At 42.2% G+C, this 72,089-nt stretch overlaps 1 protein-coding gene and 1 long non-coding RNA gene across 2 annotated transcripts; both read right to left on the bottom strand.

Annotated features, from left to right (window-relative positions):
- Nucleotides 1-18,898: 18,898 nt before the first annotated feature.
- tisb (Butyrate response factor 1) lies at nucleotides 18,899-21,432 on the bottom strand. Its single transcript, NM_001140451.1, has 2 exons — nucleotides 21,342-21,432; nucleotides 18,899-21,063 (listed from the first exon to the last, which is right to left on the bottom strand). Exons 1-2 carry the CDS (start codon nucleotides 21,372-21,374, stop codon nucleotides 20,002-20,004), a joined length of 1,095 nt encoding a protein of 364 aa, NP_001133923.1. The 5' UTR covers nucleotides 21,375-21,432; the 3' UTR covers nucleotides 18,899-20,001.
- A 7,604-nt stretch (nucleotides 21,433-29,036) lies between these two features.
- On the bottom strand, nucleotides 29,037-48,353 carry LOC145857983 (uncharacterized). The gene is made up of 3 exons (XR_014378686.1): nucleotides 48,262-48,353; nucleotides 29,486-29,554; nucleotides 29,037-29,317 (listed from the first exon to the last, which is right to left on the bottom strand). It is a non-coding gene; the product is annotated as an uncharacterized LOC145857983 (long non-coding RNA).
- Between the last annotated feature and the right edge of the window lie 23,736 nt (nucleotides 48,354-72,089).

Genomic DNA, 72,089 nt, shown 5'->3' with positions numbered 1-72,089 from the left:
AGTTACTCAAGTAAAAGTGGAAGTCACCCAGTAAAATACTACTTGAGTAAAAGTCTAAAAGTATTTGGTTCTAAATATACTTCAGTATCAAAAGTAAAAGTATAAATCATTTTAAATTACTTATATTAAGCAAAGCAGACAGAAGCATTTTCTTGTTTTAAAAATGTACGGATAGCCAGGGGCACACCCCAACACTCAGACATAATTTACAAAAGATGCATTTGTGTTTAGTAAGTCAGCCAGATCAGAGGCAGTAGGGATGACCGGAGATGTTCTCTTGATAAGTGTGTGAATAGGACAGCTTTCCTGTCCTGTTAAGCATTCAAAATCTAACGAGTACTTTTGGATGTTATGGAAAATGTAGGGAGTAAAAGTATGTTATTTTCGTTAGGAATGTAGTGAAGTAAAAGTTGCCCAAAATTGAAATAGTAAGGGAAGTACAGATACCCCCAAAAACTGCTTAAGTAGTACGTACTTTAAAGTATTTTTACTTAAGTACTTTACACCACTGTCCACTACCATGTATTTGCAATGTCATGTGCTGTATTTCCAAACACTCACCAGTGCTTATTTTAGACCTAACAAAAACACAAAATTGTAATTACCTATTTGAAGTATGACCATCTGTGCTATGCTAAGACAGTTTCCCTCTTGTATGCAAAATTACTGCATTCTCAGCTAGACTTATAAAGAAAATGCATGACTGTCATTGCTGCTTTGGGATCTCAATGTAATGCACATTTTTTTGGAAAGGGGGGGCTATATGTATTTTGGGGGGAATCGCCATGAACAAGAAGGAATGGTTTCCAGGTTCGTTAAATTGACATAACAATAGAAACTTCATAAAGCTGTAATGAAAGCTTCAGAAGCACATTACTAATGAGTTTATGCCATCTGATTGTTAAGCTTCATCCGAGGTCCATTCCTACCCACAGGATTCCCATACTCCATAATAAGGTAAACCTATTTGCTGTTGTCATGCATGACTATCATTGTGAAACCAACACCTGCAAACATGCATGGCTTTGTCAAGGCATTTCTTAACTGTGTGGAGTCAAATTCCCCCAGGACACCATTGTGTACGTGCTATTTCAGTGGTTGCTTATTGTGCGAGTGGAAATAACTCTGGGACAATACTTGAAGAGTTCCCGGTGCAAGATATTTCAAGTTGAAAATGGAGCCAGAAATGTGATTTTATTGTGTTTGCCTTTTTTATATGCACGTCGAAATGACCACCCATGGCTAGGGTTTCACAAAGAAACATGAAACAGGAACTTTGGTCTGAACTTCTGCAGGTTGTAAACACATGGTTTGTGAAAGATGTCTTTTTTAAAAAACTGGAGATGTGAAACAGGCTGACAGGGTATTTATTTTGCAGAAGAGAGTGACACAAGGTATGCCGTGTACAGATCATCAGCCAATGGCAGGGTTCAAAAGGAGATGGCCTCACTATGTGAGAGCATTGCTTTGGTGTTGATGTCTGTTTCCCTTTTTTGAGTCTATTTATACCCTTTTTTCACTTCATTTTATATGCTCAATAGTAAAAGCATAAGACAAAGAAAAATAGCTTGGGAGATGGTATGTCACAGTGGTGAATTATTAAAATATATTTTTACTCCCGTAAGATATGTATATATTTTTCTTGGGTTGACCATCATTTGATTTCCAGTGACCAAGGGCATCCTCCAAAGAGCACTATTTATTTCCACCCTAGAAAGCTAAAGTGTGTTTTATTGAAAGGCATGCTAGAGACTGTGAGGACAAAAAGGGCAAACTTCTAAACTGGTTTAGAGTCAAAGCATTGAATGCAGCTGCAAAGCAGAGAATGAGCTGCTTTAGTTTTGCTTGTACTAACGTGAGTAGAGTAGAGGGAAATAACTGTCCACTGACGTCAACGCCCATGAGTGGAAGTGATCTCCTTTTATAGCCACGTTTTCTCTCTCTCTCTGCATTCCTTACAGGAGCAGTGGAGAGGGCCGTGACGCACACATAGGGAGAAAGAGAGAAGTTGGCACATGATGGGCCATGAGGGAAGAAAAATTCCCCCTCCCAAAGCTTTTACTTTCACTCGACAGGCTCAATCAACTCAAAGCTCCTTATCTTTGAGGAAATGTAAGACACGTTTTACTTTAGAATGGACTGAGGTCACACTAAGACTTGGCAATGAAGACACCTTTGGACTACTACTGAATCTGTATTGCAATTAAACCGTGAAGAAGATGGTTCTTATTTAGTAGAAAGCACAGAATGTTAAATACATATTCTGTTTACTTCTGATTTAACATTTTCTTCCCTTTCCCCCTTGGCAAAGAATGACACAAACACATGCCCCAGTATTATATTGTTAGGGACAGGTCGAAATTTACTGAGGGGGGAGGGTTGTCCAAAATAAGGGAGGGTTGTCAAACTATTTTTTTGTTGCTTTGGGGAGGGTTGTGTGCTTATTTTTATTTGGCACAGGGGAGGGAAGTGTGTTTTTTCCCTGGTTTACATTCGCTCATCTGCTCGTATTTTCCCCATAAACAATGGCTTGACTTACTGATATTACCCTAATACATTTCAAAAAGATTGTGAAGGTTTGGTATGGTGATGCTATTATTAAGATTTAGCTACTGTAGGCCTATGATATGAAGGCAGGCAGCGCTCCAACTTCCTCCAACAGCTGAAGTTGAGTTGAGGAAGACTGTTACTCCTATAATCTAACAATATCATTTTTATAAAAAATGTTCTGGTCATCTATATCTGTATAGCAGATGCAATAGCCATCTGTAAAGAAATTCATATCGGTGTCGTAGCATGCCACCGGCATATCTCTCGCTCTCTCGCTCTCTCGCTCTCTCTGGGGTTAGGCCTAAGCTTCTCTTCCTTTTATATAGGCTATATATTTATTCAAATTGTAATATCACACAGTGGACACCTAAGCCTATAGGTCTATGCATGCAGTGCCTTGATACATTTAGTCCTCAAATATCTGACAGCTGAACTGTGAGGTGGACAATTATTGTTTTAAGAAAGTTGCCTAAAATGCAATAAAAGAAATTGGCTATAAAGTTTTGTATAACCTACACATCGAAACACAAGGAATAGTGTTTTTCAGCTTATTTATTCTTGCTCACAGATAAAACTGAAGAAATGTAGAATTTACATTAATAAGAATTGCAAAACACAAATTAAAAACACAATATGTGATATACAGTGCATTCGGAAAGTATTCAGACCCCTTCCCGTTCCCACATTTTGTTACGTTACAGCCTTATTCTAAAATTGATAGAATATTTTTTTTCCTACAAAATATTTACTAATGATAAAAACAAAAACAAACAGAAACCCCTTATTTACATTAGTATTCAGACCCTTTGCTGTGAGGCTCGAAATGAAGGTTTCCTTTGATCATTCTTGAGATGGTTCTACAATTTCATTGAGGTCCACCTGTGGTAAATTCAATTTATTGGACATGATTAGGAGAGGCACACACCTGTCTATATAAGTCCCACAGTTGACAGTGCATGTCAGAGCACAACCCAAGCCATGAGGTCGAAGGAATTGTCCAAAAGGCACTTAAAGGACACTCAGACCATGAGAAACAAGATTCTCTGGTCTGATGAAACAAAGAATGAACCATTTGGCCTGAATGCCAAACATCAAGTCTGGAGGAAACCTTGCACCATCCCTACGGTGAAGCATGGTGGTGGCAGCATCATGCTGTGGGGATGTTTTTCAGTGGCAGGGACTGGGAGACTAGTCAGGATCGAGGGACAGATGAACAGAGCAAAGTACAGAGAGATCCTTGATGAAAACCTGCTCCAGTGTGCTCCGGATCTCAGACTGAGGAGAAGGTTCACCTTCCATCAGACCACGAGAAACAAGATTCTCTGGTCTGATGAAACAAAGAATGAACCATTTGGCCTGAATGCCAAACATCAAGTCTGGAGGAAACCTTGCACCATCCCTACGGTGGAGCATGGTGGTGGCAGCATCATGCTGTGGGGATGTTTTTCAGTGGCAGGGACTGGGAGACTAGTCAGGATCGAGGGACAGATGAACAGAGCAAAGTACAGAGAGATCCTTGATGAAAACCTGCTCCAGTGTGCTCCGGATCTCAGACTGAGGAGAAGGTTCACCTTCCAACAGGACAACAACTCTAAGCACACAGCCAAGACAACGCATGAGTAGCTTCGGGACAAGTCTCTGAATGTCCTTGAGTGGCCCAGCCAGAGCCCGGACTTGAACCCGATCAAACATCTCTGGAGAGACCTGAAAATAGCTGTGCAGCGATGCTTCCCATCCAACCTGACAGAGCTTGAGAGGATCTGCAGAGAAGAATGGGAGAAACTCCCCAAATACAGGTGTGCCATGCTTGTAGTATCATACGCAAGAAGGCTTGAGGCTGTAATCAAATCAAATCAAATTGAATTTGTCACATGCACTGAGTACAACAGGTGTAGACCCGCTTACTTTCAAGCCCTAAACCAACAATGCAGTTCAAGAAATAGAGTTAAGAAAATATTTAAAGTAAAAAATAAAAGAACAATAACGAGGCTATATACAGGGGTTACCGGTACCGAGTCATTGTCCGGAGGTACAGGTTAGACGAGGCAATTTGTACATGTAGGTATGAGTGAAGTGACTATGTATAGATAATAAACAGCGAGTGGGGGGGGTCAATGTAAATAGTCTGGTTGGCCATTTGATTAATTGTTCAACAGTCTTATGGCTTGGGGGTTGAAGCTGTTAGGGAGCCTTTTGGACCTAGATTTGTCACTCCGGTACTGCTTGCCATGCATAGAGGGCAGTCTGTGACTTGGGTGACTGGAGTCTTTGACAGTCACCTAGTATATAGGTCCTGGATGGCAGGAAGCTTGGCCCCAGTGATGTTCTGGGCCGTACGCACTCCCCTCTGTAGCGCCTTATGGTCGGATGCCAAGCTGTTGCTCTACAGAGGGTAGTGCCAAAGGTCTGAATACTTTCTAAATTGACTTTAAATAGAATATAGAACACTTGAAACATTACAGGATATTTTTCATGATGGAAATTGAAATGTTAAAATGTGATTGTAAAAAATAAAATGTTTGGGAAAACCATTTAAGAGCTAGAGTTATTATACAGTCTGACAGCAGTGGGTAGATTGGCATTTCGCAGGCAGTTCGTACAGGAGGTTATAGAGGACAGTTCGTGGGTGTTTCTCAGGAGCCTGGTGGTGCATTTCCCTCTTTTTGGAGGGAGCAAGTCGTTCAGTGGATGGTCAAGGGTGTGCATGTCCTTCACCAGGTGCACTGCAGACTGCTCTCACCTGCTCTGCAGTGATGGGTGGCTGTGGTTGGGCTGCTCCACCTCTGGAGCTGATCCTCAAGGCCCTCCTCTGTACCCTGTCTAGTCGGGCCTGCTGCTTTTTACTGCATCCAACATTTTATAATTTGTTATAGGCTGTTTTTAAGGACATGTAAATGGGGCTCATTTGGCCAACATCACTCTTTTATTGATGGCGCTGGCTGTGCCAGGTCGCATCTGAATGCATATGGATGTCTGTAAAATGTCTCAAATGTCTGGTCAATTAAAATCTTCCCTGTCATGTTGTCTGGCACCAATGGCATATGGTTTTTATTAAGATTTTAGAATTTTCGCATGAAAATCTGTTGCCAACTGGATAGGAACCTAGCTATAGACACCCTAAATACTCTGGCAAGTGTGTATGCCTGCACATCATGGTTCACCAGCAGCCCCAAACATCTAAAGAACAAGCTACCAGCCAAACAAGCAAAATTGTACTTGAACTCCCACCTCACACTCATCTTGTAACGGCTGTCTGAAGAGAGAGTAGACCAAGGTGCAGCGGAGTTAGTGTTCATCATGAATATTTAATTACGTAAGAACACGATACAAAAAACAAGAAAACCGACAGCCAAACAGTACTGACAGGTAACACACTGAACAGAAACAATTACCCACAAAACCCAAAGGAAAAACATGCTCCTTATGTGTGACTCCCAATCAGCAACAACGAGCTTCAGCTGTGCCTGATTGGGAGCCACACACGGCCCAAAACAAAGAAATACAAAAACATAGAGAAAGGAACATAGAACGCCCACCCAATGTAACACCTTGGCCTAACCAAAATAAAGAACAAAAACCCCTCTCTATGGCCAGGGCATTACAGTACCCCCCCCCACCCCAAGGTGCGGACTCCGGCCGCAAAACCTGACACTGAAGGGGAGGGTCTGGATGGGCTTTCTTACGGAGGCGGCTCAGGTGCGGGACGTGGCCTCTGCTCCACCCTTGGCGTCGCCCTCTTAGGTGGCGCACCTGGCCGCGCCGAAGGTCTGGTGGGCAACCCTGACTGCGCCCGGCTGGCGGGCGGCCCTGGTTGCGCCCGGCTGGCGGGCGGCGATGGCTGCACCCGGCTGGCGGGCGTCCCTGGCGGCTCCGGCGGCACTGACCCAGGATTCACCAGGCTGAGGAGACATGTAAGAGGCCTGGCCCTAGGCGTAGGCACAGGACTCACCGGGCTGGCGGGCGGCTCTGACTGCTCTGAACAGGCGGGCGGCTCTGGCGGCTCTGGACAGGCGGACGGCTCTGGCGGCTCCGGACAGGCGGGCGGCTCTGGCGGCTCCGGACAGGCGGGTGGCTCTGGCAGCTCCGGACAGGCGGGCAGCCCTGGCGGCTCCACTCCGGCGGCACTGACCCAGGATTCACCAGGCTGAGGAGACATGTAAGAGGCACAGGACTCACCGGGCTGGCGGGCAGCTCTGACTGCTCTGGACAGGCAGGCGGCTCTGGCGGCTCCGGACAGGCGGGCGGCTCTGGCGGCTCCAGACAGGCGGGCGGCTCTGGCGGCTCCGGACAGGCGGGCGGCTCTGGCGGCTCCTGACTGGTGGGCGGCCCTGGCGGCTCCAGACTGGCGGGCATCCCTGGCGGCTCCGGCGGCACTGACCCAGGATTCACCAGGCTGAGGAGACATGTAAGAGGCCTGGCCCTAGGCGTAGGCACAGGACTCACCGGGCTGGCGGGCGGCTCTGACTGCTCTGGACAGGCGGGCAGCTCTGGCGGCTCCGGACAGGCGGGTGGCTCTGGCGGCTCCGGACAGGCGGGCGGCTCTGGCGGCTCCGGACAGGTGGTCGGCTCTGGCGGCTCCGGACAGGCGGGCGGCTCTGGCGGCTCCTGACTGGCGGGCAGCTCTGGTGGCTCCGGACTGGCGAGCAGCTCTGGTGGCTCCAGACTGGCGAGACCCACTGGAGGCCTAGTCCTAGGAGGCGGCACAGGACGGACCAGGATGGGGAGACCCACTGGAGGCCTAGTCCTGGGAGGTGGCACAGGACGGACCAGGATGGGGAGACCCACTGGAGGCCTAGTCCTGGGAGGTGGCACAGGACGGACCAAGATGGGGAGACCCACTGGAGACCTGGTCCGTGGAACAGGCACAGGACTGACCAGGATGGGGAGACCCACTGGAGACCTGGTCCGAGGAGGAGGCACAGGATAAACCGGGCTGTGGGGGAGCACTGGAGTTCTGGTACGGACGCTCTTTACCCACACTCCAGGCTGAATGCCCACTTTGGCCCGGCATGGGCAGAGAGCAGGCATTGGGCGAACTGGACCCTCCCCGCGCTCTGGAGACACAGTGCGCAACGCCGGCGCAGGATAACCTGGACCGAGGAGGCGCACTGGATACCAGACGCGCTGAGCTGGCACCATCCGCCCTGGCTTGATGCCTGCACTCGCATGGCACTTGCGGGGGGCTGGTATGTAGTGCACCAGGCTTTGAACACGCACTGGGGACACCGTGCGCTCCACAGCATAACACGGTGTCTTACCAGTACCACGCTGCTTCCAGTATGCACAGGGAGTTGGCTCAGGTCTACCGCCTGACTCCGCCAATCTCCCCGTGTGCCCCCCCCCCCCCAATTTTTTGGGGGGCTGCCTCCCGTGTCCGTTGCGCTCCCTTTCCTCATACCAGCGCCTCTCAGCTCTCGCCACCTCGATCTCCCACTGCGGGCGGCGATAATCCCATGGTCCTTTCCCGTCCAGGATTTCCTCCCAAGTCCACGACTCCAGATAGCTTTTCTCCTGGTGCCTCTCCTTGTGCTGCTCCTTCCTCCGCTGCTTGGTCCGTTGTTGGTGGGTAATTCTGTAAGGGCTGTCGTGAGAGAGAGTAGACCAAGGTGCAGCGGAGTCAGTGTTCATCATGAATATTTAATTACGTAAGAACACGATACAAAAAAACAAGAAAACTGACAGCTAAACAGTACTGACAGGTAACACACTAAACAGAAACAATTACCCACAAAACCCAAAGGAAAAACATGCTCCTTATGTGTGACTCCCAATCAGCAACAACAAGCTTCAGCTGTGCCTGATTGGGAGCCACACACGGCCCAAAACAAAGAAATACAAAAACATAGAGAAAGGAACATAGAACGCCCACCCAATGTAACACCCTGGCCTAACCAAAATAAAGAACAAAAACCCCTCTCTATGGCCAGGGCGTTACACATCTCGAGGTTGAGAATTTTTTTGTCTCGATCTCTGTAATATGTCTGTATCTCTGTAATGTGTCTGTATCTCTGTTATGTGTCTGTATCTCTGTTATGTGTCTGTATCTCTGTAATGTGTCTGTATATATGTAATTGTATATGTATTTATGTAAAACATAGGGACCACAATGGAAATAAGTCCCTGAATTTATTGTGCAATCTCGGTTACTTAAGAAAATCTTTAAGTATTTATGTATTTTTTTTTACTGATGAATGGAAAGAGACGTCAGTTACAAAAGAACCCAACATTTTAATGACATTCGGAGATGTCAAGCCAAGCCTTCGATACTGGGTAAGCCTACAAGGTAGGGAGGGATGTATTTTCTGTTTGTCAAAATTGACGTAGTCTTTTTATTGTGGTGTTGAAAATGCAAACCATGATTTTGAAGTGCCTGAAGTCGGTATGCGTTGTTTATTGGTTGTGTGGTGCATTGGCATAGAAACCTGTTGGTGGAAAATTCCTTACATGTATTTTATACAGTTATAAATATGGCATCAAAATGTTGAAAGCCTGATTTCCCCCTAGCTGATCATTGTCTGCCAGCCGGCTCTGATCGTAGTGTAATGAGACAGGCAGGGAGAGTGAGCTCATCTGTGGTGGTCGGCGAACCTTCTGGCCCATACCCCTGCATGGTATCAACAGTGCCACAAAAGCATGTTGAAGTGGCAAAGTCGATATCCATATTTATAAACAGTTGTTGCTTTTGGTTGTGAACATTATTTTTTAGTTAATTCTATGATGGGGGAGGGTGTTCAATTTATTTTACAGACAAGGGGAGGGTCATGCGGAATTATAATTTTTTTTACGTTGGCGACACCTTGAGTTGGACCAGCCCCTCCACCCCCAGTACATTTCAATCTGTCCCGTACAATAGCCTGTATCCCATGGCCTGACTTCCCACATAACACCCAATGAATAAAGTCAACACACCACAAAGTCCGAAGTCTTCAATGGAGCTCCCTCAGATGATCTTGATTAATAAAGCCAAACACATTTAAAGCCTATTTCCTAACTCTCTGATTCTTTAGTCAATTTCCCCCATTGTTCAGTTATTTGTTTAGCTTAAACACTTGGCTCAAAGATGTGCCAACTGCCTATACACACACCTGCCAAAATACACGTTCATATAAAGTACCTTTGATTTGACTTGGGTGAAGTTTTAGAGCCAGCCCTGAATGATTATAATAGCACAGGGAGTGCACCGTTCAACCTTGAATGTGCCTGACTCCAAATACAAAACTGTAGCAGTGCTTAATAAATGTGACTGTTGCAATAACTTCTCCATAGCTCATATTGCTGTGCACACATGCTCCACATTAGATATGTAAGAATTCTCCCTCTGTGTTGTTCTTGGCCGGAGGAGTCTTGATAGGATTTGACACTGACTTGCATCGGCAGAATAGAAACCAGACTTGTTTCCATGATGCTGAACACGCCTGTTTCAAGAGGCTTTTGCAATTAATCTTGTCTTGCCTCAGTAACTTGTGCAAATAGACCAGTTCTACCTTTGAACTGCTGCTCTAGCAATCACCTCTCAGCAAACGTTGATAGAGAGTGGTTCAAATTGACTGCTTTCTAACTGTTCATATTGTGGTGCTCCTGAATTAACTTTGCTAGGGTCGCTCATGTTTGTAAAGAAAGTTTGCCTGTTCGTGTTTGTTACTGTAAATAGAAGGATGTGTTTTAGGCATATGTCATTGTTTTTATGAGAAAACAGTAGATACCTTTTTCAAAACATTGCTTTTAGTCATACATGTTTTTTGACGGCCTGTCTGCCAAACAAAACAATGTCCAGACTAGCAAATGTATTATTCAAATGATTTTTGGTTTCGTAAGGCTTCACTGTTTCCAACAGTAGACTGTCTATTAGGCCTACTATCTCCTGTTTGCATGTGGGGGTGGGTCTTGACGGTCCACAATGACGCTGATGGAGTAATGTATTTTGTTTATATTGTATCTCTTACTAGTGGTTAAACATTGATGTTGGGATGGGTTTGGCCTCTGATTATGGATCTGCTTGTCTGCACAAAGACAACCTTGCCAGGGCACAGGTAAACCACACTCTGCCTGAGGAAACCTTATGCTTAAAATAAGATTTTTCTGATCCCATTGTCCTTCCTCTGTCCACATTATGAGGTTCTGTAAGAACAGTCATTCTTTTGGGTTTAGGCTACAAGGCCAAGTGAGTTATTGCAGACCCCTAGAGGTCTCTAAAGGCATTGCAAGAAGGAATGGGGGTTAGGATCAGTTTGCCATGCTAATAAATCATCATACTGTCAGTCCAGAATAGATAGCCACAGAGCTTGCCAGGTTGTAGTCCATAAAAATTTTAATTAGTTACGACTGGTTCGTGCAGCCATTCCTATGGGGAAAGAATAGGGTTTTGTCATAAACGCCGGAAATGAGGTCTGAGGTTAACACAGGCTTAGGAGATCTTCTAAGTTTTGTTCTATCAGATAATATCAGTCAGTTAACATGGCCTTTATAAATTATGAAGCCTTTATGTGCTTTAGATGCTTGTTTTGATTACGTAAATGCTTCAAAATTCACAAAAAGTTACGTTCGCTGATTTATTATACATTTTTTTTATTTCACCTTTTTTTAACCAGGTCGGGAAGTTGAGAACAAGTTCTCATTTACAATTGCAACCTGGCCAAGATAAAGCAAAGCAGTTCGACAACATACAAAAACACAGAGTTACACATGGAGTAAAACAACATACAACCAATGATACAGTAGACAAAAATAAGACTATATACAATGTGAGCAAATGATGTGAGATAAGGGAGGTAAAGGCAAAAAAGGCCATGGTGGCAAAGTAAATAAAGTATAGCATGTAAAACACTGGAATGGTAGATTTATAATTTGAAGAAAGTTCAACGTTAAAATATAAATAATATGGTGCAAACTACTACTACCCCTACTACCCCTACAGTAGGGGTAGTAGTTTGGGCTAAATTATAGATGGGCTATGTACAGGTGCAGTGATCTGGGAGCTGCTCTGATAGCTGGTGCTTAAAGCTAGTGAGGGAGATAAGTGTTTCCAGTTTCAGAGATTTTTGTAGTTCATTCTAGTCATTGGCAGCAGAGAACTGGAAGGAGAGACGACCAAAGGAGGAGTTGGCTTTAGGGGTGACCAGAGAGATATACCTGCTGGAGCGCGTGCTACAGGTGGGTGCTGCTATGGTGACCAGTGAGCGGAGATAAGGGGGGACTTTACCTAGCAGGGTCTTGTAGATGACCTGGAGCCAATGTGTTTGGCGGCGATTATGAAGCGAAGGCCAGCCAACGAGAGCGTACAGGTCGCAGTGGTGGGTAGTATATGGGGCTTTGGTGACAAAACGGATGGCACTGTGATAGACTGCATCCAGCTTGTTGAGTAGGGTATTGGAGGCTATTTTGTAAATGACATCGCCGAAGTCGAGGATTGGTAGGATGGTCAGTTTTACGAGGGTATGTTTGGCAGCATGAGTGAAGGATGCTTTGTTGCGAAATAGGAAGCCAATTCTAGATTTAACTTTGGATTGGAGATGATTGATGTGAGTCTGGAAGGAGAGTTTACAGTCTAACCAGACACCTAGGTATTTGTAGTTGTCCACAAATTCTAAGTCAGAACCGTCCAGAGAAGTGATGCTGGACAGGCGGGCAGGTGCAGGCAGCGATCGGTTGAAGAGCATGCATTTAGTTTTACTTGTATTTAGGAGCAGTTGGAGACCACGGAAGGAGAGTTGTATGGCATTGAAGCTCGTCTGGAGGGTTGTTAACACAGTGTCCAAAGAAGGGCCAGAAGTATACAGAATGGTGTCGTTTGCGTAGAGGTGGATCAGAGATTCACCAGCAGCAAGAGCGACATCATTGATGTATACAGAGAAAAGAGTCGGCCCAAGAATTGAACCCTGTGGTACCCCCATAGAGACTGCCAGAGGTCCGGACAGCAGGCCCTCCGATTTGACACACTGAACTCTATCAGAGAAGTAGTTGGTGAACCAGGCGACGCAATCGTTTGAGAAACCAAGGCTACTGAGTCTGCCGATGAGGATGTGGTGATTAACAGAGTCAAAAGCTTTGGCCAGGTCGATGAATACGGCAGCACAGTATTGTTTCTTATCGATGGCGGTTACGATGTCGTTTAGGACCTTGAGCGTGGCTGAGGTGCACCCATGACCAGCTCTGAAACCAGATTGCATAGCGGAGAGGGTGCGGTGGGATTCGAAATGGTCGGTAATCTGTTTGTTGACTTGGCTTTCGAAGACCTTAGAAAGGCAGGGTAGGATGGATATAGGTCTGTAGCAATTTGGGTCAAGAGTGTCACCTCCTTTGAAGAGGGGGATGACAGCAGCTGCTTTCCAATCTATGGGAATCTCAGACGACACGAAAGAGAGGTTGAACAGGCTAGTAATAGGGGTTGCAATAATTTTGGCAGATAATTTTAGAAAGAAAGGGTCCAGATTGTCAAGCCCAGCTAATTTGTAGGGGTCCAGATTTTGCAGCTCTTTCAGAACATCAGCTGAATGGATTTGGTAGAAGGAGAAATGGGGGAGGCTTGGGTGAGTAGCTGTGGGGGGTGCAGTGCTGTTGAATGCAGTAGGGGTAGTTAGGTGGAAAGCATGGCCAGCCGTAGATAAATGCTTATTGAAATTCTCAATTATAGTGGGCTTATCGGTGGTGACAGAGTTTCCTATCCTCAGTGCAGTGGGCAGTTGGGAGGAGGTGTTCTTATTCTCCATGGGCTTTACAGTGTCCCAAAACTTTTTAGAGTTTGAGTTGCAGGAAGCAAATTTCTGTTTGAAAAAGCTAGCCTTGGCGTTTCTAACTGCCTGTGTGTATTGGTTTCTAACTTCTCTGAAAAGTTGCATATCGCGGGGGCAGTTCGATGCTAATGCAGAACGCAACAGGATATTTTTGTGTTGGTTAAGGGCAGTCAGGTCTGGGGAGAACCAAGGGCTATATCTGTTCCTGGTTCTAAATTTCTTGAAAGGGGCATGCTTATTTAAGATGGTGAGGAAGGCATTTAAAAAAAAAAATAACCAGGCATCCTCTACTGACGGGATGAGGTCAATATCCTTCCAGGATACCAGGGCCAGGTCAATTAGAAAGGCTTGCTCGTTGAAATGTTTCAGGGAGCGTTTGACAGTAATGAGTGGAGGTCGTTTGACCGGCAATGAGGCAGTGATCGCTGAGATCTTGGTTGAAAACAGCAGAGGTGTATTTAGAGGGCACGTTGGTTAGGATGATATCTATGAGGGTGCCAGTGTTTGCGGCTTTGGGGTTGTACCTGGTGGGTTCATTAATTATTTGTATGAGATTGAGGGCATCAAGCTTGGATTGTAGGATGGCTGGGGTGTTAAGCATGTCCCAGTTTAGGTCACCTAGTAGCACGAGCTCTGAAGATAGATGGGGGGCAATCAGTTCACATATGGTGTCCAGAGCACAGATAGGGGCCGAGGGGGGTCTATAGCAGGTGGCGACGGTGAGAGACTTGTTTTTGGAGAGGTGGATTTTTAAAAGTAGAAGTTCAAATTGTTTGGGTACAGACATGGATTGCAGGACAGAGCTCTGCAGGCTATCTCTGCAGTAGATTGCAACACCGCCCCCTTTGGTCGTTCTATCTTGTCTGAAAACGTTGTAGTTAGGGATGAAGATTTCAGAGTTTTTGGTGGACTTCCTAAGCCAAGATTCAGACACAGCTAGGACATTTGGGTTGGCAGAGTGTGCTAAAGCAGTGAATAAAACAAACTTAGGGAGGAGGCTTCTAATGTTAACATGCATGAAACCAAGGCTATTACGGTTACAGAAGTCATCAAAAGAGAGCGCCTGGGGAGTAAGAGTGGAGCCAGGCACTGCAGGGCCTGGATTCACCTCTACATCCCCAGAGGAGCAGAGAAGAATGAGTATGAGGGTACGGCTAAAAGCTATAAGAATTGGTCGTCTGTGACGTCCAGAATAGAGAGAAAAAGGAGCAGGTTTCTGGGGGCGATAAAATAGCTTCAAGGTATAATTTACAGACAAAGGTATGGTGGGATGTGAATACAGAGGAGGTAAACCTAGGCATTTAGTGATGATGAGAGAGATATTGTCTCTAGGAACATCATTGAAACCAGAAGATGTCATAGCATGTGTGGGTGGAGGAACTGAGAGGTTGGATAAGATAGAATGAGCAGGGCTAGAGGCTCTACAGTGAAATAAGCCAATAAACACTAACCCGAACAGCAATGGACATTGCATATTGACATTGAGGAGAGGCATGCTTAACCGAGTGATCAAAGGGTCCAGGGAGATTCAGACAGCTAGCCGGGCCATAGGTAGCAAGCTGGTGGAAGATGGAGGGAGGTCTGTTTTTAGCCACCTCGTGCGTTTCCGTCTGTGGGTTAGTGGGGTTCCGTGTGGAAGGGGGGACAAGTCCAGGTTGGCAAAATAGTTGGTTATAGTGGCCCAAGAAAAGTGTCCGATAGACCTATTCAGATCGCAGCCGATAAGACAGCTAACGATTAACGATTAGTGGGCCGCAGATGGGCGATCAGGTTACGTCGCGACGGAGGGGCCAGTTGGATAACTCCCTCGGGCAGATAACGTCGGTGGTCCAGTCGTGAAGGCCCGATGGGGCTCTGGATCGGCAGTAAAACGGGTCAGGATAGGTGATTGTAGCCCAGGAGACACTTCAGCTGGCTAGCTCAGGAAAAGCCCACGAGTGGCTGACGGAACTCTTCAGCTGGCTAGCTCCGGAATAATGTGTGTTAATTCCGGGACCGACATTGCCAATAGTCACTCAGGTAGCAGCTAGTTAGCTGCAAGATCCAGGTGTAAATGTCCAGAGCCTGCGGTAGAAATCGGGGAAAGGAGAGAGAATAGGTCCGGTGTGCTCTGGTCTGAGTCGCGCTGTACAAAAACTGGCGATAGCTTTTCGAGCTAACGGATAGCTGAGGACAGCTAACCGTGGCTAGCTTAACTCCAACGTTAGCCAGTGAAAATGGCTAACCTCTGGCTAGCTTCTGTTGTGGATTTCGGATTTGAGGTAAATAATACTTTCTTTTTTAAATTGGTGAGGCGGGTTGCAGGAGAGTGCTTTGAGGTTGAGTTTTAGAAGAAAAAATGTAAAAAGATAATGCGAAGAAAAATATGTAAATATATATATACACGGGACACGACAAGAGGAGGGTAAAGGACATCTTGGAATGATGAAGATTACCTCATAGAAAAAAATGTAATAAATCTCCTAGGCCTGTGTTAACTACAGACCTTATTTTCGGCGTTTATCCCCCCCCAAAAAAAAACACTCATTTCCCCATAGGCTTTGGCCAACGAGCCATGTTGGAGTTAGTGCCTACAAAAAGACGGCGTTAGTAATGCTCTCTATATTACTTTACCAGTGATTCTGGATACAACATTTTTTTTATCTGTAGTAAGGTATAACTGTTGAGTCTTGGAATCAGATCAGAGTAGAGCGTATGGGATTCATTTGTGACTTACCACGTGACCATTTCTACAGAATTGGGTCCATCACACAAGGTGTAATGGAGTTTATCATAGACAGTAAATATATCCTCCTTGGCAGGAATCTACAAAACGTAGATTAACTAGCATAATGCTCACATTAGCAATCTATCAAAATGCCAACTAAAGATAGGGATTTCACTAACCATTCCAAAAATAAAAGGCAAAAATAAACTAAAGAAACACACTATATGTGGCATTACACTGTTGCGGTCCAAACCGCAATGCATGGTCCACCAGCTGTCTATGTTTGCAGTGTGAGGCTATGCCAAACCTAGAGAAAACACACTGCCCGTTTTGTGCTCTGTGTTGGTTATTTGATTTTACTGGACGGCCTCTGTTGTTATGGCAACACATCATGTGTCTGTACTGACTTAAAGGACAAGATAAACTAAATGGACTGTGAATTGATTTCTTTATTGATGTGACTGATGGCCTGCAATCACAGTTCCCCTAAGGTAGGTGTTTTTGTGTAACGGCATGGTCTTCCTCGGGGTGCTGTGAGGGGTCCTCTGGTCCTGCATTCTAAGGTCTTGGTTGAAATACAGAGAAAATGTAATGGCAAGATCATCTGTATTGACAGAAAGATATTCTGTTCTTCAGATCAAACTTGATCTTCCTCCTTGTCGATTGACACCTCTACTACCCCATCTTGAGGAAGAACAGAAGAGGAAAGAGGAAGTGGGAAAGGCAACAAATAAATAGATGTGAATTTGTCATATCCTTTGTCTCACTTGTAGCTGTCAAAATTAGATACGCTGCGGTTTCAACAACGCTGTTTATCTCATGCATCAACCATTGAGTGGGGGTCACTTTCCTTAAGCTAGAAGTGAAAACCACGCTAGCAGCACCATGTAAGATAACATTACCTTAACAAATAACAATAGCTTGTGCTCCCACTCTATAGTATGTGGGCAATGTAGGTCTACGTGGACAAATTGTTACCGCTATTGATCTGTCTGTATTGGTGAGCTGTTCAAAGGTTGTGTTTTCCCTACAGATGGATTAGGGCTATGTACGTACATGCACAGATAACTGATCTCAGGACAGGTTTATCTGGAGGTGTTTGCCTTTAGCACTGTTTCTTCACTGCTGATTGCATTGACAGTGAGAAGATAGCATATCCAATCCATTGGCGTAGCCTGATTTGTATTAGTAGGCTATTCCCAGAAACCTCTCATTTAGAGTAAATGGCAAACTGAAAAGCATATGAACTTGGTAGCATATAGGGTTACAAAGCTACTGGTAATTTACCAAAGTTACCGGAGCATTCAGTAATTTTACTAATTAACAGAAAATGATGGCAATCCAGCATAACTTTGGTTATTCATGTGTAGTATTTATTATATCTGTGTGTACATATTGTCCATGAGTTTCTAGTTGATAGACCATATGGTTCAAGAGAAAATAGCCTAAATAATGAAAAAATTATCTAATTAACAAGGGCTTCATTTTCAATTAACTCTGCAACTCTTCCAACTATTGACTTTTTTTCACAACTGCCACCAGTTTGACGCTAATGCATTGACAACTACATATTGACACAGTAAAATAAATGTTTGTAAACATTTTTTGTTTATAATTAGAAAGGATATTTCATGCTGAAACTCTCATATTAATCGCCAATGCTATTCAATAAGTTGATTGTTTATATTTAGCATAATGTTTTACAGCTTTGCTATTATTTTTTATATTTTAAAATCATCTTATTCAATTCTTTCACATATTTTACATGCAATAAGGCCACACAGAGGGCCAGAGATTATTACAGACACGTGGAAATCTGAAGTACCCAAAGGGGCCACTAGATGTCTTTTGATAGATTACATAAAATCCTTGAAAGATACAGAAATTCTAGTTTCCAGTAATATACCCAACCTTTTTAAGCCTAGTAGCATGTCTGCGTTCAGGTTTGCTTTTTGACCCCTTCCTTATTCTTGGAGAAGGAATTTCAGATGATCCCATCAGAAATGTGCACCGTATAGACTTTTGAAGGCCTTACTGGATTGAGGAAAAGTAGGCTATTGAAGTAGTGAGGTTGATTTAACACTATAAACCTCACATTTCAAATACAAGGTTTAAGGAAGTGTTTGCATTGCTCTTTGTGTTCATCCTGTGCCCATATTAAAAACTTCTCAATAAAACCTTGTCAGCTATCCTTACATGAAGGGACAAATTGCAAAAGGAGATTTCTGGAGTTCACTTGTAATACAAGGCCTTTCTGATGCAATCCAGTCATATCTGACATCATAAAAATGGATACCCATTGGGGATAAGAATGACAAGTATTGGTACACACTCAAGTGTATACAGAGCAGAGGAAAGACGGTTAACCATGGCAACCTTGCCAGTAAGTAAACACAAGGGTGAGCACAGGGCGTCCTAAGAGAGGAATGTCAAATATGCACAGGCACTTGACCACACAGCTAGGTTACAGCTCAGCTCCCTATCTAATGGTCAACACACCAACTCCAGCATATCCACATGGCTAGTTATGAAACTGAGCTCTATGCATGCAGGATAAGGACTAAGTTGTTGTTTTGGGTCAAATGCCTTCAGTGACTGACACAGTATTCGGGCCAAATACAATATCACCCATTTGTGTTGACATAACAGCCATCTATAGAAAGATATGGCCTGGTTGCTCACAGCGAGAAAATGAGGGTATCTTCTGTTTCTATTGTTGTATTATTTAAGCACAAAATACAGTTTGATCATATGATAACTTATGTGTTGTGTGTATCATTGCGTAAACCATGTATTCTGCCCTCATATAGCTTCTGTTTGTGTTGTCATCAAGTAGTAAGGAATGTTTGCCTTATTGAATCAAACTTGAGACAAGCTGTAAAACTGACAAAAGACCATTAAATGCAAGAAATTACATTTCTTTATCATTTTCATTTATTTCTCCTGTTCAGGCGATCAAAAATAAATTCATTCTTTTTTTCTTAATAATTCACACATCGTTTTCACAGACCCTGACATGTTCTTGATAAATAAGTACAAAATACATTGGTATTAACACAATAAATATCATAATAAATATATTAGTTAAGTCTATACAATTACAAAAGGCAAATAGGTCAACCTATAGTCTATGGAAATACTGTGATGTTACAGTCCCTGATGAAATAGAAGTCACCTACTACAGCTGAGTAAGACCCAACCAGGGTTGTCAAAACATTATGCAACAAAACAGGTCTCTAAATAAATGGCAAGATTACACAAATACCTCCCTCCTAGATCTGTGACATACACAGACGGCGTACTAGCACCTTCTCACTTTTGTCACAGATGTCTTAAAATATGATGGATGTCCAAAAATAATATGATAAACTGCTCTTACACAAAGAATGTAGCAAAAGTATAAAAGTAAGTATAAAGCTTTGGTTAAATGCTACATAGAGAGACGAGTCTCCCAATACCTATTTTAAAGTGCATATCACAGTGAGAGAATGTCTTGTTGTCATTTTTCAAGTCACATTGATGGTTTGAATATTTTCAACAGTTTGTGGTATACACATGAATACCAACAGTATGAATAGATCTGACAAATAGTTCTGGCAGCTTACTAAACGAGGGGAGTCTTTTGTTTCATATGATCATATATTTGAAGGACTAATCGAAGTAATCCAGCTAAAGTAAGGCTACTAGGCCCTTCTCATATTGATTGAGACAGGTAAAGGCACTTAATAAAACGTATGTTACTGTCATAACCATCAAGGTCATTTTTAAAGAAAGCAATTAATGGAAGACAAGATGAAAAGTTAAATGAAAATATACATAAGTATAAAAATATACAGATTTTGATAAGTTTGAGTACCAAATAAATTTCACTGAGCAAGTAATTTACTAATAAATAAACAACAGTATAAAGTGTTGATGCGCATCATATTGATAGGATTTCTGATTTGTGTAAGCAGAACCTTCACAATTGATCGAGGTTCGTGATTTGGATTGTCTCTGTGTGGTTTGGGTTTCCTAGTCAGAGAGTGACAGGCGCGCAAAGACGGTGAGGCGCTTGTTGCCAGCCCCATCAAAGGTGGGGGACTCTGAACCGCTGGTGCTTCCTGTGCTGTTGCAACTATCCCGATCTGAGAGGGAATCTTCAGAAGAGAAGCGCTGGAGGTTTGGCTGGGTGATGTAGACATTGTTGCGGTCCTCCATAGCGTAAGATTTGTTCAGAGTGTTTGGGAAGTTATTTCCGTGGCCACAAACGCAGCGTGAGGGCTTCTGTGGCTCAACTATCATAGGGATGTTGTGGATGTCACCAACACTGGGTCGGCTCTGACAAAACTGAAATGTGTTGTGTTGGGTGTCATTGAACACTGGGGAGAGAATGTCCGCTGGGGGTGGTGACACCGAGGGCGCACGGGTGAAGCCAAGGGGGTCGTGGAGCGCAGGGGGAGGAGAGCTGCGTGATCTCATGAAACCTGCGAAACTGACGCTCTGACGGAGCTGACGTGGGTTCTGATCAGCAAGTGCTTGGTTGTGGAACTTTTGGGTCAAGGGGGTGAGTTTCTCTTCGTGAATGAAGTGACAGCGGGCTCCATATGGGCAGTAGCCAAAGTTGTAAAAGGTGCGACAGGCCTCCGTTTTGTATTTTGGGTGCCTGTACAAACCGCGCAGCTCAGGCTCTCCATGGGCAAACTGACACTTGCTCCCATATTTACAGCTTCCGTTCTCCTGGAAGCTACGGCACAGTTCGGTTTTGTAACGGTTGGAAGGGAGAGGAGTCGGGTTGTTCAGTGGAGGAAATCCAGGAGGTGGAGGCACTTCATCCAGGGTCTTCATTTTACCGAAGGAGAGGATATTGGATTCGGTTAGACTCATGGAGCGGTCAGGTCTGAAGGAAACCTGTTGTTTACTTGGAGCCATCTTGCTCCAAATGTCAAGTGGCCAAGGGGTATCATCGTTCAGTTGCTCAGAGTTTAGACTATGACTTTTTGGTGAGAAGAACGAAGTTGAACTGTTGAGACGAGGTGCCATTGGTTGAATTTGTTGCTGGATGAATGGTTCATCTAAACCAAGATTGATCAGATTCTGTGGAGAGAAATATGACTGTCAATAAATGATCACGTTATACCTATCCTATAGACTACCCAGGATGCAGAATTGTAGCCTATGCCCTGTTCCCAGGTAATCTTTTAATGATGTTAAATATGTTTTGTGAATATTTCAACATGTAATCAAAGTTCAAAGTAGCCTACAACTTATACAATAGTCTAGTAGTAGTTTTTTTACGAACCAAAAGCATAACCATAGCATATGTTACTGATCTGAACAAAAACATAAATATAAACACAGTGAATAAACCTTACCCTCGTGACAATATCGTCGATCATATCGGACATGCTTCGATGTGTTCTTGTCCTTTGAAACGTTTTAGTTCGCCTGTCACTTTCAGCTGCAAGACACGGGCGATTGCGCTGCGCTGTTAATGCATTGCTAGCCTTTTATAGTTTGTCTGGGCTGACAGGCAGGCGGGGTTTCCTGTGCTATTTTCCCGGACACCACTCCCATAAAGTTTCGTACACAACTCAACCAACCAAGGTTGCCTAGTTTTTGTAGTTTTAGTCAGCTGTGAAATGTTTCAGTTTCACCAACATTCAAACATAAACGCATCGTATAGACTAGGCTATATATGGCAACAACATAATACGCCCACAAATACTGACACACTTGTTCATTATTTGCCTATGTTCATTAGATTTTCAACCACGATGACGAATAGTTTTGGGGTAGCAGGCTATGATTAACTACTTCGTTGCTGGACACATTTTCCCCAAGGCTGTTACCAGAATTACCCCAGACTTTTTCCTCATTGGTTTCTATGCGTGACACCCGCTCTGTGTTTTTGTAGAACATCTGTCTTTAATACAATTTCCCGTCTTTACCTTCATTTTCCAACAGTTATAGGCTATCTCTCAAAGGGGAACAATATATTTATTTATATATATACCCTTAGGCTATAGACATAAATACGCTCATGTGCATTGTGACAACGTAAAAACAGTTGACATGAATCCATGTAGGTAATGACTTTAGTATGATCTTACTGTAACAAACAACATTATCCAGTAATCAGTCTAGACTTCAAACACAGGGTTTTTCAGTTTCTATTTGTGATATCATGTAGGCTGGATTAGGTTGTGTGATTTTTTCCATCTGTGTTACTGGTAGCCCAAGTATAAACAGGCAATGTTAGTCCCTCGATAGCAGGAAACTCTTGGATAATGAAAATATGTTTCTGTTTCTGCTATTTAACCAATAATGAAACCTTGGGTCTATCCCTTGCCTGATATAGCACTGTTCACACGAGTGAGAAACGCATCTGAATTTGTGTGGCTAAATACTGAAGTCACGAGGCATTAACTCAGCAGCTATCCACCTTCCAACAACAATAAAGCATGTGCAAGAATGCCCAAATGTCAAAGTGAGGAGTAACCAACTCTTTGTCTTGATTAGTGGACTATATTCGGAGAGTATTTTGTTCATTAGTTGTGCTATATTTGCTCATGTAAATAGTGTCAAGTTGAAGAAGTGGAGAGGGTTTTAAAAATCTATCAGTCAAAATGTATCCAGTGACAGTGTCCCATGGATCGACTGGGCCATGTTCAGTTGATCTACAGCGCTTAGAGGTGTCTCTATTTGTCGTTTGGGTTTGTCGTCACACAGTTCATAAGTCTGACAAGGCAGTGCGACAGAAAGTCATATATTTACTTTGAAATGATTACACTTGGATGGGCTTTGAGCTCTTTCAGTTGAGTCAATTGATTGCAAAACTACCTAATGGCAGAAGGGGCACTATTTCAGTGTTTGAGGAAACTGCTCATTTTACTTGAACCCTATCACACCCTAAAATGCTTATATAATGACTTCAGCACCGCTTTTGCTGGATCCTTAGTGTTTTTGTATTATCTGGTTGTGTCCTAAGCTTTAAAGCCTCTATTTATCTCACTATTAAGGTCGTATTATGGAGACAATGTGAGGGGAAATGGGTGCAGAGACTGGCCTTACATGATGTGTAGTAACTGCTGTATACATATTCCAGTAAGCTAACTCATCATTGTCTATATAGCCAAGGGTTGGATGTGAAACGGGAACACAAACTTGAGGCAGAGACACTCTATGTCCCTCCCTCCCTCCCTCCCAAGACATATTATGTCAGTTTCCCACCATAGTGGTCACAGTGTACCTTTCACTTTATGCCATTATCCCAACAGCAGTGGGACACGTCCATCAGGGGCCCTGAAAAGCTCATGTTTCATCAGTCGAAGGCAGCATAATAACTCCCGGCCACAGAAGCAGGCAGGGCAGGCATGCCTACTCATGTCCAGTTAAAAATAACCCCAGGCTTCCACTACCTTGTCAAATTTGGTTGGAAATTATATTTAAAAATGGTTAATGAGAAATGGAAAATATTTCACTCCTTGCTCTCTCTTTCCCTTTTTTTCAATTTTGTTTCCCAATCCACTTGTTTGGTTTCTCAAGCTGTGCAGGGGTGTGCATTTTCTCCAAGTTTCTTTTCTGGCACTGGTCCCGAGAGTATGGAAACTCGCTCCTAGTGAGTTGGGAGGGGCGCGGCATACTTACTCATGCACACGTGCTCACACAAATATACATACTAGCTAAGCCCTAAGGGATATTCTATGGTGAGCAATGATGTGCAATACGCCAAGCTTTCCATTCGAGCTTTCCTGTCTTGGCAAAGGTGCAGTTTGTACACTACAGGCATCCCAATAGGCATGTTTAGGCAGGAACCCCCTTATGAACACTCATGCTGACATATGTGCATGGGGTGGGGTGGCTGTTGTATGAATTAGGGAAATTATCACAAAAACTTATGGTGAGAAATCTGACTGTATTGAAATTGATCAGCAATAGTCGGTATTTACAGTGCCTTCATAAAGTATACACACTCCTTGACATTTTCCACATTTTGTTGTGTTACAGCCTGAATTTAAAATTGATTAAATTGAGATTTTGTGTCACTGGCCTACACACAAAACCCCTTAATGTCCAAGTGGAATTATGTTTTTAGAAATGTTTACAAATAAAGAAATTATCAATACATTTTCAAACTCTTTGTTATGGCAAGCCTAAATAAGTTCAGGAGTAAAAACGTGCTTAACAAGTCACATAATAATTTGCATGGACTCACTCTGTGTGCAATAATAGTGTTTAACATGATTTTTGAACGACTCTCTGTACCGCACACATACAATTATCTGTCGAGCTGTGAATTTCAAACACAGATTCAACCTCAAAGACCAGGGAGTTTTTCCAATGCTTCACAAAGAAGGGCACCTATTGGTAGATGGGTAAAAAAAAAAAAAGCAGATGTTGAATATCCCTTTGAGCATTGGTGAAGTAATTCATTTTACTTTGGATAGTGTATCAATTCACCCAGTCACTACAAAGATACAGGCGTCCTTCCTAACTCAGTTGCTCGAGAGGAAGGAAACCATGAGGCCAATGGTGACTTTAAAACAGTTAGAGTTTAATGGCTGTGATAGGAGAAAACTGATGATGGATCAACAACATTCTAGTTACTCCACAATACTAACCTAAATGACAGAGTAAAAAGAAGGAAGCGTGTACAGACTACAAATATTCCAAAACATGAATCCTGTTTGCAATAAGACATTATCCAACACAAAACATCACTGAGTACCACTCTTCATATTTTCAAGCATGGTGCATGTATTCCGTTTATTTTTATCCCCCCGAAAAACTCTCTAGTCCTTGCTGACAGAAAGCATGGGTATACTTGCCATTGGCAAGTACTAAGGAGTTTTTTGGGGGGATAAAAATAAATGGAATGGAGCTAAGCACAGGCAAAATCCTAGAGGATAACCTGGTTCAGTCTCCTTTCCAACAGACACTGGGAGACAAATTCACCTTTCAGTAGGACAATAACCTACATCACAAGGACAAATATACACTGGAGTTGCTTACCAAGATGACATTGAATGTTCCTAGTTGTGGCCTAGTTACTAGTGGCCTAGTTACTGTTTTAACTTAAATCGTCTTGAAAATCTATGACAAGACTTGAAAATGGCTGTCTAGCAATGATCAACAACCATCTTGACAGAGATAGAATAATTTTTATACAAATATTATATCATCCAGGTGTGCAAAGCTCTTGGAGACTTACCCAGAAAGTCTCACAGCTGTAATCACTGCCAAAGGTGATTCTAATATGTATTGACTCAGGGGTGTGAATACTTATATAAATGAGATAAATTAGATAAATTAGATACAGAAGGCATCGACTAACTCGGCTGCTGCTGCTACCGTTGGTCACGAGCCCATATTTACAGAGCTTTTACAAGGGAAAGTACCTTCCTTTCCTGCTCGCCTTACATTACTAACAGTGAGTCTCACCGCTTAGAAATACAGTGGCTCTTATTTCTTCAAGAGTTGTTTCTGTGTTCTTATCCTTTGTTTGTAATCAGTGCGTCTTTGTGAAATAGGTGTACTGTATATGAGCACTTGTGCTGTATAGTAAGCCTAAGTTCTTTACAGTGGCTACATATTGCTCTGCATTGATTATAATGTTTGTGTGATAGACGTTTTCCTCTATTGCCTTTGTATGTTTTACCTTAGCCTATATTCTTTTTTTCTGTCAAACTCAACGTTGAACCTGTCATGAGTCCACAAATTAAGTTTAAGATGATTTTTTAAAGATCTGTCTTTTGAAAAAATCAACTGAAATTGGGTAGTACTTTGGTACATAGTGTTTTCCAGGTATGTCTGTTTTTTTTTAGAATGACCTCAGCAAGACAAGGCGGTAGTTTACTGTAGCGGTCCTCAGAGGGATTGCATTTGTGGCACTCTGTTTTCACTATGGTGGTGTAGTTTTTACACTTCCCTCCGAAACACATTTTGGCAGTGTGAAATATTCCCAGAAGAACAAACATGGCCTTATATATGGAATACCACCCCTTGTCTTTCACACACTGGCTCTGTGAGTTGATGCTGCCTCCCCTCTATTTACACAACCCCACTTAAACACAGCACTGTCTACCATATCTGGAAAACCTGAATGGATGTCAGTATACATAGGCTGTCTCCCTGTAATAGAAAATGGGCTATCAATGAATATCAAAACCGAGTCACGTAACCCACTTGCTTTGTGCCAGTTGAAACATGGACGCTTGTTTGTCAATCCAAGCGTGAAACCGTATTCCTTAACGTTTGCATGCACCTGAATATCGTGGCCAAGCGCGCAGTGACAACACACCGCAGTACCAGTGACACTGGGCTTCATTGTCCATCTTTATCTAGGTCAAATTGCTGATGCATTATTTTCACACTGAGCAGATAATAAAAAAGAACACTTGAAACTGTTTTTTTTTTTTTTTTACTATTATGTAACTAGGCAAGTCAGTTAAGAACAAATTCTTATTTTCCAAACCGGCCTAGGAACAGTGGGTTAACGGCCTAGTTCAGAACAACAGATTTGTACCTTGTCAGCTCGGGGATTTGAACTTGCAACCTTTCGGTTACTAGTCCAACGCTCTAACCACTAGGCTACGCTGCCATCCCAAACTGTCTTGTGAGGTGGGTAGGTGTTGCTAAACGCAGTGCTAGCCTATTCTTGTTAATGATATGGCTGATCCTAGGTCCGAATGGCCAGCCATCGTGGGAATGATTGAACCAACCCCTCACAGGCAAGCGTGGTATGGCAGTCAAAGCTGAGTGCAGAATCTGCCAGTCTCTCTCTCTCTCTCTCTCTCTCTCTCTCTCTCTCTCTCTCTCTCTCTCTCTCTCTCTCTCTCTCTCTCTCTCTCTCTCTCTCTCTCTCTCTCTCTCTCTCCTCTCTCTCTCTCCTCTCTCTCTCTCTCTCTCTCTCTCTCTCTCTCCTCTCTCTCTCTCTCTCTCTCTCTCCTCTCTCTCTCTCTCTCTCTCTCTCTCTCTCAGGATAAAGTAGGGAACAGTGTTGTCAGTGAACCATGTAGCTGTGTCCAGAGTGGGGACGCCTTGTGACAAAGGGGTCAGACACTGCCAGAAGACAGTTCCTATGGAGCAACACTCCCTTTTCTGAATTTTCACTCATAGCTGTGTTCAAGGTCAGGTGCCTTACCGCTAGATGATAACTGTGCGGTTGTGGACCCACTGTTCAGTAAAACTATGACTCAGCCTGGCACCCTTTTTGAGGTGTTTTCCCACCAGCTTCGGGACCTCACGATTGACAGGAATGACCCCTGACCTTTTTGATACTGTCTACCTGTTACGTGACTGTCATGTGATTTTCTCTCTGTGTCTGGCTTGTCAGTAGTGAGTGGTCATACACAACCTCTCGTCCTTACTGTAGTGGACTGTACGGCATATTAGGTTAGGGAGTCTTCGGTTGTTTCTGTCTGACTACTGACGACTTATTTATACGGATGCAGTAAAACTGATGCGTTGTCAGTGACAAAGAACACAATTAATGCAAACAATAACAGTAGTAATACCTCAAGATTAGGTTTCAAACGTCATGACCAGTATTGTTCAGTTTCAGTAATATCAATGGAGTTTCAGTGTGGGATTGGTTTTCATGTGTATACTTTACAGGCTTGAAGTTCTGAATACTTTGTGGACTACCACATACTGTATAACAGATACTAATCCCTATGGGCCGTGCCTATTTGAACCCCCCTCTGTAATTTAGCGCCATGCCAACACCCCTTCAGGTCTCTGTATTACTTTCCCTCTTTCTAATTCTATCTCTCTCATTGGTTCTCTCTTTTCAAACCTTCTGTGAGTCTCTCCCTGGTTCTTCAGTAATATGAGAATCTGAAGTTGTAATATGCTTTCTCACTTTTTTCTTCCCCATCCCCCCTATTTGCCTCTCCCTCGCTCCCTATCATATTTCTACATTCTTCCCCCACTCAAGGATGTGGGGCCAGCGTAGCCTAGCAGGAGGTTGAGGGGCGGGAGAGACGGGAAGCAGAAGTAGGAAAATGAAACAAAACGTCCTGTACTCTCTGACAGTGGTTCCGCAACAGCAGGTTTTTTTTCTTTCGCTGGTCTAGTGGAGAAAAAGGAAAGCACATAAGAGCGATTGGGAAACCAAGGGAGGCAGCTTCCCCTAAATGTTTCATAACACCATCAGTGCCTGTAAATCCTGTAGAGGGAAACACAGGCATGTGAACTCAAATGAGACCGGCAATATAATAAGGGGAACGAAGTGTGTTCCAAAACCTTTGATTGCTTTTGGAAGATAGCATTATTTTATGAAAGAGGGAAGAGGTAATGAAACATTTTGTCAAACTGGAAGGGGAGGAAAGTAAAAAAAAAGGGCAAGAGATGGTTAAAAGGAGAGGGGGACGGAGGGAGGGAGTGGGCGTGGGAGTCTGCCGTGCGTCACGACAGGCCTGATGTGCAGGCGCTATCTCTGCACCATACCGCCTATCAACATTCCCCACTCCACTGATAACAGGCCCTACTTCTCTCTCTCTTCCCTCTCCCCCCTCTCTCTCTCTCTCTCGGTCCCAACTCTATTGAAAACAGTGTCTCTCTCTCTCCCTCTCATGGTCCCAACTCCATTGAAAACAGTCTCTCTCTCTCATGGTCCCAACTCCATTGAAAACAGTCTCTCTCTCTCCTCTCATTTTTTTATTTTTATTTTACCTTTATTTAACAAAGCAAGTCAGGTAAGACAAATTCTTATTTACAATGATGGCCTACCCCGGCCAAACCTGGATGACGCTGACCCAATTGTGCGCCGCCCTGTGGGACTCCCAATCACGGCCAGATGTGATACGGCCTGGATTCAAACCAGGGACTGTAGTGACACCTCTTGCACTGAGATGCAGTGCCTTAGACCACAGGAAAAAGTATTTAGGGTAGGCAAAATATGCAGCGTAAAGTTTGAGGTATGAGGAGAGAGTTTCAGTGATTTGTGCTGCCGGTTCTTCTCTGTATGTCATGTTGAATAATGACTGACACTCTAGTGCCTGACTCAGGCCATTCAAATCAAATCAAATCCAGATTTATTTATACAGCACATTTAAGACATGGAATGCAACGCAATGTGCTTTACAGGAAAAAACAAAACAAAAAAACCAATGAAAATAAAAGCTGAAGTATTTACTACACAACAAACGCAAGATAAAAAAAACTAAAGAATGACAAACTGAACAACTAAAAAGCAGCCAAAGGAAAAGCAAGGCTAAAAATATGCTTTAATATCTTTTTTATATATGTCCACAGTTTCGACCCCCCTCAGGTTCTTTGGCATGCTATTCCAGATGCTGGGGACATAATAACTAAAGGCTGCCTCTTCATATCTCTTGGTCCTAGGCTTTGGGATAAAGGGAAAGGGAAAGATAGTTAAAAGGCCAGTGCCAGAGGACCTTAGGGACCTACTTGGTACATAACTTAAAAGCATGTCTGACATGTATTGGGGTGCACAATCGTGGATTGATTTAAAAACCAATGGCAGAATCTTAAAATGAATTCTAAAACTCACAGTCAGCCGGTGCAGAGACCTTAAAACAGGTGTAATGTGTGCTCTCCGTCTGGTCTTGGTCAGCCATGTCTGATTGGAGAAATGTGGAAATATAATAAATTATCATAATAACAATAATCAGAACAGCAGTAGTAAATAAAAATCGTTGTGTGGACACGTTCCATACCATACAGTGCATTTGGAAAGTATTCAGACCCCTTGACTTTTCCCACATTTTGTTACGTTACAGCCTTATTCTAAAATTGATTAAATAGTTTTTTCCCCCTCATCTATCTACAACCAATATCCAATAATGACAAAGCAAACATGTTTTAGAAATTTTTGCAAATGTATTATAAATAATAAACTGAAAATTACATTTACAAAAGTATTCAGACCCTTTACTCAGTACTTTGTTGAAGCACCTTTGGCAGCGATTACAGCCTTGAGTCTTCTTGGGTATGACGCTACAAGCATGGCACACCTGTATTTGGGCAGTTTCTCCCATTCTTCTCTGCAGATCCTCTCAAGCTCTGTCAGGTTGGATGGGGAGCGACGCTGCACAGCTATTTTCAGGTCTCTCCAGAGATGTTTGATCAGGTTCAAGTCCGGGCTCTGGCTGGGCCATGCAAGGACATTCAGAGACTTGTCCTCAAGCCACTCCTGCGTTGTCTTCGCTGTGTGCTTAGGGTCATTATCCTGTTGGAAGATGAACCTTCGTCCCAGTCTGAGGTCCTGAGCGCTCTGGAGCAGGTTTTCGTTAAGGATCTCTCTGTACTTTGCTCTGTTCATCTTTACCTTGATCCTGACAAGTCTCCCAGTCCCTGTCGCTGAAAAACATCCCCACAGTATGATGCTGCCACCACCACGCTTCACCATCGGGATGGTGTCAGGTTTCCTCCAGATGTGATAATTGGCATTCAGGCCAAAGTGATCAATCTTAGTTTTATCAGTCCAGAGAATCCTTTAGGTGCCCTTTGGCAAACTCCAAGCGGACTGTCATGTGCCTTTTACTGAGGAGTGGCTTCCGTCTGGCCACTCTACCGTAAAGGCCTGATTGGTGGAGTGCTGCAGAGATGGTTGTCCTTCTGGAAGGTTCTTCCATCTCCACAGAGGAACTCTGGAGCTCTGTCAGAGTGACCATGAAGTTCTTGGTCTCCTTTCTGACCAAGGCCCTTCTCCCCCGATTGACCAGTTTGGCCGGGCGGCCAGCTATAGGAAGAGTATTGGTGGTTCCAAACTTCTTCCATTTCAGAATGATGGTGGCCACTGTATTCTTGGGGACCTTCAAAGCTGCAGAAACATTTTGGTACCCTTCCCCAGATTTGTGCCTTGTCACAATCCTGTATCGAAACTCTACGTACAATTCCTTCAACCTCCTGGCTTGCTTTTTGCTCTGACATGCACTGTCAACTGTGGGACCTTAAATAGACAGGTGTGTGTCTTTCCAAATCATGTCCAATCAATTGAATTTACCACAGGTGGACTCCAATCAAGTTGAAGAAACATCTCAAGGATGATTAATGGAAACAGGATGCACCTGAGCTGAATTTCGAGTCTCATAGAAAATGGTCTGAATACTTAGATTTGTTTATGTTTTATACATTTTCACTAATTTCTAAAAACCTTTTTTCACTGTGTCATTATGGGGTATTGTGTGTAAATTGATGAGGATTTTTTAAAATTTAATCCATTTTAGTATAAGGCTGTAAAGTAACACAATGTGGAAAAGGTCAAGGGTTCTGAATACTTTCGAATGTACTGTAACTTCCCCATACTTTTCTGAAAGGTCATGTATGCTGAACATTTCTCTGTTGTCACAGTTCAATCTGCGAATAGTTTAGTTAATACTTTCAAATTTAAGTACAGGGGGTTTGAAAACCCAACACCTTTTTGGTGTATCCCTTTCACCAATCAAATCTTTAGCTGATGTGTCTTGTGACATCTCCCTATGAATGTTCTCTCATATAAAAGTAGGCCAAAGGTACCGTGCAACACCTTTCTGATATCTCACACACCGCGTTGTATGTCTCCTAGAAGCGTATGTGTGTTACCCCTATTCCTGCCTGTGTAGTTCCTCTGTCTGCAAAAGGAAGCTTCTCCCTTCTGCCGTGCTCTCACGTATGCTCTGTATTTGCCACCATGGCACTATTGACACTCAAAGCAGAAAGAAGTGCAAGGCTAAGCAATAACAGCAAATGAGTGCACATGCACGTGCACACACGCACACATACACCGTCCCTCAGGCTTTAAAAAGGGACCTTGTGCGGTGCGTGAAAACATTAAAGAGGTGTGAAGGAGGTTGCTGTTGTGTAGATCTCATAAACACTGGGTCATGTTCATGCTTTGCAGATCACCAAATAATTGATTAAAACAAACTGTTTTGCAAAATTGGTCTACTGTAGCCTCAACAGCAATCTCTGGGGTAGCACCATGGTGTAGCTGGAGAACAGTTAGTTTCTGACCTCCTCTGGGTATATTGGTTCTCACCCCCTTCCATTGACTTACACAGTAATTATGACAACTTCCGGAGGACGTCCTCCAACATATCAGAGCTCTTGCAGCATGAACTGACATGTTGTCCACCCAATCAAAGGATCAGATAATTAATCTAGTACTGAATGCATAAGCTACAGATAGCTAGCATTGCGGTGCATAAAATGTGGTGAGTAGTTGACTCAAAGTGAGAGAAAGACAGTAGTTGAACTGTTCTGAAGAAATGTATTTCTTCAAAAATTAAGAAGCGCGCGTGCGAGAGAGAGAGGGCTATCTATATCCCTCTATAAATATACAGTGCCTTCGGAAAGTGTTCATACCCCTTGAATTTGTCCACATATTGTTACGTTACAGCCTTATGCTAAAATTTATTAAAACATTTTTAAAACTCAGCAATCTACACACAATACCCCATAATGACAAAGCGAAAAAACTGTTTTTTAGATTCTTTTGCAAAAAAACCCAAAACAACGGAAATACCTTATTTACATAGGTAATCAGAACCTTTGCTATGACACTCGAAATTGAGCTCAGATGCATCCTGTTTCAATTGATCATCCTTGAGAGTTTCTACAACTTAAATTCAATCCATTGGACATGATTTGGAAAGGCACACACGTCTATTTAAGGTCTCAAAGTTGACAGTGCATGCCAGAGCAAAAACCAAGCCATGAGGTCGAAGGAATTGTCCGTAGAGCTCCGAGACAGGATTGTGTCGAGGCACAGATCAGGGGAAGGGTACCAAACGTTTCTAAAGCATTGAAGGTCCCCAAGAACATAGTGGCCTCCATTCTTAAATGGAAGTAGTTTGGAAACACCAAGACTCTTCCTAGAGCTGGCCGCTTGGCCAAACTGAGAAATCGGGGGAGAAGGGCCTTGGTCAGGGAAGTGACCAAGAACCTGATGGTTTCTCTAACAGAGCTCTAGAATTCCTCTGTGGAGATGGGAGAATCTTACAGAAGGACAACCATCTCTGAAGCACTATGTCAATCAGGCCTTTATGGTAGAGTGGCCAGACGGAAGCCACTCCTCAGTAAGAGGCACATGACAGCCCACTTGGAGTTTGCCAAAAGGCACCTATAGACTCTCAGACCATGACAAACAAGATTCCCTCGTCTGATGAAACCAAGATTGAACTCTTTGGCCTGAATGCCATACATCACATCTGTAGGAAACCTGGCACCATCCCTACGGTGAAGCATGGTGGAGGCAGCATCATGCTGTGGGGATGTTTTCAGCGGCAGGGACCTGGAGACTAGTCAGGATCGAGGTAAAGATGACAGGAGCAAAGTACAGAGAGATCCTTGATGAAAACCTGCTCCAGAGCGCTCAGGACCTCAGACTGGGGCGAAGGTTCAACCTTCCAACAGGACAATGACCCAAAGCACACAGCCAAGACAACACAGGAGTGGCTTGAGGACAAGTCTCTGAATGTCTTTGAGTGGCCCAGCCAGAGCGAGGACGTGAACCCAATGGAACATCTCTTGAGAGACCTGAAACTGGTTGTGCAGTGACGCTCCCCATCCACCCTGACAGAGCTTGAGAGGATCTGCAGAGAAGAATGGGAGAAACTCCCCAAATACAGTTGTGCCAAACTTGTAGCATCATACCTAAGAAGAGGCAAGGTATAATCACTTCCATAGGTGCTTCAACAAAGTACTGAGTAAAGGGTCTGAATACTTATGTGAATGTCATATTTCCGTAAATTTGCTAACTTTTCTAAACCTGTTTCTGAATTGTCATTATGGGGTGTTGTGTGTGGATTGATGAGGGGACGAAATCTATTTAATCAGTTTTAGAAGAAGTCTGTAACCTAACATTTAGAAAAAGTCAAGGGGTCTAAGTACTTTCTGAAGGCACTGTATGTTTATATATATATATATATATATATTTTTTTTTTACCTAGCTAGTGAATGCAACTAGCTAGTTTAGCCTACTCAAACACCTGGCTCAAACAGAGAAGGATGCTATGTTAGCTAGCTGGCTATGACTATCCAACACTGGAACTCTTCCAAGTCAAGGTACGCTTTTGATTATATATATAAATTGATTGCCACTGGGGCCCTCTGGTGTAACTGCTAAACTGCTTGCTGTTCACTATACTGCATTGATTGTAGTTGGTTTATTAACTCGTTAGTTCTAATAGCTAGCAATGTTGACTATGACGTTAGCTGACAATGAGGTATGCTGTGTGTAGTGGTCAACGGTTATTGTATGTAGGTTTGGCTTGGAAAGGTTTTGTCACCTGGTCACAGACAGTGCTTGTATTGTGCACTGACGTCCACAAGCGAAGGGAAAAGGGGAGAGGAGGAGAGCACCAGTGGTGTAAAGTACTTCAGTAAAAATACTTTAAATTACTACTTAAGTAGTTTTTATGGGTATCTGTAGTTTACTATTTCTATTTTTGACTAGTTTTACTTCACTATATTCCTAAAGATTTTTTAAAAACTTTTTACTCCATACATTTTCCTTGACACTCAAAAGTACTCATTACATTTTGATTGTTTAGCAGGACCGTAAAATCCTCCAATTCATTCACTTATCAATAAAACATCCCTGGTCATCCCCACTGCCTCAGATCTGGTGGACTCACTAAACACACATGCTTCGTTTGTAAATGATGTCTCAGCGTTGGAGTGTGCCCCTGGCTATCCATAAATAAAAATAAAAAATATAAAAGGGTGCCTTCTGTTTTGCTTAATATAAGGACTTTGAAAGGATTTATACTTTTGATACTAAAGAATATTTTAGCAATTACATTTACTTTTGATACTTAAGTACATTTAAGACTTTTACTCAAGTAATATTTTACTGGGTGACTTTCACTTTCTATTAAGCCATCTTTACTTTTACTCAAGTATGACTATTGAGTACTTTTTCCACCACTGGAAAGCGTGTAGATGCGAGAAGGAATCATACAACGAGAAAGTGAACTGTAATTGCGGTGATCAGGGGTACATTCATTCCGCCGATTCTGTTGAAAAACTTTTCTTAAACGGAAGAAAACGGAAATAAATGGGGATAAGTATACCTGAATTTGTCCAATAAAAACTCTTGTTTGCAACTGTTGGACTAATGATTACACCCTAGATCAGCTAGATGCAGGCAACAGTGTGCAAAGCGTTACTGAATGTATTACTGTCTGGATAACTCAACATTTTCTCTCGACCTGTATAGCAACCTCATGATGGGTATAGGGACATTTGAGTGTCATGTAGTAAACTAAACCTATTGATGTTACATTGAGCTGGGTGAATGGAATATGAATGACAGTCATCCAATATGCTGTAATAGAAATAAGGCCATGCTCATTAAAAAAAATATTGTCCTCCCTCATCTTAAACGGCACTGACCGCCTCTGGTATGTACCGATAGAAAAACTAAAATCTGACACAGTTACTTTTATAACTGAGACATTAACATTCAGCTGACATTGTCCCTCTCTTGCAATTCCCTAATTTAAGAGCAGGTTTTTTTTCAGGGGCAGCAATCAATTCAGAATCTAAACCTATCCGATTCCATGCATAAATATTTCCCTTCATCGAAACTTGGATATAGTCCACTCCTCTTATCCATCTACCAGTGACTTCTACACCCGGTGCCCATGGACACTAAAGTTTATCCATGATTGTGAAGTGCAAATATTGCTCTGTAAAATACACTCTGCCCTCAAAGGGCATAGCCGTGGGTTTATGTCAGGGCTGGTGTGAGTTCAGATTCAAGGGCTTCCACATCAAAGCAGGGCACCGGTGTGTTTTCAGCACTACATCAAACCCCTCACTGAATATGCCTCTTTTTTAAAAGGGGAGGGTTAATCTGAGCAATAATCCACACATCAAACGTCCCGGGCCACGTGAGAGAGACCCAAGATCCTGGGATTATTTCTGATGAAATCCGCTTTAAGAAGGTAAACCTCCCCAGTCAGCCCGATTGTTTTGGCTGTGCTTGGGTTGTACGTAGTTATGTGAGAGTGAAATCTCCTGAATCCGAACCAAAACTCAGGCCTCCTGTTGTCCAAACCTTGGCAAGCCAAGCCATCCGAGTAGAATGCTACAGAGAGGTCCGGAAAAGGGACTTAAACAATCACCTCTATCTGGGATAAGGGTGTATTACACTTGAGTCAGTTCTACATTATCAGAGAAGTTCATGCCATGGCACGCATAGAAGAAATACATCTGACTGCTCTGGAGGCTTTAGTTTTGAGCTGCTCTTAAAGTTTGTGAGGATTTAAAATGGGAGTTATCAGGGTCAGGAAGGGTAATAAGCAAGAAGCCAAAGAGCATCGGAGTAATGCTGTGACGCAGGCTGCGGTTGTGTTAATGGGTGATATCTGCACAGTTAATCCATGTGTTTGCACAGGCCAATCTCTGTTGTTTTGGATGGCAAACAACAGTACTAGAATTTAGTAGCTCTGACAACCTGTTCACATTAGTTCTTCTCAATGTGGGTACATCTGACTTTTTCAGATAGGGAACTGGAAAATGTCTGTATGGCCCTTTGATGTGGTGTAAATGATCTTCCACCTACACATCTTTTCTGAATTGTTACAAAATCTAAAACTTTCTTTGTCTTGGTATGTAGGTCATATCTTTCTAAAGTGAGCTTAAAAATGCCCAGGTTGAAATGTGTGGATCATGGACTTTTTCAACTTGCCCTTAACACCACACAGCATTGTACCATCTGACATACAAAGGAATCGCTTTTTGAAGTGACAACTTCATAAGGTGTAATTATTTCAATTAGATGAGCAATGTGTTTAATCTTTTGATCAAAACCTTACTTGACTTTCAATAAAGCATGATTATGTAATCTGCGTGTGAGGTTTTATGTCTTTGTGTGTGTCATTGAAAACCGTAGTATGAAAACATCTAGAAGGAATATTGAGGTGTGTCGTCCATTGAGCAAAAACCACATGCCAACATTATTACATTTGACATTTTAATCATTTAAACGACTCTCTTATCCAGAACGGCTTACAGTTACAGTGGGGCAAAAAAGTATTTAGTCAGCCACCAATTGTGCAAGTTCTCACACTTACAAAGATGAGAGAGGCCTGTAATTTTCATCATAGGTACACGTCAACTATGACAGACAAAATGAGAAAAAAATTCCAGAAAATCACATTGTAGGATTTTTAATGAATTTATTTGCAAATTATGGTGGAAAATAAGTATTTGGTCACCTACAAACAAGCAGATTTCTGGCTCTCACAGACCTGTAACTTCTTCTTTAAGAGGCTCCTCTGTCCTCCACTTGTTACCTGTATTAATGGCACCTGTTTGAACTTGTTATCAGTATAAAAGACACCTGTCCACAACCTCAAACAGTCACACTCCAAACTCCACTATGGCCAAGACCAAAGAGCTGTCAAAGGACACCAGAAACAAAATTGTAGACCTGCACCAGGCTGGGAAGACTGATTTTGAGTGAAAACCTCCTTCCATCAGCAAGGGCATTGAAGATTCCTAATCATAACAGATCAGCTACTGGTCATTCTGAAATAACCTCTCGAGTTCTCTCGTCTTTAAACGGTCAGGCTGAAACATGAGTCAGTCCGGCCCTGGTAGATACAACGACAACTAAAAGTCCTAATATAATACAGTTTCTCCCCAACCACATTATTCTCCCTCTTCCTCCTTGACCTTTCTCTTCTTTTTCTTCTACCGTGGCTGGGTCTTTCAGCATGACAATGATCCCAAACACACCGCCTGGGCAACGAAGGTGTGGCTTCGTAAGAAGCATTTCAAGGTCCTGGAGTGGCCTAGCCAGTCTCCAGATCTCAACCCCATAGAAAATCTTTGGAGGGAGTTGAAAGTCCGTGTTGCCCAGCGACAGCCCCAAAACATCACTACTCTAGAGGAGATCTGCATGGAGGAATGGGCCAAAATACCAGCAACAGTGTGTGAAAACCTTGTGAAGACTTACAGAAAACGTTTGACCTGTGTCATTGCCAACAAAGGGTATATAACAAAGTATTGAGATAAACTTTTGTTAATTACCAAATACTTATTTTCCACCATAATTTGCAAATAAATTCATAAAAAATCCTACAATGTGATTTTCAGGATTTTTTTTTCTCATTTTGTCTGTCATAGTTGAAGTGTACCTATGATGAAAATTACAGGCCTCTTATCTTTTTAAGTGGGAGAACTTGCACAATTGGTGGCTGACTAAATACTTTTTTGCCCCACTGTAGTGCATTCATCTACAGATAGCTAGGTGGGACAACCACATATCACAGTCATAGTAAGTACATTTTCCCTCAAATTAGCTATCAGCAAAGTCGATGCTAATAAGGGGAAACAAATCCAAGTGCGAATTGCTTTGTTTGGGGGGGGGGGTGCGAGGAGCGGTACTGTGGAATTATTTAAGATATTATTTAAGAAGAGTTAGGGTTTCATGTTTTCGGAAGATTGGCAGGGACTCTGCTGTCCTAGCTTCAGGGGGAAGTTGGTTCCACCATTGGGGTGGGCAAAGAGACCAGAGGTGACAGAATGGAGAACTTTGGTTGGGGTGTAGGGTTTGAGTATAGCTTTAAGGTAGGGAGGGGCAGTTCCTCTTGCTGCTCCGTAGGCAAGTTGTAGATGCGTGCTTCGGCTGGAAGCCAGTGGAGTGTGTGGAGGAGCGGGGTGAGATGGGAAAACTTGGGAAGGTTGAACAACAGGTGGGCTGCAGCGTTCTGGATAAATTGCAGGGGTTTGAAGAGATGCGTGTCGCAACCTGGGTGTCAGAAGGAGGGAAGGAGAAAAGTAGTAGAGTGTCGTCTGAATAACAATGATAGGAGAGACCATGTAAGGATATGATGGAGGAAAGATATTTTATCATGTCACATAGCAGGTGCAACCTGTTTCTGTTGGCAGAAGGCAGGAAGTCACACAGTTGGCAGAGAGAGAGAGAGAGAGAGAGAGAGAGAGAGAGAGACGGAGAGAGAGAGGGAGAGAGAGAGAGAGAATGTTTCTTGCTGTTTGGCTGTCTTCACTCTTCTTGAACCAGTTTTAGAGAAAACAGATGAGCCTCTAATATCCCTAGCTAGTTGAGTCGAGCCGTGATGTTGCATGTCACGTTGTCTATTTTGTACATTTAATGAGCTGTAAGAAAAGTGAAAAGGTCTGATAATTCAAATCATGATACATTGAAAATGGTATGTGTGCCGAGTTCGCTAATTTGCAGGGTAATTTAGGTTAGAAATGGTTTCTGACACATCTTCTCAGCTTTATACTGGTCTGGTACAAATTCATTGGGAATTATTGAGAGAAAGGATATAGGCCTACTAAACAATCTTAGCAATGACATGTCACTATAAATATTTGTATACTGAAGACTTGGGCCAACTAGGGAAGTGACTCATGATATACTTTGAGGTCAACCAAAAACCATTTGTTGGGCAAGTGAGAATTTCCTTTGAAAAGAAATGTCTTGCATTTTGTCCACTTATCAGGTCTCCTGTGTTTTGGCTGGCAAGAGAGATGGGAAATGCATAGAGGCTTCTCCTTTCCTTTCCTCTCTCCTCGTCTCTCAGTGGGGCCCGTTTGGGGGCTTAGTCACTTGGGTGTGAATCAGAGGCCGCATTTGCACCGAACAAAGTGACTCACCCTGCTGCCTTAAGTCATAGGAATGCACGCAATGCAGGCTGCAAGATGGCCGCCTCTGGGCTGGCTGCATACGGACTCCAGCTGAGAGAGGTTTAGGTTTGACTCCCTCACTGCCAGAGAATTCCCCCCTCTGCCCTTCTCTTTATCCCCCTTCAGTCACACTGATTTGGTACACCGTTTTAAACAGGTTGATTAATGTCTTCAGAACCAGATAGCTTTGACTGATGCTTATGTTTAACCCAGAATTCCTTGCATAGTTTTGAGGTTGATAATAACCTGCATATGAACAAATTACAAATGTTTGGCTTTTTTTTGTCACTCATGTCATGCTTTTTTAACAACCTATTTACCTCTTAATGTTATGACAGTAAAACCCTATTTGTATGCCTACATACACTTACCATTCAAAAGTTTGGGGTCACTTAGAAATGTCCTTGTTTTTGAAAGAAAAGCACATTTTTTGTCCATTAAAATAACATCAAATTGATCAGAAATATAGGGTAGACATTGTTAATGTTGGAAATGACTATTGTAGGTGGAAATGGCAGATTTGTTATGGAATCTCTACATAGGCGTAGAGGCCCATTATCAGCAACCGTCATTCCTGTGTTCCAATGGCACGTTGTGGTAACTAATCCAAGTTAATCATTTTAAAAGGCTAATTGATCATTAGAAAACCCTTTTGCAATTATGTTAGCACAGCTGAAAACTGGTGTTCTGATTAAAGAAGCAATAAAACTGGCCTTCTTTGGACTAGTTGAGTATATGGAGCATCAGCATTTGTGGGTTTGATTATAGGCTCAAAATGGCCAGAAACAAAGAACTTTCTTCTGAAACTTGTCAGCCTATTCTTATTCTGAGAAATGAAGGCTATTCCATGCGAGAAATTGCCAAGAAACTGAAGATCTGGTACAACGCTGTCTACTACTCCCTTCACAGAACAGCCCAAATTGGCTCTAACCAGAATAGAAAGAGGACTGGGAGGCCTCGATGCACATCTGAACAAGAGGACAAGTACATTAGAGTGTCTAGTTTGAGAAACAGACGCCTCACAAGTCCTCAACTGGCAGCTTCATTAAATAGTACCAGCAAAACACCAGTCTCAAAGTCAACAGTGAAAAGGTGACGCCGGGATGCTGGCCTTGTAGGCAGAGTTGCAAAGAAAAGCCATATCTCAGACTGGCCAATAAAAAGAAAAGAACACAGACACTGGACAGAGGAACTCTGCCTAGAATGCCAGCATCCCGGAGTCACCTCTTCACTGTTGACGTTGAGACTGGTGTTTTGCTGGTACTATTTAATGAAGCTGCCAGTTGAGGACTTGTGAGGCATCTGTTTCTCAAACTAGACACTCTAATGTACTTGTCCTCTTGCTCCGTTGTGCACCGGGGCCTCCCAGTCCTCTTTCTATTCTGGTTAGAGCCAGTTTGCGCTGTTCTGTGAAAGGAGTAGTACGCAGCGTTGTACGAGATCTTCAGTGGGCCTCCGTACACCTAATGGGCCTCCGCACCGAATCGGCCTCCGTATATAGATATTCCAAATCAGCTGTTTCCAGCAATTTTATGTTATTTTAATGGACCAAAAAAAATAGCTTTTCTTTCAAAATCAAGGAAATTTCTAAGTGACCCCAAACTTTTGAACGGTACTGTATGTTGGCCCAGAGCTCAAAGTACCCCAAATGTTGTAGAAATGTAAACAGTAGTGATAGTGTTATACAGTATTAGCGATAGGGATTTAATTTCTGAAAAAGTTAATGACAAGGTCACACATCAAGACTAGTGAAATTGATGTATATGTTAGGTGTAATTATGTACCTTCAGTCATCAGGCGAATGCTGAACAATATTTTATCACTTTCTGTTAAGATCATCAAGCCTTTCATACTGAGAGAGCTTTCATGAGAGGTTCAAGCCCCTTTTAAAGGGAGGAAGTGGTCTGGGGAATGTTCAGACTTTTCTTGGAGTATCCTTTTCCGTATGAAATGCAGTCCAGGCTTTCCCACATGTTTTTCATTTCCTTCCTTGTTTTTTCTTCTCTGCCCGTCATCTGGAAGCCCTTCTCATTTGTTAGTGAAATATAGCTGAGCGGTGTTAGTAACAGGCCCAGTTAGAGCAACTGGAGACGCAAGGAGACGTCGCGCAGTGGGTCCTGTCAAACAATCGCCAGATGTTGGGAGGGGAGGCGGACCAAGACCCTAGGCTTGGGCCTACAACAAGGAGGGGTGTGGTAGTGGGCTAAATGTTGTGCTTTGGCCTACTGGAGGTGTATGATAATGGGACAAAGGCTAGGGCCTGGGCCTATGGAGGGGTGTGGTAGTAATGGAGGGAATGAGTCAGTCTTACTCTGCTCCAATTTATGTCATTAGTCATTAGGGGTATGGAAGTTAAATAAAATTGTTTATTATTAAATTCTTAGCTGATTTTAACAAAGTGGTTTCAACAAGGGGCACTCTACTGTCAGGCTGTCATGAAGTTTAGTCAAACCTGTTCAAAGAAATAATCTGCTGAAGAAATTGTGTGGTTACCAACTTTGCATTCATGATTTATATTTCAAATGTGTATTTATACATTTCTATTAGAAATGTGCTGTATTTGAAAGCTTCCACACGTAATAGAACGTTCCTGGTTTCTATTGTGTTTGTAAAGTCAGCAAAAAAAACTATGAAAGTTTTCCATTCCCCAGAGAACATATCACAATTCCTTCAGCTCATTCCTCTGGCTGAAAGCTCAGGCCATGTGTTGAAAACGTCTCCAGGGAGATGCCATTCAAACTATGCTGTTCTGCTCCCCACCCACACTATCCTCAACTCTTATCAAGAAGAACTATGAAGAGCCTAGGACTTAAGCAAAACATCTGTAGTCCTAGATCAGTGAGGAGGAAGGTGAGAGCTGCATTCTTGCCCTGTGGAGGTGAGGTCCATTGGAGGAGAGATCTGCTGCTCGATTGGTGAGTTTTCTTTTCAATCAAGCTGCCAAGAGCATAAAACAGCTAGCGTGGCCAAGAGTACATCCACAGGTTTCTAAGAATTCTGACAATTCCAAGAAAGAGTGATTGACACACTTGCTGTAAGAACACCCACTAATTACCCTCTTAACGATAAATATTTTGTGATTCTAAACCTTAGGTTCCCACAGCCTAAAAATAACTGGCAGTTTAAAATCAAGGGGGTAGGTGATCTCTTTTCAACCTGACCTTGTTTCTTCACAAGTTCACCACTTTGTTTCCACTGGATGTACATTAGAAGCTTCCATGGCAAAAACATCCAGAAACATACCACTGCTAACGTTAACTCAGTCTACCAATGTTTTGGCAATGATGGGCGTAACTAATGTTTGATTTGAACCGGTAATGTGAAACTTTTTACATCTTTTATTAATTACGTCATTTACAAGTGGACTTTTCAGCCTGTGTTCTTTTTATGCTCATATTGTGGAAGAACCCAAAGCTTGCATGACCAGTGTTTTTGACAAAACTTAACCCCCCTCCTATAACTACTTGTTGTTGCTATCTACTGAATCACTGCTGAAAATCAGGTTGTCCGCCATTCCTTCGCTGTGTTGTCACAGTATTGCTTATTCTGCCTATCAACAGTGCTTCTTTGTCAAATGGGCACTGGAAACATAAGGAAGTTATTTAAAAGAATAACACCCCACAAAGCGTGCTATCATTCACAGCATCTAAACATTTTAATTGTCTGCTATGTTGTCACTAACATTAAGTCAATCCATTTGTCTTCTTTTGTTCCCTCACAGATGAATCCATCTGCAGTGCCTAAACCAAAGTGAAACAGAGTCACATGAGGCGGAATGAACAAGGAGTGAACACGGAGGCCTAGTCATAGGCAACAATGACTCAGACCTAGAGGACCCAATTTACCCACCCGCTAGCTCTGAGACAAATACTCATTCTTCTCCATATTCACAACTATTTCGGCACATAACTTCACATTCTGAGAACTTGGTTTACCACTTCTCAAAAGTGCCATGAGTTGTGTTGTATAGTATAAGAATATGGACCAAGAACAAATCTTGTTTTTGATTAGGATACAGGTTCATACCGTTCCCACACGTGAAGAGTGAGAACAACATGAGTAAGATATTGGTACAGAGCCAATATTGGGCCTTCTTCAGCTCTTAAAGGGAAAAAATAACCCTTGTGGTCAACCAAACTACAAATATTTGCCTGGCGCGGTTTGCTGTAGTCATCACAATTCTTTGGTGGCAAATGTAGTTGCTTTTTCCTTTTAGGTTCTAGATAACAATTGTTTTTAAAGAGTGCACCACAAATCATGTCGTCACAAAGCTGATTGGGGGAACAAGGGCCAGTGTGACAGAGGTTTGCTGTAGTCATCACAATTCTTTGGTGGCAAATGAAGCCTTGTTTTTTCCATTTGCTATTGACGATAAGACACACATCTTTATCTCATCCTCAAATATGATAGATAACATTTCCATAACACAATGAAATAGGACAAACCTGAGTAAACCTGAGGAGCAATTGGTTATACATCACAAGGCAGGCACCTGATTGGTAGATTTATAAGTAGCGTCATAAATAACGACATCATACGATATCGTCTGATTGGTGGAATAATGGCCAGTGTGAGTCCCTGGTTTACAGCCTTACCCCTAGGCGTGTGTTGTGCCATGAGACAGGACTGATTTATGGAGCTGTCTTTGATTGGGCAAGTCTCTAAGCTGGTGAAACAGGTTATACTGTCCCACAGCAGGGACAGAACACATCAGAGTTTTACCTGGAAGTCCGGGTGGGGCACAGGTAGGGACGAGGCCCCACATGACACAAAATCCACAGGACAACAATGAATCACCTGTCAAAATGTCCCAGTGATATTCGATCTAGAGTACTCAACCTAAGCATGATGAAACCATGCAGATTACTACATTGTTCCAATGGAAAAGTTCACAAATTTGCAAAGTAGTTTCTTTATGTCATGTGTCACAATTCATCGTCCCTCAACAATAGTGGGAGAAGCATTCCTTGTCATACTATTTTCAAATATTGAACTCTGTGACTGAGTTAAAATAGCTGTCAAGACCTAGTACACCCTATTGAACCACTCGCACATTTCAGGTCAGGATAGTGAATGGTGGGGATGCGGCAGAGGCTTCATACAGGTAATAACACACAGACAAACACGCACGAGCACAAACAACTGACCTTTACGCTGGTAATGTTCTCTCAGTAACAAAAATAAATAAATCCATTAAATAATTATGTCAGCATTACTACCATTCCTGGAAAGAATGAATCTACTTATACTCCAGTGACTTGCATTTTGAAGCCAACCTGTTCACATTAATTCTTGCCTCAAGGCCCCTTTACACAAGGCAACAAATGATTGCATGGAAATGTTGAATAGTAAGGTCAAGTGGACTAAATGACTAAAGTTCTGTCTTTTTGTTGGGTGACCGTGGTTTATTCCATGTTCTGTCTCTGTTGTCTATTCAGACAACCCGCACCCTATTTCAAATAGATTGTCCCATCCAGTCACTGATATTTAGAAAACTGGAAAGACAAGCTTAGCTTACTGTAAATCTTGCATTCCCAGACTGAAATACGGTGTATATAAATAATGGTAAAATATTTGTACGGTATATACACTGAGTATACAAAACACGCTCTTTCCATGACAGACTGACCAGGTGAATCCAGGAGGAAGCTATGTTCCCTTATTGATGTCACTTGTTAAATCCACTTTAAATCAGAGTAGATGAAAGGGAGGAAACAGGTTAAAGAAGGATTTTTAAGCCTTGAGACAAATGAGACATGGATTGCGTGTGTGCCATTCAAGAGGTGAATGGGCAAGGCAAAAGATTTAAGTGCCTTTGAACGATTTATGCCAGGCACACCAGTTTGTGTCAAGAATTTCAACGCTGCTGGGTTTTCCACGCTCAAACAGTTTCCCGTGTGTATCAAAAATGGTCCACAACCCAATGGACATCCAGCCAACTTGACACAACTGTGGGAACCATTGGAGTCAACATGGGCCAGTATCCCTGTGTACTGCTTTCGACACCTTGTAAGGGGGGAGGGGGGGGAAGTGCAACTCAATATTAGGAAGGTGTTCCTAACATTTGGTGTACTCAGTATGTCAGACACAATACTAAGGGGATGTACTACACATCTGAGTGTGCACTAGCTGGTGCTAGGTCACAATGTTGACCGCTGTTACGAATCCCTTTGGCCCTGCAGTCTAGGGGTGGGATGGAAACGAGACCCGTAACATAACTCATGCAAATTATAACAGTGAAAAGGAACAGTGAGAACAAAAACCACAGACAACTTAAGTCTACCATCAAACACTCATGGTTTATTTTTAAACACACGGTAAAGGGGGGCAGGAAAAGGGGCTGAGCTGGACCCAAGGAAAGAAATAATAAGTATTCCAAAAATACCCCTAAGCTAGTCTACCTGCTTCAACAACAGCTAGCTCACTAACCAATAAAATACAGTGGGTGGTCCACCCAGTTCTAACTAGTGTTCTTTAGACAATATTTACCTACGGGTAGTGTATGCCCGTGGGCGACTTGTCTTCGTACCCCCTTTTCCCACCATCAAACAAACAGTCAAACACCAAAACAATACTCACTGGCTAATGGACAAAGTGACATGTAGTTGCAAAAACAAAAGAGGGATCTCCAGAGAGAACTGATTGGGATACTTTTAAACCAAGGAAAAGGGGATGTGATTGGGTAAGATAAAAGGAGCAGGTGTGTCTTCAGATTAGCGACTGATTGGTGACAGATTGGTGACTGATTGGCGGCACTTGTGAATAGGGCAGAAGGAAAGAAAACACACACACACACAGGATACACACACAGGATATCTGTATCCGTAACAACCGCCATTAGAACGTTTCAGTCGACTTGTTTCACTTGACCTGCGCTGCGGGCCACATGTCTTAACTACGTGTCCGACTCTCCGTCTCTCTCTTTCCCTCTGCCTCTCACCCATACACACACGTACAACCTCGCACATACTCATAGACGACGTTCATACTTTGTAGCTTTAAAGATTGAGCCGTTACCTCATGAAGCCTTGTGTGTGCAGTGTTTGTTTGCAACGTAATGTAGGTGAGGGAAGAGCAGAGGCGGCTCTGCAGGTTGTTCAAGGTGCGGTTTGTGGTGTAAGTCTCCCACAGCTGTGAGCTACTAGGGTGTTGTTCACCATTCACTCACCAAACCTCCTCACAAGCCTTATTTCCCACCCTTTGGGGACAAACACTGTCCAGCATTTTTTCTGACTCTGTTTTCCCAGGCCTTCGGCCAAGTGTTTGCGGAGTGAGTTTGTGTTTCTGCCTGTTAGTAATAACAGCCCTCAGATTTCTAAATGTGGCCAGTATCACAGCTGGCTGAAAGGGGAGAGCTGTGGGCAGAGAGTGTTGGAAGGGGGTGGGGATGGGGGAGGTTTCTTTACATGTAAGGTTGTGTCAGAGCCCTGGATGTTGTGCTAGTGTATGCTAAATACATACTACACAATCAGTAGTAGATCTATAGTAGAAAGAAGAATAACACAGGAAAAGGTTCTCAGTGCAGTACCTGTTATAATAACACAATAGAACCAAAGGGGAAACCATGCTAGTAATGATGCCGTACAGATTAACAAAGAGCAGACAAAGGAAAACATGACCAACTCAGTTAAATATCAATTTATCCTTATCAATGGTCATTTTTAGCTCATGGGTCGAATCAGTGAAGGAGATTTGCAGACTTTACCCTTCACCCATAAAACAATCATAGGACCTGAGTAATGTTTTACCACAGATGGAGGGAAAGAGACTTCCTGAATGAAAGTTCTGTCTCAAAAAGGCTACATGGTTCTTTAGGCGTTTCCACCGACAAAATAATTTATAGATTGACGGAATTCAGAGACAATCAATTTAGGCATTGCTAACGCTCACCTGATTTGGCAAGGTGCAGGTGGCGAGGTGTAAGCTGGCCAATGTTAACAATAAACCTATGGGACAAGTGACAGCTCATCGAAATACATTATTTTACACCTCTGTAGTTCTAGGCCAGTTGTTGTGTAGGCAAGCTTATCTGCCATGTGTAAATGTGAAGATACTACTACTTCTACCAATAGGTGTGTGTCTTTTATGGCTTAGCTGGTAGTGCAATTGATTTGAAATCCAAGTCAGTGGTTAATGTTTAGTAGGCCAGACAACCTCAGGCTGCCCTCATTCTAATTGACGTAGGACTCAATTTCTCACTTTATTGTACCTTTTATTAGGTCTGTACACTCTGCCCGCTGTACTGTAAAGGCTCTCTGACGTCAATGTCTGTGCTTGGCCTGAATACTGTTAGGCAAACAGCCTTTGGACTGTGTAGAGGAAGAACTGCACACTTCCTCTGTATTCTTGCCTTGCCGTTAGCCTGTGGTACTCCGTATTGTATTATAGTATAATGGCACTAAAACCTTTTTTATGGCACACTGGAATAATTCAGTGTTGATCGATCAGTCTTTTATTTAATCCTAGATGCAGGGACCATCTCAAAATGGGAAATGTTCTCATTCATAATTGAGACGAATGTACCTGCTTAAACTTAAACTGAGGTTTGATTAAAGACTTATGCTGGCTACACAGTATCTAGACATGACCACTATTTACACTGCACTGGTCAAAGCTGGCCTGGGCCCGGGTGGAAACTGCACACCCTCGTAGCGGTACCTTGGTTTTTCTTCTTCTTACCTTTACGTCATGGTGTCTCCATTCTCGCCTGTTGGTGTGAAGCGCACGTTACCAGTACAACCACAACATCCTGTCCATGCAGACTGTTGTTGACTGCTCAGGGAGCTGTGCAGAGGGGCGGCTGCTGATTTTAGGCATGCTAATAAGATGCGTGGGAGTGTTAACTGCACGCGCAAACACGGTCTAATGAGAACAGAAAAGTCCTTATGCGCAGCATGGGTTTGACTCTATTTTGATGTAATACCAGTATGTGCGGTGGCCTGAGTTTAGTAAGTAAATGTGGTCCCTTTTTAGTGTCATAATGGCTGGCTTTGACTAGTCAGCAAGCACCATTTGGGTCAGTATGAACACGGTTCATCTTTGCACTGGTTGAGCAAATGTTTTTTCATCTGTCTGATCACTTCTGAGAACATGACTGCATCAGGTGCAGTGTGAAGGTTACATAGTGTGGGAAGTAGAGCAGGTTGTGAAAGCATGTACACATGCATTGTTCATGCCTGTGTGACTCCACCAACCACAGTCTGACAGACAGTGTGTCTTAGAAACTGGAAAGTCAAAGTGCTTTCCTGCTGAGCGTGTTCACACAACACAAACCTATCACCATCTGACCCATACACCTATTCTTCTAGATTCATCTATAGGCTATACAACAACCAAATAATTTCCCATTTAATACATGTTCATTATCAAAGCTTTATCAAGGTATCAAACTCACTATCTATTGGACAACTGTTGTAGTTAACTTCTAACTAGTGACTCATTCCACTCAATACCATTTATATTTTAATGTTCAGGTGATACACTTCCCTATCACTGCAATTATAGCCTATATATGATTGCTATTATGTGTGTCCCCTTTTCTAGTACATACAAAACACAAGGAATTAGTTGCTTTGTGTACATGAAGTTGGTCACTTGTCTGGATTGGCTCCCTATCTTTTTCCATAGCAACAGTTCTCATGACCCAGAAACTAGCTGCACACGCCTCAGAGGGACGCCTCAGAGGGACACCCAGCATCTGTAGTCTGAGGGATGGAAACATGTTATTGTTAGGCAAAGTCGGTCAGTTCATAGCATTATATCCTCATTCCCTCTGCCCCTTCTCAAGAAGCAGCTCCCTCGATTCCAGAATGTCATGCAATAGAAGATGTTATACATGTTCAATCAGTGAATAGTGGATGGTTAGTGGCAATGAATGTGTTCCAGAGGGTTGAGATTGTGTGAGGGGTGGTGTGGGTTGGTGGTGTAGGTTGACTTGCTTACTCTCAATGTCATTGTCACTGCTTATGAAGACAGGGGGCTGAGTGAAGGAATGGGTGGGTTGTGATCTGACGCGTAGGGGGAGCCCTTTAGTCCAGTTGGGGTTAGATACTGCAGGGGCTTTTTTTGGTGTCGGGGGTGGAGGGTCATGTTGACCTAATCTCTGAGGAATGTCCTTCCCTCAAGGTCCGATTGTGCAAACTCAAGGACAGTGGGTGGACTATTGGCCTGACTGACTGAAGTTCATTCAAATATCTGACTGTTTAAGTCAAAGACGAGGGCTTCAACAGATGACTGCAAGCTGTATTTATTTTCTAATTGGTTTTGTCAACCAAATCATCTCATAATGTATCTTTGTCTCAGAGGTCAAATAGCACATTGTGTATCATAAAGGACATACACTACATGACCAAAAGTATGTGGACACCTGCTCGTCGAACATCTTGTTCCAAAATCATGGGCATTAAAATGGAGTTGGTCCCCCCTTTGCTGCTACACTCTTCTGGGAAGGTTTTCCACTAGATGCTGGTAAATTGCTGCGGAGACTTGCTTCCATTCAGCCACAGGAGCATTAGTGAGGTCGGGCACTGATGTTAGGCGAGTAGGCCTGGCTCGCAGTTGGCATTCCAATTCATCCCAAAGGTGTTCGGATGGGGTTGAGGTCAGGGCTCTGTGCAGGCCAGTTAAATTTTTCCACACCGACCTCGACAAACCATTTCTGTACGGACCTCGCTTTGTGCATGGGGGCATTGTCATTCTGAAATTGGAAACAGCCTTCCCCAAACTGTTGCTACAAAGTTGGAAGGACAAAACCGTTTAGAATGTCATTGTATACTGTAGCGTTAAGATTTCCCTTCACTGGAACTAAGGGGCCTAGACCAAACCATGAAAAACAGCCCCAGACCATTATTCCTCTTCCACCAAACTTTACAGTTGGCACTATCCATTGGGGCAGGTAGCGTTCTCCTGGCATCCACCAAACCCAGATTTGTCCATCGGACTGCCAGATGGTGAAGCGTGATTCATCACTCCAGAGAACAGTTTTTGTGCTGATGTTGCTTCCAGAGGCAGTTTGGAACTCAGCAGTGAGTGTTGCAACCGAGGACAGATGATTCAGCAGTCAGCGTCCCCGTTCTGTGGGCTTGTATGGCCTACAACTTCGCGGCTGAGCCGTTGTTGCTCATAGATGTTTCCACTTCACAATAACAGCACTTACAGTTGACCGGGCAGCTATAGCAGGGCAGAAATTTGATGAACTGACTTGTTGGGAAGGTGGCAATCTATGACGATGCCACGTTGAAAATCACTAAGCTCTTCAGTAAGGCGATTCTACTCCCAATGTTTGTCTATGGAGATTTTATTGCTGTGTGCTCGATTGTATACACCTGTCAGCAACAGGTGGGGTTGAAATAGCCAAATTCACTAATTTTAAGAAGTGTCCACATGCTTTTACTTATAAAGTGTATGTGTTAAAATATACCAGGTTCTGGCAGTCTAGTTTGGAACGTTTGAGCAAACAAAGGAAACCAGAGAGTAAAAATATATTACAGGATTACTTTATCCTATCCCAGGTATTCCTTAAAGAGGTGGGGTTTCAGGTGTCTCCGGAAGGTGGTGATTGACTCCGCTGTCCTGGCGTTGTGAGGGAGCTTGTTCCACCATTGGGGTGCCAGAGCAGCGAACAGTTTTGACTGGGCTGAGCGGGAACTGTGCTTCCGCAGAGGTAGGGGGGCCAGCAGGCCAGAGGTGGATGAACGCAGTGCCTTTGTTTGGGTGTAGGGACTGATCAGAGCCTGAAGGTATGGAGGTGCCGTTCCCCTCACAGCTCCGTAGGCAACCACCATGGTCTTGTAGCAGATGCGAGCTTCAACTGGAAGCCAGTGGAGTGTGCGGAGGAGCGGGGTGACGTGAGAGAACTTGGGAAGGTTGAACACCAGACGGGCTGCGGCGTTCTGGATGAGTTGTAGGGGTTTAATGGCACAGGCAGGGAGCCCAGCCAACAGCGAGTTGCAGTAATCCAGACGGGAGATGACAAGTGCCTGGATTAGGACCTGCGCCGCTTCCTGTGTAAGGCAGGGTCGTACTCTGCAAATGTTGTAGAGCATGAACCTACAGGATCGGGTCACTGCCTTGATGTTAGCGGAGAACATATAGAGCCATTTAGTCATGGCTCTATATAGTTCTGTGCACCTCCCATAGTCTGTTCTGGACTTGGGGATTGTGAAGAGACCTCTGGTGGCATGTCTTGTGTGCTTTTTTTGATGGTGTTGTTAAAAAGGCAGAGCTGCACTTTATTATGGACAGACTTCTCCCCCATCTTAGCTACTATTGTATCAACATGTTTTAACCATGACAGTTTACAATCCAGGGTTACTCCAAGCAATTTAGTCAACTCAACTTGCTCAATTTCCACATTATTCATTACACAATTTAGTTGACATTTATGGTTTAGTGAATGATTTGTCCCAAATATAGTACTTTTAGTACTAAGTTATTCCTTGCCACCCATTCTGAAACTAACTGCAGCTCTTAAGTGTTGGAGTCATTTCAGTCGCTGTAGTAGCTGACGTGTATAGTGTTGAGTCATCCGCATACATTGACAAACTGGCTTTACTCAAAGCCAGAGGCATGTCATTTGTAAAGATTGAAAAAAGTAAGGGGCTTAGACAGCTGCCCTGGGGAATTCCTGATTCTACCTGGATTTTGTTGGAGAGGCTTCATTAAAGAACATGCCTACGTTTGCTAATCTTGCCAATGAAAACATCATTAAACTAATTGACAGTATCTGTGGGTTTTGTGATGAATGAGCCATCTGATTCAATGAATGATGGAGCTGAGTTTTGGCTTTTTGCCGAAAATGTCATTTAAGGTGTCCCAGAGCTTTTTTACTGTCATTCTTTACATAATTTATCTTTGTTTCATAGTATAATTTCTTCTTCTTTTTATTCAGTTTAGTCACATGATTTCTCAATTTGCAGTTCGCTTGCAATCAGTTGTGCGGCCAGATTTATTTGCCATTCCTTTTGCCTCATCCCCCTCAACCATACAAATTTTAAATTCCTCATCAATCCACAGGGATTTCATTGTTTTTACTGTCATTTTCTCAATGGGAGCAAGCTTATTAGTAACGGTAATAAGCAATTTCATAAATGTGTTATTTGCAGCGTCTGGTTGCTCCTCATTACACACCACAGACCAACTAATATTCTTTACACCAACAACATAGGAATCACTACAAAACTTCTTGTATGACCTCATAGGCGGGCAAGTTTCTTTTCACCGAACCTCCTATGTGTGCATGCACTGGTGCGTTCACAATTGTTTTAAATGGGTGTTATAGTAAAGACCATAGGCAGCTCTTGAGTTTCAAGTTTGGGGAAGCTTACAATTTATACTACCATTTCTACTGATCTGCGTGACAATTATGATTATTTTGACATGTGCATTTTCGTGTAACAGTTTCAATTCAGTAATAACATTTTAGTTTCTCCAAATCATTGTCATATGTTCAATCATATATGTCTGAAGAAAAATTATTAAAATCTAAAATTCTACTAAGAGAGCACCAGTCTCTGCCATACCGGAACATTGCTACACTGTGGTTAATTGGTGGCTAAAGAAATGAACGCATATAATCTCTGTGAACGCACAGAGATAGCCTGTAGGCCAATGCAACAGTGGCCTATAACTTCCATCATCAACTAAGTCAAATACATAGTCCTAAAGTCAACAAATAAAAACAGTAGGAAATATCCTGATGAAAATTCCAGTTCTTTCAATCACATTCATCTCTCTACTCAGCCTGTCTGCCTCCCTTTCTATCTGTCTTGAATTGAGCTATCACTACTAAAGTGCATCATTATATTAAATCATGAAATTATTTATACTTGTACTTTTACTTTTGATACTTAAGTAATTTTTTAGCAATTACATTTACTTTTGATACTTAAGTATATTTAAAACCAAATACTTTTAGACTTTTACTCAAGTAGTATTTTACTGGGTGACTTTCTCTTTTACTTTAGTCATTTTCTACTAAGGTATCTTTACTTTTACTCAAGTATGACAACTGGGTACTTTTTCCACCACTGGGATTAAATGGTACATTTTCCAGGCCTACTGGTGACATACAGTATGTAATGGGGAATTAATTCAAAATAAACATTCAAAGGGCAAACAATTCACAGAATGAATCAATGAATGTGCAAGAATTGGCGGGAGACAGCTGATCACATTCTGGAGAGCTGAGTGCATGCATTCTGGAGAAAGACAAGCCATATCTTCGCTGCACACCCCTCCCCTTCTTGTTGTTGCAACATTTTATGACACATTATTTTCCACACAGATTTTAGATGCTTTTCACTGACAGATGCAACTCAATCAGCTGCCCAAATTGTGGGCTTCCCAAATAGGCATAGGCCAACACACTTGTGATTTGAAAGAATCATAATTATACTATTTTGGTAAAAAAATCGATTTACAAACCAACTTTCCTTTCCAATTTGCAAGAGGCTGAAACCAGAGATCTGTATGTAATGACGAGATGCTCATGTTTCCACCCTAATAACGGGAGTCATTGTCCCAAAGGCGGGAAGGCAGGCGTCAAGCTTAGGTCTGCATATTATGCCCATAGAAACGCATTGGGCTTATTAGGGACAGATTTTGGCGCGATTGAGCCCTCTCGCTTTTCGCCTCTTCCTCTCTGCTGAAACTCTCTCACCGGACAAAGCATCCGAGTGAGCGAAACAGCGTCCCTCTGTCTTACTATATATGCCCGTGTCTCTGATGCTGTGTGGCCAGAAATAGTATGACAAACCATACTCTTTTGGTCCAGACAGCATCAGGTACATGGTCTACACATACTGAGACAGAGGGGCGCTGTTTCGCTCACTCGGATGGTTTATCTGAGAATGATGTGTCTTTCTGTAGGCGCGTGTTTTGGTCAAATAAATGATCAATATTTCAAAATTTGATTTGGACGGGAAAAGAGGTATGTTAGGGCGGGACAGGGCACGCCCATAACTCCGGCCCTGACCATATATTAACTCGTATAGTAGACACTTTAGTAGTGGCATGGACATGCCCTTTGCACTCTCCGCAACTGTCCTTACTAGACTGCAAAAAGACCACTCACAGTTCTCTTCAGTTAGATATCTTCACCATGCCGTTTGCACAGATTCAGAAGCAGACACGCTTTAGATTTCCTCACTGATTAGAAAGTGCAGAGGTGTATTGCTTTGCAGAGAGTCTTTAGTCTATCTGTTCTGAGAGCAGTACAGTGCTATCTCAGTCATCTCTGTCTGTCTACAACAGCATGTTCAACTGTGGTGGTAGAGGAATGGCTTATCGCCTTTGTCCCCGGCTTCAAAAACACAAAACCGCTTCTGAGAAGTGAAATGTCGAAGGCAGTTATAAAACAAACTAAGCTATCCACAATCTGAGCTTAGCAACATCACCACCCATCCCACAGCTAACGCCTGCCGACTGTAAAGGGGTGAGTTTTGTCTACGCCCCTGCCCTACTCTGAGGTTCTTAGAACTGTACAGGGGGGTGTAGTAGGAAAACTGTCTGTCTGTCAATTTCATCCTCTCTGCCACCTCTACATTACTTCTACATCTCATTAAGACTCACCTCAAATGGTTTATACTGTAACTTATGCTTTTGTATTTCTGGAAAAGAATGTTTCCCCCAAAAAAGAAGACGGAGCTGTTTTGAAAGTTAACTCCTCAAAATGAGACAAGGGCTCATTAACAAATAGCAAATGGTACTCAATGTACAAAACAAAATTTGAACGGGTATACACACACAGACACAGTAAAGACTACATATAAAACAAATATTTTTAGATCAAAACATGAGCACTTCCTTTGACATTTTAGTTGTTTTCCCTTACAAATGTCACCAGCTTAATGTTCTAGGCCTGTCAGTAGTATATCAAGAGAACTGTCACCGCACTTTGATCAGTGACATTTGATTTCCCTCTTATCCACTAACACACCATTTTACAACATGTGAACTTTAACCCTACGTGGTAAAACCAAGCCCCTATTAACTTCTTCCTCTTTGACCTTTATGTAATGTACAGTAGAGTGTGATGGGGCTGATAAGTATTCTAGATGTAATCTTTCAACACCACAGAGCAGGGGTTCTGTTTCCATCGCCTCTGCTCTGTCTCTCCGTCTGGGGGCTTTCATGGCTAAAAATAACAGGTGGGGTTAACCGTTTCCACCCTCTAGCTGAGCTTTTTTTTACACCAACATTTTCATACAGATCAAAGTGTTGATGGGGTTTATTTCTGACAGGCATGGCTCCGAAAAGAGATTCTGTTCAAAAGATGGTCTGAATATGGAACAGTAGGTCTGAAAGTATTCCACTGTGAAGTCTAGTCACACATGCAGTACAATGTTACAGTGCAGTCCTACTTATTTCTCCTCAAAGTATGCAATAGAAAGACAGTTGGTGTAAGAGATGCTTCTGGGTAATGAAAACATTGATCGATTGAACAACATAAGTTACTGTAGTTACCATTGGTGATGTCTTTTATTGTCTGCTATTTACACCTCAGATGAACTGTTAACAGAACGTACAACTTCTCAAGACCACATTTACATGGCTGTGTAGTGATACTGAAAACAATGTGATACTGTAAAGCAACTCATATAGTAGTACTGATAGAGCTCACCGCACGTTGTATTCTCAGTTTGAATATGACATTGCATCTGTAAGAGTCTCAAAATAACGTCAAACCAACCTCCTAATGAGGCCCTCCAACTGAATGAATCTATAAAGTCACAACAGGGCCACCATCATACTCTATCTACACTTTTGACTGTGTTTCAGTCACAGTGAAGAGGCGACTCCGGGATGCTGGCCATCTAGACAGGGTTGCAAAGGAAAATAATAGATTAAGATGGGCAAAAGAACACAGACACTGGACAGAGGAACTCTGCCTAGAAGGCCAGCATCCCGGTGTCGCCTATTCACTGTTGACTTTGAGACTGGTGTTTTGCGGGTACTATTTAATGAAGCTGCCAGTTGAGGACTTGTGAGGCGTCTGTTTCTCAAATTAGACACTCTAATGTACTTGTCCTCTTGCTTGGTTGTGCACTGGGGCCTCCCACTCCTCTTTCTATTCTGGTTAGAGCTAGTTTGCGCCGTTCTGAGAAGGGAGTAATACACAGCGTTGTACGAGATCTTCAGTTTCTTGGTAATTTCTCGCATGGAATAGCATCTTTTCTCTGAACAAGAATAGACTGATGAGTTTCAGAAGGAAGTTATTTGTTTCTGGCCATTTTGAGCCTGTAATCGAACCCACAAATGCTGATGCTCCAGATACTCAAGTAGTATAAAGAAGGCCAGTTTTATTGCTTTTTAAATAGCACAACAGTTTTCAGCTGTGCTAACATAATTGCAAAAGGGTTTTCTAATGATCAATTAGCCTTTTAAAATGATAAACTTTGATAAGCTAACACAACGTGCCATTGGAACGCAGGAGTGATGGTTGCTGATAATGGGCCTCCGTACACCTATATATATATATATATATATATCCTAAATCAGCCGTTTCCAGCTACAATAGTCATTTACAACATTAACAATGTCTACACTGTATTTCTGATCAATTTGATGTTATTTTAATAGACTTTTTAAAAATATTTTATTTTAAGAAACAAGGACATTTCTATGTGGCCCCAAACTTTTGAACGGTAGTGTATATGGTTTACTTGTGTTAGTAATCACCTTATTGCTATTCTAGTCATTCCTTAAGGTTTATTGAGAATCAAGAGGCAGTCATTTCACCTCCGCTACTTCAAGATCACTTGTCCTTGTGATGTGTCTCAGACACCCCACATACATAAGCATTTCAAACATTGAGAGCCAGTGTTTATTTTCTGTTTCAAGGAAATAGATGTCAGCTAATGTGACAGGTTTTCTAGCCAGGCCTAGGAACTTCTAAATGCCTTTGGTCGTCCAATCCAAACACTGTTTAGATTGCCTTGAGGGTTAAAGTGCAGCGCCAGCACCAGAAATACGAATAACTCACCCAAGCAGTCAAAGCAAAAGGTTTTCATGAGACCCCTCTGAGTAGCCCCCCGCCCCTCTCAGTTCAGCCCTGGCTGTTGGTGTTGGATCAGGTTTTGTCATTTCAGGTGGTGTTGCGCATTGTTTCTTGCGACGGCTGCCAACGGAGCGGTAGAAATGTGGTATTTTTAGCACCTGAGCTTCCTGAGGCCGGCCCATGGAGAGATGGTCATGGGAAACCACTCATGTAAAACTCCTGACTACACAAATTCCAGGGACTTTGTTAATTATTTCGCCCCCAGTGAAATACCTTATTAGCTGAGCTCAAAAAGAGCCAGAGTGAAAAGAAGAGAGAGAGATGTCAGAGAGTAGGGCTGAGCAGTGAGATTTATCAAGTTGGCCTGTAGGAACACCAGGTATACCAGTACAATGTCCAAAACTCTCACACCAATATACAGCGGGACAACATGAGATGAGAAGACATACCAACAATTATAGTGACGATTTTGGTGATTGTAATGGCAGATTTCTCTACCGCGCAACCACAGGATATGGAAACCACACTCCTGAACATTTAAAAAAAAATTTAAAGGGTGCTTGCTACATGGGGGTCTGGCACGTTCAACTTGCGGGAAGCGCTTTCATGTAACCTTAGCAAGCATAGTGAACAGCACATAACAGTATCAGTTGTCAACAAACATCCAATAGTCTTCATGTGTCTTCATATTCATGTGGGGTAGTCAACACATTTTATACATCTCAGGCCAACATTCAAAGCTATTTTATCTATTCTAACCAACACAGGTTTGTTGGGAATACGCCAACTGAATAAATGGTCTGAATGCCATAAATGTACAGTATAGGACATTTACTTGAACGCCATAAATGTTTGACATTTACTTGACTTTGGGTTTAGATTAAATAAATATCCTGCATTCTTGGCATTTCACCTGCCCAGTAATGCAACCCTAAAAACCGACACACAATCGAAGCTTATTGTAAAACAGACACAAATAACTTAATCGGAATTACACGAATTTCATCACAATACATTTTGTGTGCATTACAGGATTTTCTTTATTTTTTCTTTGCTTATTTATTTCACTTTTATTTAACCAGGTAGGCTAGTTTAGAACAAGTTCTCATTTACAACTGCGACCTGGCCAAGATAAAGCAAAGCAGTTTAAAACGTACAACAACACAGAGTTACACATGGAATAAACAAACATGCAATCAATAATACAGTAGAAAAAGTCTATATACAGTGTGTGCAAATGAGGTAAGATAAGGGAGGTAAGGCAGTAAATAGGTCATGGTGGCGAAGTAATTACAATATAGCATTTAAACACTGGAGTGATAGATGTGCAGAAGATGAATGTGCAAGTAGAGATACTGGGGTGCAAAGGAGCAAGATAAATAAATAAATACAGTATGGGGATGAGGTAGTTGGATGGGCTATTTACAGATGGGCTATGTACAGGTACAGTGATCTGTGAGCTGCTCTGACAGCTGGTGCTTCAAGTTAGTGAGGGAGATATGAGTCTCCAGCTTCAGTGATTTTTGATATTCGTTCCAGTCATTGACAGCAGAGAACTGGAAGGAAAGGCAGCCAAAGGAGGAATTGGCTTTGGGGGTGACCAGTGAAATATACCTGCTGGAGCGCGTGCTACAGGTGGGTGCTGCTATGGTGACCAGTGAGCTGAGATAAGGCGGGGCTTTACCTAGCAAAGACTTGTAGATGACCTGAAGCCAGTGGGTTTGGCAACGAGAATGAAGCAAGGGCCAGCCAATGAGAGCGTACAGGTCGCAGTGGTGGGTTGTATATAGGGCTTTGGTGACAAAAGGGATGGCACTGTGATAGACTGCATCCAATTTGTTGAGTAGAGTGTTGGAGGCTATTTTGTAAATGACCGCTGAAATCGAGGATCGCTAGGATGGTCAGTTTTACGAGGGTATGTTTGGCAACATGAGTGTAGGATGCTTTGTTGCGAAATAGGAAGCCGCCTAGATTTAATTTTGGATTGGAGATGCTTAATGTGAGTCTGGAAGGAGAGTTTACAGTCTAACCAGGCACCTAGGTATTTGTAGTTGTCCAACTCATTCGTGTACATTACACAAATTCCAATTTGTTTTGGCAAACGTTAGCTAGGCAAACTAGGTGGCTAATGTTAGGGTTAGGGGTTAGGGTTAGGTAACATGCTACAATAGCTAAGTAGTTAAAGGGTTAAGGTTATTGTTTCTGTCTTAATTAACCTACTGTCTTCATCTGTGATTGAAATGTACTGTATACAGAATCATGTACTGCACACGAAAATACACTTCAGTTTGCATTCAGACTGTTTAATATGGCTGACAAGTGGTAGGAACCTGCCTGTTGTACAAAACCTGTGCAGTTGTACAAGAAGAGGAAGACACATAATATGTCTCTGATGAGCCACACAAACATGAGGCTCCCAACCGCTTAACTGAGGGGATACTCTGAGTGGTGCAAGCATCAAAACGTTTCAGTGATGAAATCCTTGCGTGTGACCATTTTACAGTCAGTGTATAGGTTACTGGCAAGTCAAACCTGTATTTAAGTCCCGTGTTCATCATTATCCTGGGGGGAGAGTGAATCTACATAATTCTCACAGCTTGAGTCACACTCGCGTCACACTTCTTTTTGACTGCTTCCCGGCAGGGCAGTGGGAGTGTGGTTATCCCTAAGATGACTTCAGATGATTCAGGTTCAGACATCCTTGATTTCTTCATTTTATCTACGGTGCTGGTGTACAGACCCAAAACAACAACATTTGTCACTGTCCCAATACATATGGAGGTCATTGTAAGTGCAACAAATCAGTAAGCTTTAATGATCGATTGGCTTGATGAGTTATGATCCTCTGTGATCTTCATATTTGTAGAATGTAGTTCAGTGACATGATGCCATGTCTGTAAGGGCGGTCATGGCCTTTACAGTCTTGCCCAATCTTGTAATTTCTGTCACGGGTAGCCTACTTATCAAATCAAGCAACTTCAACTGAACATAACGTATAGGATCAGTTTACGCTCCCTAAATCCTAACATTGCATGTAGCCCCTAAAACAGTGTTTAGGGTAAAGTTGTTCTGTACGAACTTGCTTCAAATCCATTCTAATAGAGATACATTCAGAGGAGGAAGAGCAAAGGGTCTCTTCTGTTGTGATGCCACCTGGTGGAGAATGCAAAGTCCAACACTGGTCTGTGAATCAGCATACTAGTGATGTGCAGTTCGCAAAATATTTGTTATTTTTGAACGACTCTGTTTACTGACCCGAGAGTCGTTATTTGTTTTTCAAAGTGACTCATTCCTTTTTGTCATTCATTTGACCTGCTAGTGCTAGCCGCAATGAGTCGTACAGCAGGAAAATAGATCATGAGCATAGAGAAGAAGAAGTCATGTAATAATTGATCTCACGGTGCAAGAATGACTGCAATTAATTGATTGTTGAATGTTATGATGGACACAGCTTTGTAGAACCAAAACATATATACATCCTCTGCTTACCAAACAAATTGTTTGGGGGGTAGATCAGCTTTAGTATTGCAAATAGATTGTGGCTTCCATCAATGTAATTGTCGGCATCATTTCCAATTCCCCATATATATATATATATATATATATATATATATATATATATATATATATATATATTTTTTATTATTTTTTTTTAAATATATTTTTCTTTATTATTTTCGCCTAACCCTACCATTCCTCCCATAATTGGAGTAAACTAATGGACAACAACACTTAGGCTTTTACTTCCAGCTTACACATAATAAATACATTTTATGGACACTATCTTTTACAATAGCTATCTTTTATTTGTTTTTAGTCCCATCCTTCAGCTCCACTCAACCCCTCCCATCTATCGCTGAACACCGTCTGGAGTTACCGCAAGTCGTAAAGAATACAGGAGCTGCCTCCACTATTCCAGCACTTTTTCAACTTCAACATTTAACTTGATCAAATCACATATGCTTAGTCTAACACAGTGACAACTGAAAGGTAGCAAAAACTATTTAATCCAATCAACGTAAACTAAAAATATAGTCCAATCAACATAATCTTTAATGTGGCTGTCAATGGTTCTGATTTGTGTGTGTTTGCGTGCGTTCGTACAAGTAGAAAAAACATGTTGACTGACACTACTTGTAGAGAAACGCCAATGCCATCCTCCTCTCTTTCATGTTGACAAAATGGTCTATGACTTTATTTTTTGTTTTCCTATGCTACCTGGCAAAAAATCTTGCTTGCTAGCCTAACTTCCTTTCATGGGCAACATTAGCTAGTTAACGTTAGCCTCCTACATCTAGCACCGTATTGAACTTCCATCCTCTCAGTCCAGAGGCACAATGTATGAATTTATGGTAGGATCAGAATCGCTGTTATATTCATTGGTCAGTATGGAGAATTAAGTAAAACCAAATCCCGATCTCCATTCATGGCTAATTTAGGAAAAGGCCAATTTTAGCTAGCTAGCTAGCCACCAGAGGACAACAACACAATGAGATGCAACAAAAAGTTGTTTCTGTCAATGACATAATTCTCTCGATGCGATGTCATAGGAGTGAAGCCAAATCCAAACTGGCTTCCCTTGACACTTTTGTTGTGGTGCGTCAGGACCATTCACAGTTGAGCTATCTCAGTTTAGCTCAACAATGATTTGGCTATTATTTTATGCTTTTTTTATCAAGGGAGGCCAAATGCTTGCTGGCTTCCCTACTGGCGGCAACAATATCATACTTTTTTTGACCAGACAGAGTCAGATAGATGGTCTACTCATACAGAGACAGCGGGCAGGGGCTTTCACTTGCTTCAATGCTTTCTCCGGTGAGATACATTCAGCCTCTTGCGAATTGAAGGAAAAGTATGAAAACACAGAGAGACAAGATAAATTATTGTATATGTGTTTTTTCTTTTATAAGTTTACAAGTCTAAATCACAAATGACAGCTCCAATAATCTCCTATAATGAACGAGAGGCTCGTATAGACCAGACTCATTTGAGTTTTCAGTTCATCGTTTGCTGGTAGGAGGACCTGCCTACTCTGGGCATTGCTGACTCAAATGAACAACATTTTTCAAAAGAATCATTCTTTTGACAGAACGAGTCGAAAAGATCAGAGTCAGGAAAAAGAGCCAAACTTCCCGTCACTACATACATGGTAAATCCAACGGTAAATCTTGTTCGGACTCCAGTCAGTACAGGTTTTGTCTTCATCCTAGTTATCATAACACTTCAAATGTGATTCTTATATAGAAATAAACCATCAGAATGTGTTGCCCACCAACTTACTTGCACCATCATTGTGTGTGATGACTTGGCTTTTTGTGAGATATTCTAGTTCTTTCTGTAAGACCACATGTAGCATATTGGAACGAATGGAAAGTTATTTTGAGACAGGCTGCAACAGGTTGGGTTATTGTTCCCGTTTTCTAGCATATGAGGAAACACAACCAGACGAAGCAGTAGCTGATAATTCCACTTTCTGTAAAAAACAGCATGAGGTCCCCTGGTTACCTAATAACTCAGTGTATCACAGTATACATCACTTCTCCTGCCCACAGAGATCTGAGAGCCAAATCACATTTTGAATATACTGCGCACTCCTCCAGGAACCTCGGTTTCCCTGTAAACCAGAGATATTGGGCTGGGAAGTAGTGTGCAATATTGTGTAATGCCCTTCCATCATCAGATGTGGATTATTGTTTTTGTATTTGTGTGCTTGTGTGCTAATATTATGTTGTGCACAGTTTTACATGTTTTCCCAAGAAACCTTAAAATCTCTTTGGAGGATTTCATTGCAATGAGACAGCCACAGAACACAGCATGTATGGCAAAACCTCCACTGGTTATTCCCTTTTGTTGCAGTGGATGGCCTGCAATAACCTCTGTGGTGACTGATGGCCTGGGCTGATTTCCTCAAACCCTCCCTGGCTCCAGACAGTGTCTCTCTGATGTCACCCGGCAGACAGGGGCACAAGGAGGGCGACAGGTTTTCTCTGACTCTGCTTCTGTGATTCCTTAGTCACATGTTTTTCACAGGACTTCCCAACTCAGAAGCAGAGTCAGTAAGGGTTGCAAATTATGACTACAGAGTTTCCTGAAATGTGTGTGAATGAGCGTATTGGTGTGTGTATATACATGTACGTATATTTGCATGTGAGTATGTTGACTGAAATGTTCTGCTATGGCTTTATTTCCCACCATTGAGTGACACCATTTACCATACATTGCTGCCCACATTTCCCACAACCTTAACATAAGTAAGTACATTGACTAGAGAGCTACATAGTTTCTTAATGTTTTTTGTCATTTACAACTTGCTTATTCCAGTCCTCAAACCCATGGAACAGTCTTTTTCCAGTTCCCATATTGGAATACAGGATAATTTATTACACCAATTAAATGTGGAATGGAGAGATGTAATTGATACACTGCGTATCATCATCTACTCCAGTAATGTTGACATTAAAACCTATATGCTGAGGAAATTAGCAGCCGTGCCAGTAACTGTGCCATCATGTAAACAGTTCTGCTTCAAATGGAAATGTTTTATCGTGTCACATGTTACCTCCTCAAACACTATTGAAGACGTGAGAGGCGTGTTGTGAGAGGTGTGTGCCACAGTGGAAAACGTAGCTTCCAGGAAACACCACGTTCACAGATAGAAACCGTCACGTGTGTATCCATATATATCATGTTTCACTGTGATTCACTACTCTGAGATGGTTTCGTTCTGGTCGGAAGCACACAGAGATACAGGCGCACATACACAATCACAACAAAACATCCCAACGAAACATTCAGTAAGCAAAAGAGAAGTGAGAAAAGTAACCGAGCAAAATCCTGTAACAGGCTAAATAATCATCTTGAAACTATGACGATACAATATTGTAAATTCTCTCCCATGAATCAAGTGTTCCTAAACTACAGTATAAGCAACTAACAAAATATAACTAAATTGAAATGTGTACAAACATGTGAATTCATTTAATGCTGGCATTGGGGAGCGATTCTATATCTGAAAGTTAAACATTATTTTACATTTTTATTTGGATTTCAGAGTGTCTTTTCCCTCCAAGGTGAACTCCTATACAGTGAGACTTGTTTGTCTTTCTTTCAGAAATTTAAACCAGAACATAATTCTATGAGGCTGAGTCATGTTTTGGATTGTGAATTATAAAAATGGGGTTGGAATAACTGTTTATCGGCTTGAAACATTGTCCAAAGTATTGTAATTACAATGTAATATGATTCAAAATCAAATCAAAGTTTATTAGTTGTGTACACAGATTTGCAAATTTTATCGCAGATGCAGTGAAATGTTTGTGTTTCTAGCTCAAACAGTTCAGTAATACCTAGCAATACAAAACAATTCATTCATAATCCAAAATATAAAAAGGTAATACATTAATAAATATCAGAATGATCAATGTCATAGTCCGATATACATAAATGGTACAAGTCAAAAGTTTGGACACACCTACTCATTCAAGGGTTTTTCTTCATTTGTACTATTTTTCTATAATAATGAAGACATCAACACTATGAAATAACACATATGGAACCATGTAGTAACCAAAAAAGTGTTAAACAAATAAACATTTATTTTTGATTTTTGATTCTTCTAAGTAGCCACCCTTTGCCTTGATGACAGCTTTGCACACTTGGCATTCTCTCAACCAGCTTCACCTGGAATGCTTTTTAACCTCTCTGGGCTAGGCGGGACGAATTCGTCCCACCTACGCAACAGCCAGTGTAATCCAGTGGCGCGATTTTCAAATACCTTAAAAATCCTATTACTTCAATTTCTCAAACATATGACTATTTTACAGCTATTTAAAGACAAGACTCTCGTTAATCTAACCACACTGTCCGATTTCAAAAAGGCTTTACAACGAAAGCAAAACATTAGATGTCAGCAGAGTACCGAGCCAGAAATAATCAGACACCCATTTTTCAAGCTAGCATATAATGTCACAAAAACCCAGCTGACAGCTAAATGCAGCACTAACCTTTGATGATCTTCATCAGATGACAACCCTAGGACATTATGTTATACAATACATGCATGTTTTGTTCAATCAAGTTCATATTTATATAAAAAAACAGCTTTTTACATTAGCATGTGACGTTCAGAACTAGCATACCCCCCTTAAACTTCCGGGGAATTTACTAACAATTTACTAAATTACTCACGATAAACGTTCACAAAAAGCATAACAATTATTTTAAGAATTATAGATACAGAACTCCTCTATGCACTCAATATGTCCGATTTTAAAATAGCTTTTTGGTGAAAGCACATTTTGCAATATTCTAAGTACATAGCCCAGCCATCACGGGCTAGCTATTTAGACACCCGGCAAGTTTAGCCTTCACCAAAATCAGATTTACTATAACAAAAATGTTATTACCTGTGTTGTCTTCGTCAGAATGCACTCCCAGGACTTCTACTTCAATAACAAATGTTGGTTTGGTCCCAAATAATCCATCGTTATATCCAAATAGCGGCGTTTTGTTCGTGCGTTCCAGAAACTATCCGAAATGGTAAATCAGGGTCGCGCGCATGGCGGAATTCTTGACCAAAAAATTCTAAATATTCCATTACCGTACATCGAAGCATGTCAACCGCTGTTTAAAATCAATTTTTATGCAATTTATCTCGTAAAAAAGCGATAATATTCCGACCGGGAATCTCCTTTTCGGCAAACAGAGGAAAAAAACACAAAGACGGGGGCGGCCAGTGCACGCGCCTAAGCCCACAGTCCCTTGATCGGCCACTTGAGAAAGGCGATAATGTGTTTCAGCCTGGGGCTGGAATGACGACATTCAGGTTTTTCCCGGGCTCTGAGAGCCTATTGGAGCCGTGGGAAGTGTCACGTTACCGCAGAGATCCTAAGTTTTTGAAAGAGATGTCAAAGAAAGACAATAAATGGTCAGACAGGCCACTTCCTGTAAAGGAATCTCTCAGGTTTTGACCTGCCATTTGAGTTCTGTTATACTCACAGACACCATTCAAACAGTTTTAGAAACTTTGGAGTGTTTTCTATCCAAAGCCAATAATTATATGCATATTCTAGTTACTGGGCAGGAGTAGTAACCAGATTAAAATCGGGTACGTTTTTTATCCAGCCGTGTCAATACTGCCCCCTACCCTCAACAGGTTAAACAGCCTTGAAGGAGTCCCAACACATGCTGAGCACTTGATGGCTGCTTTCCCTTCACTCTGCGATCCAACTCAAATCAAATCAAATGTAATTTGTCACATGCGCCGAATACAACAAGTGAAGAACTTACAGTGAGATGCTTACTTACAAGCCTTTACACCAATGATGCAGTTTTAAGAAAATACCTAAAAAAAAAGTTAAAAAAAAGTAAGAGATAAGAAAAACAAATAATTAAAGAGCAGCAGTAAATAACAATAGTGGGGCTATATACAAGGGGTACCGGTGCAGAGTCAATGTGTCAATGAGCGGGGGCACCGGAGTCGAGGTATTTGACATAATTACGTACATGCAGGTAGGGTTGTTAAAGTGGCTATGCATAGGTAATAACAGAGAGTAGCAGCAACGTAGTGGGGGGGAGCCATTTGATTAGCTGTTCAGGAGTCTTATGGCTTGGGGGTAGAAGCTGTTTAGAAGCCTTGGACTCAGACTTAGTGCTCCGGTACCGCTTGCTGTGCGGTGCAGAGAGAACAGTCTTTGACTAGGCTGGAGTCTTTGACGATTTTCAGGGCCTTCCTCTGACACCACCTGGTATAGAGGTCCTGGATGGCAAAAAGCTTGGCCCCGGTGATGTACTGGGCCGTACGCACTACCCTCTGTAGTGCCTTGCGGTCGGAGGCTGAGCAGTTGCCATACCAGGCAGTGATGCAACACGTCAGGATGCTCTCGATGGTGCATCTGTAAAATCTTTTGAGGATCTGAGGACCCATGCCAAATATTTTCAGTCTCCTGAGGGGGACCATCTCAATTTGGTTGAGGTCGGGTGATTGTGGAGGCCTAGTCATCTGATACAGCACTCCATCACTCTCCTTCTTGGTCAAATAATCCTTATACAGCCTAGAGGTGTGTTGGGTCATTGTCCTGTTGAAAAACAAATGATAGTCCCACTAAGCACAAACCAGATGGGATGGCATATCATTGCAGAATGCTGTGGTAGCCATGCTGGTTAACTTTGCCCTGATTTCTAAATAAATCACCGACAGTGTCACCAGCAAAGCACAAGCACACCATCACACTTCCTTCTCCATGCTTCACGATCGGAAACACACGAGGAGATCATCCATTCACCTACTCTGCGACTCACAAAGACATGGCAGTTGGAACCAAAAATCTCAAATTTGGACTCCTCAGACCAAAGTACAGATTTCCACTGGTCAAATGTCCATTGCTCGTGTTTCTTGGCCCAAGCAAGTCTCTTCTTATTACTGGTGTCCTTCAGTAATGGTTTCTTTGCAGCAATTTGACCACGAAGGCCTGATTCACCCAGTCTCCTCTGAACAGTTGACGTTGAGATGTGTCTTTTGCTTGAACTCTGTGAAGCATTTATTTGGGCTGAAATTTCTGAGGCTGGTAACTCTAATGAACTTATCTTCTGCAGCAGAGGTAACTCTGGGTCTTCCTTTCCTGTGGCGGTCCTCATGAGAGCCAGTTTCATAATAGAGCTTGATGGTTTTTGCGACTGTATTGACTGACATTCATGTCTTGAAGTAATGATGGACTGTTGTTTCTCTTTGCTTATTTGAGCTGTTCTTGCCATAATATGGACTTGGTCTTTTACCAAATAGGGCTATCTTCTGTATACCAACCCAACCCTACCTTGCCACAACACAACTGATTGGCTCTGATGCATTAAGAAGGAAAGACATTCCACAAATTAACTTTTAACAAGGCACATCTGTTAAATGAAATGCATTCCAGGTGACTACCTCATGAAGCTGGTTGAGAGAATGCCAAGAGTGTGCAAAGCTGCCTTTGAAGAATCTTAAATATAAAATATATTTTAATATGTTTAACACCTTTTTGACATGATTCCTTATGTGCTCTTTCATAGTTTTGATGTCTTCACTATTATTCTACAATTTAGAAAACAGTAAAAATAAAGAAAAACCCTTGAATGAGTAGGTGTGTCCAGCTTTTAACTGGTACTGTATATCAATCAAATGTATTAATAAAGCCCTTCTTACATCAGCTGATGTCACAAAGTGCTGTACAGAAACCCAACCTAAAACCCCAATCAGCAAGCAATGCAGGTGTAGAAGCACGGTGGCTAAGAGAAACTCCCTAGAAAGGCCAGAACCTAGGAAGAAACCAAGAGAGGAACCAGGCTATGAGGGGTGGCCAGTCCTCTTCTGGCTGTGGCAGGTGGAGATTATAACAGAACATGGCCAAGATGTTCAAATGTTCATAGATGACCAGCAAATAATAATAATCACAGTGGTTGTCGAGGGTGCAACAGGTCAGCACCTCAGGAGTAAATGTCAGTTGGCTTTTCATAGCCAATCATTCAGAGTATCTCTACCGCTCCTGCTGTCTCTTGAGAGTTGAAAACAGCAGGTCTGGGACAGGTATCACGTATGTACAGTGCCTTTAGAAAGTAATCAGACCCTTTGACTTTTCCCACACTTTGTTACGTTACAGCCTTATTAAAAAATGTTCCGCATCAATCTACAGACAATACCCCTAATGACTAAATATAAACAGAAATTTTTGCAAATGTATAAAAAATGGAAATACATTATTTACATAAGTATTCAGACCCTTTGCTATTAGACTAGATACTTATCACAGGTACAGTTGAAGTCGGAAGTTTACATGCACCTTAGCCAAATACATTTAAACTCAGTTTTTCACAATTCCTGTCATTTAAACCAAAGTAAAATGTACCTGTTTTAGGTAAGTTAGAATCTCCACTTTATTTTAATAATGTGAAGTGTCAGAATAATAGTAGAGAGTATGATTTATTTCAGCTTTTATTTCTTTCATCACATTCCCAGTGGGTCAGAAGTTTACATACACTCAATTAGTATTTGGTAGCATTGCCTTTAAATTGTTTAACTTAGGTCAAACGTTTTGGGTAGCCTTCCACAAGCTTCCCACAATAAATTGGGTGAATTTTGGCCCATTCCTCCTGACAAAGCTGGTGTAACTGAGTCAGGTTTGTAGACCTCCTTGCTCGCACACGCTTTTTCAGTTATGCCCACACATTTTCTATAGGACTGAGGTCAGGGATTTGTGATGGCCACTCCAATAGCTTGATTTTGTTGTCCTTATAACCTCTTTGGGATAGGGGGCAGTATTTTCACGTCCGGATGAAAAGCATGCCCAAAGTAAACTGCCTGCTACTTTGGCCTAGAAGCTAGGATATGCATATAATTGGTAGATTTGGATAGAACACTCTAAAGTTTCTAAAACTGTTAAAATAATGTCTGCGAGTATAACAGAACTTATTTGGCAGAAACCCCGAGGACAAACCATCCAGGTTTTTTTTTAGTTCACTGTGTTTTCTATTGTTTTTCTATGGGAAACTGGATTTATGAGGCACCTGGTTGCAGTTCCTATGGCTTCCACTCGATGTCAACAGTCTTTAGAATTTGGTTGATGTTTGTTCTTTGAGAAATGAAGAAGTATGGCTATTCAGCATGAGTGTCAAGCCAAGTGGACTCTTGTTTGGGGCATGCGACCTGGAGCGCGCTCCACTTTGATCTTATCCGCTATTGAACACAGTATATTCCATCTTAAATTTTATCGATTATTTACATTTTAGGATACCTAAGGATAGATTAGGAAAGTTGTTTGAAATGTTTGGACCAAGTTTACAGCTATCTTATTAGATCATTTGTAGTCATGTTGGGCGAGTTGGAACTGGGGTTTTTCTGAATCAAACGCGCCAAATAAATGGACATTTTGGGGATATAAAAAAAGGAGTTTTTTGAACAAAAGGACCATTTGTGATGTTTCTGGGACATATTGGAGTACCAACAGAAGAAGATCTTTAAAGGTAAGGCATGAATTATATCGTTATTTCTGACTTTCGTGTCACACCTGCTTGGTTGAAATATGATTTTCATGTGTTTGTATGGTGGGGTGCTGTCCTCAGATAATCACATGGTTTGCTGTCGCCATAAAGCCTTTTTGGAATCTGACACGGTGGCTGGATTAACAAGAAGTTAAGCTTTATTTTGGTGTATTGCACCAAAATAACGGTTAGCGGAATGTCTAGCCGTAACAGGTTTTAAGCCATTTTGCCACAAATTTGGAAGTATGCATTGGGTCATTGTCCATTTGGAAGACCCATTTGCGACCAAGCTTTAACTTCCTGACTGATGTCTTGAGATGTTGCTTCAATATATCCACATAATTGTCCTTCCTCTTGGTGCCATCTATTTTGTGAAGTGCATCAGTCCCTCCTGCAGCAAAGCACCACCACAACATAATGCTGCCACCCCCGTGCTTCACTGTTGGGATGGTGTTCTTTGGCTTGCAAGCATCCCCCTTTTCCCTCCAAACATAATGATGGTCATTAAGGCCAAACAGTTCTATTTTTGTTTCATCAGACCAGAGGACATTTCTCCAAAAAGTACGATCTTTGTCCCCATTGTGCAGTTGTAAACCGTAGTCTGGCTTTTCTATGGCGGTTTTGGAGCAGTGGCTTCTTCCTTGCTGAGCGGCCTTTCAGGTTATGTCGATATAGGACTCGTTTTACTGTGGATATAGATACTTTTGTACCTGTTTCCTCCAGCATATTCACAAGGTCCTTTGCTGTTGTTCTGGGATTGATTTAACTTTTTGCACCAAAGTACGGCTCCTTCCTGAGCGGTATGACAGCTGCGTGGTCTCATGGTGTTTATACTTGCGTACTATTGTTTGTACAGATGAACGTGGTACCTTCAGGCATTTGGAAATTGCTCCCAAGGATGAACCAGACTTGTGGAGGTCTACAATTTCTTATCTGAGGACTTGGCTGATTTCTTTTGATTTTCCCATGATGTCAAGCAAAGATGCACTGAGTTTGAAGGTAGGCTTTGAAATACATACACAGGTACACCTCCAATTGACTCAAATTATGTCAATTAGCCTACCATAATCTTCTAAAGCCATGAAATAATTTTCTGGAATTTTTGAAGCTGTTTAAAGGCACAGTCAACTTAGTGTATGTAAACGTCTGACCTACTGGAATTGTGATACAGTGAATTATAAGTGAAATAATCTGTCTGTAAACAATTGTTGGAAAAATTACTTGTGTCATGCACAAAGTAGATGTCCAAAACCGACTTGCCAAAATTATAGTTTGTTAACAAGAAATTTGTGGCGTGGTTGAAAAACGAGTTTTAATGACTCCAACCTAAGTGTATGTAAACTTCCGACTTCAACTGTATGTCCTGTTTCCATTGATCATCTTTGAAATGTTCCTACAACTTGATTTGAGTCCACCTTTCATAATTTCAATTGATTGGACATGATTTGGAAGGGCACAAACCTGGCTATGTAAGGTCCCACAGTTGACAGTGCATGTC

The sequence above is a fragment of the Salmo salar genome, chromosome 09 (genome assembly GCF_965601325.2).
Source record: "Salmo salar chromosome 09, fSalSal1, whole genome shotgun sequence".
Taxonomy (NCBI): Eukaryota; Metazoa; Chordata; class Actinopteri; order Salmoniformes; family Salmonidae; genus Salmo; species Salmo salar.
This window is presented reverse-complemented; position numbering and strand designations above follow the sequence as displayed.

Coding starts and splice junctions, on each gene's coding strand:
- tisb (NM_001140451.1), bottom strand. CDS start 21,374: ATGTCCGATATGATCGACGATATTGTCACGAGG. Junction 21,064..21,341: donor TCGACGATATTGTCACGAGG/GTAAGGTTTATT, acceptor TTCTCTCCACAG/AATCTGATCAATCTTGGTTT.